The sequence below is a fragment of the Populus nigra genome, chromosome 7, assembly GCF_951802175.1.
Source record: "Populus nigra chromosome 7, ddPopNigr1.1, whole genome shotgun sequence".
NCBI classification, from domain to species: Eukaryota; Viridiplantae; Streptophyta; class Magnoliopsida; order Malpighiales; family Salicaceae; genus Populus; species Populus nigra.
Window position 1 is genome coordinate 918211 of NC_084858.1, and position 68832 is coordinate 987042.

The window sequence follows — 68832 nt, forward strand, 5'->3', positions numbered from 1 at the left end:
TAACTTATTTTAAAAATATCTTCTTTCTCATTAATATTTGTATATTATTTACTTATTTCCCCCTCCTTTTATTTCTTAAAAAAAGAGGATAAAGAGGACTAACCAATTAGTTTTCAAGACTAAAAAGACTATTTAATTCTTCTTGTAAGGCTATAAGGACTAACTTATAATTTACTCCAATTTCCGTAATCGTATATATACACGATTACGAAGACACACCTTTTCCCTCTCTCAATCCCCTTACACAACACAAACCCACGACACTCCTCTCTCTCTCTCTCTCTCTCTGACTTCCCTACTGCATGGCGATCAGGGCTCGATTTCAAAATTAGGGCACGCAATCTCTCTCGATCGATGCGATTTTCACGCGATTAAGATGTAATCTTACACTGATTTTCGATCTTCTTAAACCAATTTGCAAACCATCTGAGTTTTTACACTTTCGATTTGGGGATTTTAGATTTCTAGGGTTTCTTGTTGTTCCTTTTGTTTTCTTTTAGTCATGAAGGGTGGTGGTCAGTCTGACAAGACCAAAGTGGTGGTCCGCCACTTGCCGCCGGGGATTTCTCAGCCGATGTTTGTCGAGCAAATCGATGTTGCTTTCTCTGGCCGCTACAATTGGCTCTCCTATCGTCCTGGCAACAACAGGTTAGGGTTTACATTTTTTTACCTGATTGAGGGTTTTATCTAGCATTCTAGTTTCGTATAGGGTCGTCTAGGGCTTTCTATTTGTTTTGAGGTAGTTTTGCCTCTATTCTTTTATTTTATCCTTGCTCCATGTATGGTAGGGTTTGATTATTACCTCGAATGAAGTTGGATAGACTTGGTAATTTTTTTAACAAGGGGATTGGTTGGGTGCGTAATGGGCAATCAACTGAAATTGGCTAGCTGAATTTTGTAGAACACGAGACTCCTGACTGTTTGGCACATGCCTTTTTTTATCTGGGTTTTTTTTTTATGTTTAAGAATTTGAGAGCTTATGTGCTTGGATTTACCTTGTTTAATTAAACCAGGGAAAACAGTAGAGTGCTAAGTTATCTATCTGCTAATCCTTCAACTTCTGTCATGATCGGTTTGTGTTTCTTTCTCCTTGCTCGTATTCTGAACTATAAGTAGCTATCAAGTTATAGGCTTCCTTTGTTCGACTGTGAAGGAGTTTCTTTTTTCCCCTAGTAGTGGAATGTGGTACAGGTATCTTGTTTTTCTTATTCTTTTGAAAACAATTAGGCAGTCTGCAATTGAATATAGGCTTTTACTGTTTTTCATATCCCCTCTTTATATGTCTCGGAGAATCGATGAAATATTTTGATTCTCGGAGGGAATTTCAGTTTGCAAATTGTCATGGCATTTCTCTTTTTGACTGTTTTATAGCTTCCTTTTCAAAATTTTATTAGACTTTAGACGGTTGTATTATTGCTTTTCTAAAGAGTTGATTCTCGTGGAAAGTTCAACCCTTTCTTCAAGTCACTGATTTCTATAATCAAATTATGACACGTGAAGATAGACAGTTTCAACCCATAATCATGTTTTGAGTGAACTGTGTGATTGATAGTATTTCCTTCTGATTGTTTCTTAAAATTGTTTCCCAGCCAGAAGCATCAATCATATTCTAGAGCCTATATTGATTTCAAGAGGCCTGAGGATGTTATTGACTTTGCTGAGTTCTTTAATGGCCACGTATTTGTTAATGAGAAAGGTAAATCTTTAATACACTAATCATGTGGCCACATATAAATATTTTTGTATTTAAACCACGGTCTTTCATTGCAGGATCTGATGTAAGATAATCTTTTTAACTTATTATTCCATGTATTTTTAGGCACTCAGTTTAAAGCTATTGTTGAGTATTCTCCTTCACAGCGCGTCCCAAAACAGTGGTCTAAGAAGGATGGTCGGGAAGGCACCATATCAAAAGGTATTTGATTTTTTTTTTTGTGGAATCAAATTGATGAATTTTTGTTGATATGAACTTAACATTTCATCATTTTGATATTTGTAAATGCAATCATTTCCTTGTTGACATCTAGATCCTGAGTATTTGGAGTTCCTTGAATTAATTGCAAAGCCTGTCGAGAATCTTCCCAGTGCTGAAATACAACTGGAGAGAAGAGAAGCAGAAAGAGCTGGTTAGTCACAAAGATTTTGAAAGGCAGCGTTTTGAAATAATCGTACTAGAAATAGGGGGAATGCATGATTGGATTGTCTGGATTGGAGTTCATTTTTCGTTTAGTCTTGCTTGATATTTTCCCATGATGTATATACAGGTGCTGCAAAAGATGCTCCCATTGTCACACCTTTAATGGACTTTGTTCGACAGAAAAGAGTTGCTAAGAATGGACCTCGGGTATTGTTTGAAATTGAATATTTGTGACTGAGAGATGCAAATATTGTCAATTAACTTAAGCAGCTTTTTTTTTTCATTTTATATGCTATTGTGAATAGCTTTAGTGTCGGTGAATTCAGGACAGTCTTTTGTTCATTACTGTTTATTAATTTGCAACGAATCCATTTAGCATGTACAATCGCTTCAATTGGTCCATTATTCTTTTTCTTGGATGTTATGTAGCAACAACTTTTCATAAAAAAAATCTTAACATAACTGTAGCGCAAGCTCAAAAATGGCCTCCCATGAACTTTGCGTTTTCTAGTTTTCTTTCACTATTATTTGCACTGGGAAATAAGACTGTCAGCTACAATTTTAGTCCTTGTGTTAGTTCAGATGCTAATAATAAAAATATGTACCTTTTAAACTCTTATCTGTAGTTAAAAGGGTATGGTGAGAATAACTTAAATCTGGAATTTACTTGCAGTAAGAATATCTTTCTTTTGTAGTGCACTGCACACACGTCTTTGCTCATTTCATGGTTTAAGATGTATTTAAAGTCTTGACACTGATATTCAATTTTGATGTATTTTCCTTGATTGTGTGGCTGTTTTCTTTGCATGATTTGTTTTTTGTTTTACTGGTTATCTTATATGTAACCATAACAATTTCATAAAGTAATTCTGATTTTGGTGACAGAGGATATTGTCCAATGGGAAACTGAGCAGAAGGGCTGGTGGCAGTGGAAGTCCTAGTTCATCCTCATTGAAACGAGGTTCTGAGAAGAAGAGAATTTCAACAACAATGGTACATGTTTATATTTATTCCTGAAGTCACATAGGGGAATGTGTTTGTGAAGTTATTTTACTAGCTTGCATGTTTTCTGTGATTTACTTGATTTTGTTTCAATGGAACTTTGAGCCTGGTATAATCTGCATCCCTGGCAGTGCTTGATAAATTATTAAACGGGGCCTGATGATTTAAACAAGTGTTGCAAGTGGTTGAAGCTTAAATTATTCAGTGTAGTGGTGTTCTGAAGATGGAAAACATTTAATGTCTTGTTTCTTTAGTATTTGTTGAGGTATTGTTCTAAATTACCATGCAAGTTGTAGATAGTACCTTAAATCTATCTTGAGGTTATTCTGCATGCTGGGATCATGTGTTTGCCAGAAATGGTAAAATGCGAGGAATACAGAAATATTGTACATTAACATTGTACATCATAAAAGGTGAAAACACTGTCCTTTGTGCTTGTTTTCTAGATCCAAACCATGAATTGTATTTGAAGATTTATGTTTTCTATTAGAAAACATCTTGGTGTTAATTACCTGTCAATAGGAAATACAATCCTGTTAGAATTTTTTGGGTTGGTGCTTGCTTGGATCTTGTTACTTTATTCATTGAAGGATTCCATTTCCATAATGTTGCATAGCCCTTCCTTTGACCCTCACCTGCATATTTAAGTTTGTTTAACCATTTAGAAACCATAATTAGTGAATATTGAGATGCAATATTTTTGGAAATTATTAATTCTTTCCCCTGCCCAATGGGCAGTATGTTTTAAGGGACACTGCAAAAAGCACAAGTGGAAAAGACAAATCAACTTATGTGCACGTTCCCAAGCGAGATGATCAGCAACTTTCTAATGCTGTAACTTTGGGTTCTGGGTCTGGGACTGCAGTATTAGAAGATGAAAGCGGTATGATGAGAAACTTAATTCTTAGCTTTTTAAGGATGCTTAAACTGAATACCAAGCTCTTGCCTGTTTTATGGTCTTAATACTGTATGCTATTACAAATTGCATTCAGCTTGTTCACTATTTGAGGGAATGCATTAGCATTTGTTTCATTTTTTTGGTGAAGCACCCTTCATTCTCCTTTTTATAAAGTTGTAAATTCGTGTTCTTAATTTTTCTGAATAAATCTTTTTTCTTATAAGAAGAAAAAGCTGCAGGCTATCTTGCATCTCTTCCTAGAAGAGAGATGCATTGACAGGTTCCCTATACTTGTCTGAGATTGTTGACTCGCAGTTTGCTCCGTTATTGATATTTTAAGTACCTTCATCTCATAATTAATAGGAAGGAAGTGAAGAATGCAGGGTTCTATAGATATTTAAATGAGCCTTTTTTTCTTAGAATCCACGTGTAATTTATTTTTATCCTTTTGTTTCAATATACTCTTACTCTCAGCACTGTCATCGAGCATGGCCTGTTACTAATGTTTTTATTTCAGTAGTTTCTGGAATTACTGATTCTGGGAAGAAGAAAATCCTGCTTCTGAAAGGGAAGGAGAAGGAAATCTCACTGGTGAGCCTTCCATTTCTCTTGTCCTCCCTCATTAGTGATTCAATTGGCAGAGTTACCTTAGCACACTGTGAATGGAGAAAGCTTGTTTAATGTTCTCAATGCCCCTTGGAAATGCATCACAAGAGGGAAAGTTGCAGGATAAGGGAGATGTATTTGAGGAATTGTAATATGCAACCGGATAGTACCTTTTTTCACTCCTTCACCCCCTCTCTTTAATGTCTTGTAACCTGGAAAATGATGCAAGAAAGAGGAAGGAAATTTTGCTTAAATAGAAGGGTGCAAAAGGTAAGCTAATGCAAAAATTCTGGTGAAGATACTAAATACATAGACAGACAGTAGGGCATGATTTTTCTGTACAATCTCGTGTTAGTGGGGACCCTTCTTAGATGGATGTTCTGCAACTAATTTGTCTTCTGTTGGCTTGTGCCAAATGAAGTGGCACAGAATAATATCTGGGTTTGCTCTTGATTGAAATAATTATGCTTAACCAGTGCTGATTGGAATGCCGTTAACTAATATTTTTTCCCATATCCTGACTGAGATTAGCCTTGAAATGTTTTTATTATCTGTTATTAACCATAATTCATGCCTAGTTATGTTTGACTGTTAAATGACTCTTTGCCTGCTTTTGTCATTTGTTTTATCATGATTGCCATGAGATACTTTACCATGAGATGCTTTAGTTATTTTTGAAACCATGTTTCTAATGGTTATTGATTCTGCAGGTTACTGGCACCATGTCTCCGCAACAGAGCATATCATCTCCAGATAGAAATATGATTAGTTCGACTGCTCTAAAGAGCCAGCGGCGTGAAACAAGTGGAAGGATGATCAGAAGCATACTGTTAAACAAGGATTCACGTCATATTCGATCCTCTGGAGTCCATTCTGAGCCACAGATGCAAACCTCGAATCTAGAGAAGGACAAACGTCCTCCTCGGCCTCCACATGCACAGTTGGGTTTGAAGGATGCAAATGGAACACCAGATGACAAGGTTGTTGGGAATGATTTACATGGTTTTCCAAATGAGAAGCAGGAAAAGCGCACCAGAAATAAGGATAGACCTGATCGTGGAGTGTGGACTCCTCTCCGCAGATCAGATGGATCCTATGCAAGTGATGAATCCTTGTCATCATCTGCAAGTCAATCCACACAGTCGGTGTTTGATTCTTCACAAGGTAAGCCATTATTCATCTTCAGCCTAAATATGTTCATAGCTGTGATATTGGAGACATTTGAGTTCCTTGCAATTGCGTTTTAAATTCAAATGATTGCTTATTCCACTTGCAGAATACAAGCATATGACAACACATGAAATAAATAAAAAAAAAACCTTAACCAGTTTGAAGAAGAAACAACTCTCGGCTGCAGGATGTTTTACCCTCAAGTGACTTGTTTTAGTAACTTTTGTCTTTAATCTCCTAGGAAACCATGGTGATGTAAAAGTTGACACCTTGAATTTAAGGAGTGGAGAAGTAAAAGTTCTTGGAAGTGGGCGCAGTAATCATTCTTCTTTAGATAATGGTTAGTTTTTTTTTTGTTTGTCATTCAACTTATATGTTGCTTCAGCATTTATAATGGCAATTCACGTGTGTTAATCATGAATATGAGTTACATGTTTCAACTTAGATGCTTGATTTTATGTAGGTTCACATAAACATTTTGGTCGTCGGGGACCATCACATATTGTAAGGGATGCTGATGGCTCCACTGTTGAGGCAAAAACTCCTAAAAGAGGTGGTGCTTCTAGTTATGGGTCCCATGAGGTGCTTACACTTAATTTTTGGATGTTAAACTTTACCTCCTTTTTTTTGTGCTTTTCTTTCTTTTTTACTGATATCTTGAAGGTTTGCTCCCTGGATTCACAGAAGCAAGTCTGGGTTCAAAAGTCTACTTCTGGTTCTTAGTGTTTTGATATGGTAAGTCTCTGTTTTTCCCTGTAAATGTTTGCTACTTTTTTTTTAACTAAAGAACATTTACGATAAGTCTTGTGGCCTTTCTTTTTTTTATCCTAAATCTTGTGCCCTTCCTGTTGCCTTTTTATATGCTTAGAATGAAACTGACTGGAGGAAAGTTGAAGGAGGGTTGGGGGTCGTGGGGGTAGGCCACAATATTAGCGCTTCCTTACATCACTTCCTCTTTCTTGTTATCTCTTCTTTTTTCCTTCCCTCTTTTGAGCCAGCATCCTCCTAGTCCCTAATGATGAGCTTGACCATTCAGACCAATGATTACCAACATTTGGATGGTTTGATAACCGGTACTCTGACACATGAAGGGATGGGCTTTGGGCTTCTAAAATTATATTGTACATGCATTAGGGTTGTCAATGGCAACTAAGCTTGTTGAACTTGACCATAAACAAATCTGTATGCATCTTGATCGTAATAATTGTGTATTAGATAATAGATCTAAATTCATCACCATTCTAAATTTAAATTCAGTGGTCAACTACATCTGTTTCATTCATTAAATAGCAGCCTTTTGCTTGAGTTGATGGATATCATGTTGATTTCTGGTTAAGGCTTTTTGGCGAGTTGATGATGTTTTACTGTCTTGCAGTACTTCTGCAGTGGAATGTGTAGTCTCTGTGAAATTTTGGAGCATGCAGTTGCTGTATGCTGGCGGCTGTCCCTTTTTGTTAAACAGATGATCAGGCTTGAAGTATCGGCAGTGGAGAAGGTTTTTCTTTGGGAAACCTAGAAGAAAATTCAAAGTTGACATCAATGATGCAGGTATTGATGTAATTAATACTTGGGTTTGGTGAAATCCCGATCTTAGTCAAAGACAGCTCGGAATAGGAGAAAAGGAAGGAGAAAAAGATATCATTGTTATAATCGTACATAAGACCACAGTTTTTGCCAGGGCATCTATCCCTTTACTGGGTTCTACTCAACGGAGCAGCCATTTGTGTCCTCATTCTTGCCATTGACTGACTGGATATTGGGATATTCTCTACTTCTATAGGTGGGTTCCCGTGGTTAAACTGTGTATATATCACAGCAAAGTGTTGCTACCTTGATTCCTTTAGTTGTTATATGTATGTCTCGTTAAGCAGTCTGCCACACGCGGTTTTGTGAGTTAGGGCTACCTATACTGGGTTCTTGTCGAAGTGAAGAAGGTGTGGGTCTTTTGCAAAGCTTGTTATTGTTGTGAATGGCTTTGACTGATGATAGGATTTTAAAAGCGTGGATGAATATTGTAATTGGTAGGAACTAATCGGTCTGTGTTGTATGGCTGAAATGGGAAATTGCCTTGTTACAACACACGGTGATGGATTGTGATGGGTTTGGTTTAGCAATTCACAAAAAAAAAAAAAAACTCTGCATCACATGGATGGTGAATTTGCTGTGTTTTCTTTTTAACATTTCTTAAGTCCCAACGCGAGCTCTGACATGGTCACTGCATATTTGCCTGTTTGACGTGGGACTCATCTTTACAAAACCCATCCCAGGTCTCTCTCTCCCTCTCTCTCTCTCTCTGGTACTTGTTTTTGTGGTTTCTTGCATTTAGTAGCTGCATTTCTTTGTGAGTTATGATGCCTAGAACAAGAATTAACAGGCTCTGAATTTAGGTTCCAGCCTCTGTGTCACGGATAGCTCTTTAATTTGAAACCTGGGCACTTTAGTGTAACATCAATGGCTGCTTCTGTTATAGTAAATAATGATGAATTTGATCTATAATGATTAGTGTGCTAGGAAACCCCTAGATTAAATCCACGATGAAAGGATGTTCTGTGATATAATTTATTGAAATTCAATGTTGTCTGTTTAAACTTTGTATAAATACTGAATATATGGATAATAAATAAGGGTGTTTTTGTACATGATAAATGTCACTCTCCCTTTCTTTATAAGCTGAACGGCAGCAGCTTAGGAGAGGAGAAAAACGTTACCCTCCTTCATTCTTGCAAAAACAATGAGATTTTTTCCTAAATGAGAATTGAGAGAAGAAGAAGCAAACTCTCCAACCATGAAGATTAGTATTGATTCAAGTTCTTAACATTTTATTTAGGAAATCCCTAATTTAAAGAATTAGGGTTCTTGGGCAAAATTAGAGGAAAGAATAATTAGTTCTGAAATTGTTAACTTAGCCTGGGAAGATGCTTGATGTTGTAGAAATGGGTCAAAATAACAAAGAAAAATTTATGGTGTGATGGGTTGTTATGGCCGGCCAAAATAGGGAATTATGAGATTGATGTGATGTGATTTTTTTATGCTTGTTAATTGCATTTAATTGATGTATATTAATATGAGAATGATGATTTGAGATGAATTAGCCATTGTATTTCAATGTGGTTGAATTATTAGTACATGTCCTTACAGTTGTAAATGGATAAAATATTATCCAATCTTAGTATTAAATGAAGTGAAATAATAATTATGGAAGAAATATTTTGGGTAAAAATCCTATGATAGGGCATTAGTCGGGGTTGTTTGATTTGAATAAATATGCATGAAGAGTGTTGTATGGATGTGTCATGTTATACTGTTGATGATTGAAAAGAATAAAACTCTTATATTATATTGCAAGCATGCTCAAGGAAAATGTACATATTATGAAAATAGAAAAAAATATGTTGACAATTATAAATATCGGTGATAATTAGGGTGTATTTTGTGTTTGGCATGGAAAGAAAAAGATATAGTATATAATTATGAATGTCTGCTAAATATGAGAAAAAGGATAAGGTGAATATCTAAGATGTATTAGACATGAAATTGAGAAAAATATGAACTTGTATTTATGTCTTGTCTTGTGATGTTAAAAATTATTGATGGGATGATATGAAAATTTAAAATGATAACGGGGTGTATTACTTAAGCAAAGTGTATATTGATGTGAAGTAGCGTGCTTGGAATAAGTACATGTAAATGTGAGAAAGATTATATCAAAAATCTAAAAAGGATAAGGTGAATATCTAAGATGTATTAGACATGAAATTGGAATTTTGTATGGTATTGAGATGTATGCAATTAAATTTTCAAATTAGTAGAGGATAAACACTAATGATTATTATTAATTGGGAGTTCCAAGAAAAACATACGAAACTGAGACATGACTCCTCTGGGAGTAAGGTAGTGGGAGTAAATATAAGAGAATTGACATTTCCCAGCATTTTATTTATTTATCCATACATGGTTTATAAATGTATATTTACAATAGAATGCAAGTTGTATTGTGTATTATTATCGTTGTTGTTATTATTAATTTAAGACTTGATTTTTTAAGGTAGAAGTTGACGGGTAGCTGTAATTAATTACATAGGCAAAAACCCGAGAGGTATGTATAGATACTGTCCATTAAAAATATTAAAGTCAATAATTTTTAAAAGAGTTGAAGAATTAAAGTCAACTGCTATAATGGTTTTCAAAAGAGGTGTTAGATAATTAATTCAAACATACGAGGATTGTTACAAAAATGTTTTTGTGAGTTTCAAAAATTATAGTTTCATTTTAAGGAGAAAAAACAAACTATTAATAGAGACTAAAAATTTAGAAAGTATAGGCGTTATTTCACGTGTAAGGTGGCAATCAGAGGTTTTTCTCTTGCTCTATTTATCTTTGTATGCGCGAGCTCACAACCCTTTTTTTATTGATTATTATTCCATATCATAGTTCAATATATAAATACTAGATGAAGGTTTTATTTTTTCAATGTGAGATAGGAAGTCCTATATATACGCTATGTTCACAGGAAGTAAGTTATGTTATTTTAATATGTGATAAAAACCTTATGAAATAGTCTTATTATCTACAATAATCTGTCCCTGCAATGAAATGTGTTTTTGTGTTTTTATATTTGATTCTCTATGAACACTAACCATACATAACCAAGAAGGTTTGAAAAATTCCTTTCCTGACCATATCGCAATTGAATTACTACAAAGATTCTACTTTTCCTGGCATTAAAGTCCTTGTAATTGCTACTTGTGGTGCCAGTATTGCTAATTCACTAACTTAAGTAGTTAGATAAGCTTTCACGGATTATTTCTTGATATTCCTTTTCAAACTTACTGCTTAAAGATGCTGTTCTTTTACTAGAAATTTTAATTTTATTTAGGAGTGTGATAAATATTGTTTTTTAAAGTATTTTTTTTTAGAAATACATCAAAATAATTTTTTTATTTTTAAAATTTATTTTTAACATCAGCATAAAATAATCTAAAAATACTGAAGAAATTATTTTGAAGCTAAAAAAAATAAATATATGGTTGGACTACAATACTAAATAATTTCTTAGAAAATATTATTTGAGAATGCGAAGATTGACCACAATTATAAAATCGAAATCATGGAGATCATCAACCTTCGAGTGCATTTGGCTTTGACTCATTCAACATCATGCAAAAAAGGTAATGATTAATTGTTCAAAATAAATGTAAACGTACATGATATTTAGTCTCATGTATCCTGGTTTATTGCACTTTCCATGATGCAACTTGCTAGACATGAATTATGAATTTGTATCTCATAATGCATGGTATGACCTGAATTTATTACATTAATCTCAAAACAATTTTTTTTAACTAAAATAATTTTTTTAAAAATAATCAATGAAATTTATTAGACTAATCTCACTCACTCAGGTTAACCAGATCTGACTAGATTAATTTTCATACCAATTTAGAATAAAATGTAGTCAAGATAATATTCCGGATCAACAAATTACTTCTCGTCAACTAGGGCAAATTAATCCGCCATGAATTTAATAACTATACATGAAAGAATGTTTCTTTTCTGTTCTCCCTTTATTACATATTTATGTCTCTAATTACATTGTTATCGCTGTATATCTGATCACATTCCATAAAAGTTTCATGTTCTTGTTGGGGTTCGGGAGAGATCATTTTACCAGTATATTGAAAGATCGATCCAAGTTTCAAGTTTCCTTCTCGTTCCTGTTCTTCTTCCTCTCTGTTTTTTTTTGAATATTAATCAACAGGTAATTCTTCCTCTATCTTGTTTCACCCTAGCTACTAGAGGTCTTGTCTATCAATCAAATCCCACCAGCACTTGACTTTTTTCAGAAATCAAGGACTTCTATTGCCCTATAACTTTAAAAACATGAAATGGTGCATCATCAAGGATTGAATTAGTCCCTTTCTGATAGAGATAACCCATCTGTATTGACAGTGCCTATGGACACAGGCACTCATGCATGCACTCACATCAATGCACGCATGGAGAGAGAGAGACAGAGAGGGAGGGAGGGAGGGAGGGAGAGGGAGAGGGAGCCCAGTCGCTCTATGTGGGATCTAATTAAAGTTCGAGAGATGGTGCTAACAGCTTGCTCGACATAATAGTAGGTTTTGGTTTAAAAAGTTAGATTTAATATGAAATTTAAAACTATATTATATATTAATTAACTTAATATCCTTTTGCTTTTCTGTTTTGGGTAGCTCTACTCTTACATGTATCATATCATCACTGACCTCCAAAGGTTTTGAATTCTATGAGACTGTAAATGCATGGAGGCCCCCCCAGCTCTCCCACTGATCATGACAAGAAAAAATCTTAGTTTGCTTTAAAGGCTCCAAAGTCCAACCAATCCATGCGAAGCATGCAAAGAAAGGAAAGGAAAAAGGGTGTATAGCCACTAACGTTAAGATATTCTAAAACTAGATGTAGGCACTGTTTTGCACCGTATTTCATGAAAGTTTAATTTTTTTTATTTAAATTTAATTTTTTAATGGTTTTATATTGTTTTGAAGTACTGATATCAAAAATAATTTTTAAAAAATAAAAAATTATTATTTTAATGCGTTTACAAACAAAAAATATTTTGAAAAGTAGTTGCTACCACACTTTCAAACAACAATCTCATTTAGAAACTTGCGTGAATCAATATGGACATTTTCCATGTCAAATCTAGTTGATTCAATATGTTAACTTGGGATTTGATTGATGTATTTAGGTCAATTCCAAGCATTTAAAATAAATATTAAAACGATATCAATTTAAATAAAATAATTGATTTGATGCCCTCAAATTAACTTTACAATCTAGTAATCTGATCTCTAAACTAAGTCGGGTTTCTGGCTAACCGCAACAATGTGTTTGGGTGATAATTGTGATGGTTTTTTTTTTAAATACAACTCTTTTAAATTATAAATCATATCTTCAAAAGTTTAAAATATATACTTTTTATGTGGATCCCAAAAATAAAAAACCTAAAGCCACCTCCAAACCAAACATAGCAATAAATTAAAATGGTTGTTTTTTCTACTTTTCTACCCTCCTTACTCTTACTTTTCCTTTTTCAACCATGCCAATATCCTTCCCTTTATGTTATTTGAATTTTCTTTTTGCTTCCAATGATTACTTTTTTTTTTTTTTGAAGGTCTCGAAGTTATCTTTTCTCACATGAAAACATCGGAGGAAAAACATGTTTAGGGGGGTACAATTGTGATTCTTGTATTAAATTTGTGTGATTTATTTTAATTTTTATTAAAAAAAATTGGGAGCAAAGTGATTTTTGTTGTTTCATCATCGTGAACACTTCAAGTCCCATGCAAACAACAATTTACTTATAAATTATTTAGGTGGTGATCCAGTAATAAGAATTTAGGATTAAAAGGTTTGTTCCCTTTGTGGTTTCAGGTTCGAGCCCTGTGGTTACTCATATGATAACTACTAAAGGCTTACATAGTTGTTAACTTCAGGGCCCATGGGATTAGTCGAGGTGCGCGCAAGTTGGTCCGGACATCAATATTAAACTAAAAAAAAAAGTTTACTTATGCGCCCCCTCCCTCCTCTCTAAAATTTCCAAAGCATAAAGCGGAGAGATTTATGAGACAAAAATATATTTTATTAAAAAGATAAATATATTGATATAAAATAAATATATATTTATTATAGTTTTTAAATAAGTCCTTTTATTTTAGAAAATAAAGTACACGAAAACATGTCCTCATTATCATTGTTTTTTATATTTTGAAATAGTATAATCAATTTATTACTCATGATAGCGTGCTTTTTTTTTTCTTTCATGGTTTTAGATTTATGTGGTTAGGTTACGGAAACACTCTTTGTTCTTCTCTGAATTAAAAATTTAATAGTTGTTTTTAAGTTGTAAGGAGAAGCTTATACCATAATGGTTTTGGATTCATCAATTAGATTTGTTAGTATAAGTTTTCTTGTTGATTCTCTATGATTTAGAGTTTATTTAATATTATAATAATTGCCATTTGTTAAAGTATTTTTTGATTATAAATATATTAAAATATTATTATTTTTATTTTTTAAATTTTATTTTTGACGTCAATATATGAAAACAATCAAAGAAACATAAAAAAAAAAATACTCTTATACCATAATGGTTTTGGATTCATCAATCAAATCTGTTAGTATAAGTTTTCTCGATGATTTAGAGTCTATTTGGTATTATGATAATTGTTATTTTTAAAAGTATTTTTCGATTGTAAATGCATTAAAATATTATTTTCTAAATTTTATTTTTAACATCAACATATCAAAACGATTTAAAAACACAAAAAAATAATTTAAAGTAAAAAATTAAAAAAAATTCATATTTTTTCGAGAAATACTCTTAAAACATAAAAAAAAATTATACTCTTAACCTTGTATGTACGTATAAGATTTATTTAAAAACTTTATAGAATTTTCTTCATCGATAGAATTATTAAAAAGTGATTGCTATGTTAAAAATCAATTCTTAATTATATTATTAGCGTTGCCAATTATCATTTAAAGCAAGTTATGATTATTATTTTTATTTAGTATGAAAATATTAATTTACTTTTCTTAGTAAACAAAACACAATCATTAAAAGAAATCAAAATCACATAAATTGGAATTTATTTCATAGAAGAAAATTCTTGGATAATCAACAATTGACAAACCGTCCCGCATCTTGTGGTCTCTGTGGAATCTATGCCACGTGGCAAACGTTGGTGGTTTGGAAAGGAAGGGCCAATATAACTGCTTAAAGCGTAGGCAGCGTCACATGGCCACGCCTCCGCTTGAAAAATAAGAAAAAGACGGGAATATAATTAAATTAAATCATGATTTGTATCAAAGTTATTAATTCGGTTTATGACACAACTCAATATTTAGTTTATGAATTAAATAAATTAATTCAAAATAATATTTCAATATTATTGAATAAAAAAAATATCAAACCAATGTTGTTTTACTATTTTTTTTTAAATCAAACCGAGCATTGACTAGATTATATATTAACTTAAATGGGTGGTTGGATCAACTTTCACCCGGTTCATAAAAATAGATAAAATTTTTTTTTTTAAAAATTAATGTGTTTTTTAATTAAAAATATATTTTTTTCATATTTTTTTAATTTTTTATATCTGTATATTAAAAAAATAAAAAAATATATCAATTTAATATTTTTTTCAAATAAAAAAATAATTTTAAATAAAAATTAACCACAAAATCAAATATAAACTAAGTAATCTAAGCTCATGAACCCATGAAAAATCTGGAATTGCCCATGAATTCTAACCTATAGATTTTATACCCTTCCACCAAGTATCAAGAAGCATGTGTAATTAAAATGATTTTAGGACAAATTGAAGACAAGATCCTTTCTTCAATTTATTTTATTGATGTGGTCATCATTTAGGTTGGGTATAGATTTTTGACCATTTAATAATTGGAACAGAAAATCATTTCTAGGTCAATTTTTAGGTTTTTTAATGCATGCATGGTGATGATTGGATGAAGTTAATATCACTTTGCTTGAATATATATATATATTTTGTTAATAATTTGACCTTTCAACCTTTAGAATATATTAAATGTTTTTAAAAGATTAACCTAAAATTGGCATATATTATATTTTAATTTAAATTAATGAAATTTGATCTAGACTTAATTGATGCAATGAATTAATTGACAATATAAATTAAACTCAGTATGGTTTTGTTTTATGTTTTTTTTAAAAAACTAAATTGCTTTAATATTCTTTTAAAATATCTTATAGCAATACTATTTTGGATTGATTTAGTTTAATTATTTAATCTATAATCTGAATGTTAAATCGAGTTACGAATTAAACAATGTTTAATAACCTTGGATTTAAAACTTTTGAAATTATTTTTTATATTGTTGTTGTTGTTATTAACATTCAAATATAATTAATTATCATTAATTACCATTCAAGATTTATAACTTTTACATTTTCTAAATTTCAAATATAATTGTGCAATATAATTTCAATAGTTCATTATCATTTAGTTTTCTTAAAATAAAATTCTATTGATTCTTTTTTCCAAGAAGAATGGTCAAAACAAATAAAATTTTCTATTTTTATATTAATAAATCATTCATAGCAATATATATATTTGTTATTAATTTAAAATAAAATATTTTTAAAATACAAAAACAGGATAATATATATAAAGTCAGAAAACATGGCGTGGAGCATCATCAACAGCCGGTCATTGCAGCTGTCAAACGTGGCTGGTCAAATGCTAATTATTGAGAGGCCTGGCTTTCCATGCTCAAAAACAGAGTCTATAATTTTTGTACAAGATCCATGTATAAATTAGTAAATCACTCGTATTAATTTTAATGGATTTATACGATTTATTAAAAGAATATATTTATTTTTAGATTTAAATATTGAAGCCAGCATTAAATTCCTTTCATTAAATCCATCTTAGTACATTAATTAAATAACATCGACATTATTTCTTTCTTATGTTATAAATTAAATCAGAATCCTACCTATAATATTCGTATGGCACATGAGATGATTTTTATATTAAAAATTAATTTAAAATTTTATTTATAATACAGCATGGATAGATACACTTGCTGACGTGTAGTTATACAACCATACATGAGATGATTTTTTTAAAAATAAAAAAGGGACAATCATGCATTATTAATTATTATACATGAGAACGAAAAAATAATGGAGGAGTCAGAGTGTATAACATAAAGTATGTATGGATATAAAATATAATTATCAGAGATTATAATCATATTATAAATTATACATGCATACATCGAAGTGTCAAGCACCCAAATAATAATGAAATAATAATAATAAAAAAATAAAGAGAGAAGGAGCTGCAGAAGATAATATATTGAGGTCAGAATCAGGAGGGAGAAGAGGCTGTTGAACATTGTCAGGTAACTGTCAAACAATCAATAATTTTTTTTTAAAAAAAGGAAATCGAAAATCGAAAACCCATAAACCCAAAATCACTAATTAATATACTTTGAGTAAAAAGCACTACTTATTATATTAATAAATATTTGTTTCATCAATCAATCGAAGAACATTTTTTTTTTTTTTACTTCCACTTGGAGTCTGAAATGCAAGAAATTTCCCCTCTCCTGAAGCATTTCCAGGTTAGTATGATCATTATTTGTTGAGTCTTTGATTTATTAAATCATGATCTGTGTTGAATCTGTTGAAGAGTTGGTGTAATTATGGTTTAATCACATGTTTTTTTTTCCGGGTTTTTTTGAGGTACAATTTTGGGTCTAGATCTGAGTATTCTTGTCTAAGTTTGTTTCATTGTTTGATGTTTTTCCTTTTCATCTTCTTTGCGTCGTTTAAATTGTGGGTTTTGTTTTTTATTGCTAGATCACGACAAGAAACATTGATTTCCAGTTAAAGTTACAATCTGTGAGTTTTTGTTGGTTCATAGTTTTGATAGAAGCAGAGTAATTTCAAGCAACTGGGCTGTTTTTTTTTGTGGTGCTGCATATAATTCTGGGTTGATTTTTTCGTTTAAGTAGTTGTAGCATGGATATTGAGCATTTATTTGATGGAATTTATGCAGCTTCAAGCTTACATAAAGAACCCTCGATTGCTTTTATTGGTTATGTTAACTATTCAAGTTGTTCGTAGATTATATGATGTGAAATTTAGCGTGAATAATTATTTGAGTTGATTGATAAATTATGTTATGTGAAATTAACTCTCCTCTAGCATCTTTTTTTTTTTTAATTTTAATGTTTAGTTTCCGTGTCTGACTTGTAATTTTGTAATTCTATTAGGAAGATAAGTGCTTGGATTGGGTGGATTGCAGAACTGCAAAGTGTCATGAGGGTAGGAAATACTAGCAAGTGCAATACTTGTTGCGTGTACTCATGTCGTCTGCCAGCTTAGGAAATGGGGGAGTTGGAAGTTCCAGGTCCGTTAATGGTTTCAAAAGTTCGTCTAGTTCTGTGGATTGGCTGGGCAGGGAGATGCTCGAGATGAGACTGAGGGACAAGGTGGACCATGACGAGGACAGAGTAAGTTGCCATGTTGTAGAAGATTCTGTTTTAAATTATTCTGAGTTGTCCTTTTTCTGTTGTTGTTAGATATCAAATGACTGGCTTCTTCCTTTGAGTATCTTCTGTAATTGAAACACTGGCAAATTGTTTGCGTGGTGATTTGATCTTCATGTGGGAGGTTCACTCATTCTAGAAACCAATGCTCAATTTCCATAATCGATTGAGCTTACCTGGCTTCACTAATGTTTTCTTTATCTACTGAAGTCCTTCTTTCTTTTCCATTGCAGGATAGTGAACCCGATATAATTGATGGTGTGGGTGCAGAAGCAGGGCATGTTATCAGGACCACTATTGGTGGTCGAAATGGTCAATCTAGGCAGGTTGGAAACTTATTAATGCAGTACAGAAACCTCATTCTGTATATGATCCTAGTTGATGAAAATTTTACATCTTAAGTAATTTCTGCATTGTTTGGGTTGACAGACTATCAGTTATATAGCAGAACATGTGGTTGGAACTGGTTCCTTTGGTGTTGTTGTTCAAGTAAGTATAGCTGTACATTGAATTGATTGCTCCCTGTTTTCCATTAAATTACATTTTTTTAAAGACTTTATCTGAACTACTTTTGGCAGGCGAAATGTAGGGAAACTGGAGAGATTGTTGCCATCAAGAAAGTTCTCCAAGACAAACGCTACAAGAACAGGGAGTTACAGATTATGCAAATGCTGGATCATCCAAATATCGTTGCCCTTAAACACAGCTTCTTTTCTACTACAGACAAGGAAGAGCTCTACCTAAATCTTGTTCTTGAATACGTTCCTGACACTGTTAATCGTATTGCTAGGAACTACAGCAGGAACAGCCAACGAATGCCTTTAATATATGTTAAACTCTACACCTACCAGGTAAAATAGCAATTTGGCTAGTTCCTTCTTATGTCCTATTTTGGCATCTTACCTTTTTAGTCTCTAGTTTATGACTATTTTCAGCCCCATGTATCTTGCTTTCATGAATTGAGTGGGGGGAATAAAGCAATCGTACTCTTACAAACAGTGATTGGAATTCAATCCACAAGGGTTAGCACAAGTGGTTAAGAGTTGCCCTAGGATATGGGGAGGTTCCAGGTTCAAGTCTTACCTTTGAATATCTTGTGATTTTCTAGTTCTTGTGGGCTACCAAGCATGAGGCCTGTTTCCAAAACATCAAGGTGGATGTATCCCAATCCCACTGCTTGTGAAATATAAAAAAGAATTAAAAAAAGTTATAGGAATTCTGTAGAAACTAGTAGTTTTTTTTTTTTTTTTTCGAACTATGGTATTTGAAAGGTGCAAGGGATTTTCTGGTGCCATCTTAGACATGCTCAAAACATGTAATTTAAACTGATGAAATGCTACATCTTGCCAAGTGGCTATATGGTGGGAAGTGGTTTTAACTAAAAGCTACTCTTTTCTCATAATTTCATTGCTTTTATTTTTGCGACAATGTTCTTACTAATTTATATACTGGAGATTAAGATGTCAACCCAATTTTTGTTCTTCCATGTTAGTTTAAGGTCTAAACCTTTCTTCATACCTTGTCATTCTTCATGTTGGATGGTGTTTGCAAAATTGGATGTAAAGGGCTTATAGCTGGCAGGTGGCTTGATGAATGATACGGTGGCTTATTGCTGGCCACTGATATGTTATGAATGACATGGTTTATGGTGGTGCTTTTGGAAGGTTAAATGATCTAATCACCAATTTCAGAAATAGGGTTGAGTTCTCAGGATGCAGGTTAATATTAGGGTTTAGTTTGGTTTGAGAGAGTAAGAAGAGAAATAAAGGGAAAAAGTGAATTTTGGAATTCCATTTCAGGTTTATGAGAATCAGGTACTGAAGACTGTTCTGTTACACATGGCTAGGCTAGAAAGAGGTATGGAGATGCATGACTCTTCAGTAATTTGTCTCTTTCTAACACTGAGGGTAAAGTCCTTGGTACAGGCAAATGATCTACTGATTAGCGACTTCTTTCTGGATTTTTGTAATAGCTGGAATGATCAGAATTCTCCTACTAGTGGCTATTTTATGATATAAGATGATTATCTCTGAATTTTGGAGCAATTCTTCCTAGGTCATAAGATCCTCCTGCCTAGTGGCATTAAGGGATGCCATTAAAATCATTTACCTGTTTTATTCTAATATTTGGTTTGCTAGGAGAAAGTCAAAACCAGCATTTTGAAGCCCTCAATTACAGTCAATTTACCTTTAACTTCATATTCGTTATAAACTGCCAGTGTTATTTGTGTGCATACACTTGTATATGAGATATTTTGAAACTTTAAGACACAAGCAGCTGAGAAACTGAAATGGAACTGATGAACGCTACCTTTACTTGGCTGCAAAGTTTCAAACCTTCATCTAACATGATGATTGTAAAGCCATGTTGGCATAATTCCTGTTGTTGACAAGAGCTGAGAAAATTTCTGAAGCACAGCCTGCCAATAACATGAAACTTTTTTAAATGCAAGACTTAATCCTAACATCAAAGCCTAGGTGTTTATGGAGATAGAACACAGCTTCTGTGTTAATCTTGACATTGTCTGCTTGGCATGAGTTGTCAAGCAACTCATCACCCTGCGCTTTGTTTTATTGTTTTTAAATTTTTTTTGTCTCCCTGGGAGTGGAGAGGTGGTAAGGGAACGGTGCTTCATCAGAGAGTGGACTACATGACACAGATGGACAAGCAAATTTTTCTAGGAGAGAATAATTTTGGGTTCAACCATTAGTTATATTTTCCACTTATAAAATGGTTTGCATTATCATATCTATCATAGCATCCTATATGCTAGTGCTAAATTACTACAGCTGTATGATGAAAACACCAAAAAGTAGTGTAGGTCATCCATAGATTAAATATGCTAAAGTTACCAAGGCTCAAATCCTGGTAAATGGTAATGTGTGTATAAATCTTCACCAATTCTTATTGTGTTTTTCCTCTTCCTTTTTCGAGTGCAGATATGTCGGGCACTTGCCTATATACACAATTGCATTGGTATTTGTCACCGTGACATCAAGCCTCAAAACTTATTGGTAAGATGTTCTGTTTAAGGATTTAGGTTTTGTTTGGTGAAACCCATGTGCATGTAGAATGAGATTTATATGTATAAGTAACATCTAGTATGCAAATTAGTGGTTGCCTAGCCAATTCAGTTACACACATGGTGGTCCATGTTTTGATGATTGATGTAACATTTTGATGGGAAAATTCCTTTTCAAAATATGTATTGAGAACTGAATAGTTTAAAATTCATAAACAACTAAACTTTCCTATACTCTGTATATGTATAGATGCGGTGTGGCTTTTTCTGGAACAAATTGAAGAAATATATGAAAAAACCTTTCTTTATTGGTGGCCAAGAGCTTGCAGTTTAAGTTGTTTAGCACAGCTCACTTTTAGTTGCATCTAGTTGTGGTCAATGTGGCTTAAACAGAATAGGGTCATCCTCATTTTATGCCAACTCATAATTTGTATTTGCTTTGATTTTGATTGGATAGAAGTAGTTTTTCTATTTGATACTGGCATTCATTTCATAATTATTCAAATGTCTCCTTTTTCTGTTAGTTTTAATAGTAAATTGTCCATTGCTTAGGTGAATCCATCCACACATCAGCTGAAACTATGTGATTTTGGGAGTGCTAAAGTGCTGGTAAGCTTTCATTCGACAGTGAATATTTATGCTTGCCTCTCCTTCCTTTGCTTGAGCTTGTTTCCTTTGTCATTTTAACAGGTGAAAGGTGAGCCAAATGTCTCATACATCTGTTCAAGATACTATCGTGCTCCAGAACTTATATTTGGTGCTACCGAGTACACAACTGCTATTGATATATGGTCTACTGGTTGTGTGATGGCCGAGTTGCTACTTGGGCAGGTAGGTTTATACTCTGCTTACTATAGTTGTTACCATTTCCCTTTATTTCTTCAGATTAATTGATTCTTTCTGACTTACAGCCTTTGTTTCCTGGTGAAAGTGGAGTTGACCAGCTAGTTGAGATCATTAAGGTAGACAAAGCTATTGATTCTCACCTGTTTTTTCAGAATATCTTTCCTCTTAAGATGTGATTGCTGAATTAGATTTAACTAGTTCCCTTTGCTGAACAAGGCAACCCAAGTTTTATAATGGCACAAAAGTGAAGCTCAATGTTTTGGAACGGGGAAGATACTTATTGGACTATTTTTTCTTAAATTCCATTACCCTGGAAAGGAATTCAATTCTGAAAATCTTTTCTAGATGACTATATTGGATAGGAAATGGGTAAATGTTGAAGAATGACATTGGATTTTGTAATCTTAGCTTATTGTCTCGGTTGCCAATTTGTGGCAAACAGAAACATCAAAGAGGTAGAAGAAAAACTTCAATTTTATAGAAACATACAATTTAAACTTCGGAGATTAAGAATGGAATTGAAGACAGAGAACTTATGTTTCTCACATGCCTTCATTTGTGTTTCTGATTGCACTAAGTTGAAAATGTCAGCTCCCAAGAAGAAAGTCAATTTTATAGAAACATACAAATTAAACTTCGGAGATTAAGAATGGAATTGAAGACAGAAAACTTACCTTTCTCACATGCCTTCATTTGTGTTTCTGATTGCACTAAGTTGAAAATGTCAACTCCTGAGAAGAAAGTGCTAACAATTCCATGTTTTTTCAGGTTCTGGGAACACCAACCAGGGAGGAGATAAAGTGCATGAACCCAAACTATACAGAATTTAAGTTCCCACAGATAAAGCCTCATCCATGGCACAAAGTATGCATTATTCCTCCTCTATACTGATTTTAATGAGTTGCTAATTAGTTTATAAATTTGGCTGGCTTAGTTAAGCAAATTTTCTATCTTTGATACATATAGAACCCAACAAATGAGTAAGCTTGTGGAATTACTTTGGGCTAGCTAACTTGGGTTGTGGTGATCTTGAGAAGCTGTAAATTGTATATAGTTAATATACCATTAGTTTAAATTTCTTTTGTTGGGAAAGGCGTGATTTAACTGTCACAGAAGTCTTAGAATCTCACATGTTATCTTTAGATGATTCATTTAAGAGCTACATATTCTTTTAGCATATAAGTTCAAACCTTTGATGCTGCATCCATGCTATGGCTGTATGAATATCTCCTCTTTGGAGGCCAACTGATCTAATGGCAGGTCAAGATACAAACCTAATCCCCCTTTATAGTCAACCACTGATAATTTTGTGGAAGTCATCACAGACAGTCTTTTAATTCTTTCTTCTTCTGTTCTTTTTTTTTTTTACAGAAATTGTTTTGAGAATTAGTCTGGAAGAGTCGAGTTTAGAGTGTAACTTATTTATGATTTACATTAGTTTCAGAAAATTTAGTATCTTCTAGTGTTTTTTTCATGGTGATTTGCTTGGCTTTGTTTTTATGGTGGCCATACAGCTGCTATGGGAAAAAGAAGTCCTCTGTTACTTTTCTCTCTCCCAACATCAGTTTTTACCCTTGGTAAAATGTCACTGCAGGGTATAGTAGTAATTTTAAATACAGTAGTTGCCACAAGGTGGCCCAAAAGTTACTGAGCAAGCCCGAGTAGCCACTAGATTTTAAGAAAGTGGGGGACATAGGTTGGTTGGTATGAAAACACTTAATTATATAGTAGAAAGTGACAGGATTATAGTTCTCTTAGTAGGCAGGCTCTATATCAATTATCACAGGGTCAACTTTCTCGTCAAAATTTTCAACCCCTATGTGGCAGTCTAGTCCTGCTAGACTTGGCCCTTTTGCCCACTGATTCACTCGTTTTTGCCTATAACTAATTTGTCCCACAAACCCAAAAGGTTTCCTACACTCTTTCAATGTTGTAAATAAACGGACTACACAAATGAATATGAACAACATAATGCATAAACTCAAACATGGCAGATTACAGGAAAACTCCCAACCTTTTATTAACTCTCAACAAAAGGAATACACAATGTCCATCTTGTGTGCTATGCACATTCTGATTGCATGCTACAGTAATATTTACAGCCTACATATTACAAAACATAGTGGAAGTTACAATAGGAAACTGTCCCTAAGTTCCAGCACCATTCAAGACACATGTCCCTCTGTTCTGGCCATTTCTCCCCACACAAGAAACTGCTGAAAATTGCCACCAACTGTCCCAAACTGCCATAACTCCCTTGGCTTGCCCCCCACAAACCAACTGCCCAACTGTCAACACCCATGCTGCCAGTCCTACTGTGTCTCAGCATGCCTTGGACTGTCCGCTGTCCAAGTCTCCACTCTTGTCAGCCCACTGTGCCAATAAGCCAATGCTGCCAAATTGCTGCTGCAACCCTACAAAGTTGTTTCATGGCGAAGAACTTCCACTGATTCAGTGGCAGTATGTGCAGAATACTTTTTTGGGTGTCATACTAGCAGGATAGTTGTGGCTTTGATCCTATTCTACTTGGTGGCATGGAGTGAGATGAGAGTAATTGAAATACGAAAATAATCATCCAAACTTTGAAATAAATAACTCAAATTGTAGTCTTTGAAACTAAAGTTTGTGAATGCATTCAATAACAAGTCAAATGATGCACATAATCATATCTTAAACAATAAAAGTCTCTTGCAAGTCCAAAACATGGGCAAATAAATCTCATCTGTGGCCATTATGAGAAAATACAAGAATGGTGTGCTATCCAAATTATATCTTTATATGTCTAAGGTACCAAAACAGCGTAGAATATTGTTTATCAATTCACGTTCTTTTATGTTCTTTCTTAACAAAAAAACAAATGAATTAAGTACAAATTTGAGACTTATAGTTAGATTTTAATGCAGTACATAGGAAATTAGGTTATTATTACTAGTGAAATTTTCTTAACCTATTGACTTGAGAGAGTGTAGAACAGCTAGTGGAATTATCTTGTCTAATGGGCTGAGAATGAGAGAGGAGACATAAATGTGAACTAGAGTTAATGATGTTTCTGGCTTCTATTCTACATCTTTTTTTTGGTTTCAGTTGGCTGAAAATTAGCAGTGTAATATAGTGGTTACTACATTCAAGTCTTTTTTCTCTCTTAAAGATGGATTCCATATTGTTAAAACTAATAAAGGGTCCTCCAAGTCACTGTCCATGTTTTCATCCTGGGCAAGCTGTTCCTACTCTAGTTGCTTAAATCTTGGAAATGTTTGCAGCTAAACATAGAAAATTTAGTAAAAATCTCAAAGCATCCTATCTACATGTAATGTCCTTTCATAAGAGATTAACACGCTGCCAAAACATATATTAGTTGCTCAACTTTCTTCTCAGATAGACTGTTCTTTTGTTGAACGGTCTTATCATATCTGAATGCCTGCATCTTGATGCATCTCCTATCTTTAACACTAGCTTCTTGTATCGGCACTGCGATTATCATTTGCAATCGCATTAGTAATCAATATTCTGTTACAAGAATTCATTTTACTATTGAGATCTTGTCTGATATTCTCATTCACCAGGTCTTCCAAAAGCGTTTACCCCCAGAAGCGGTAGACCTCGTCTGTAGGTTTTTCCAGTACTCTCCTAATTTGCGATGCACTGCTGTAAGTTTATCATGTTTTTAAGTTGTTTGCTCGAGTGATAAGCTTCATTTATTAATCAATTTGGTTTGTTGTTTGGTGGTACTGCAGTTGGAAGCCTGTGTTCACCCTTTCTTTGATGAATTGAGAGATCCAACTACCCGCCTTCCAAATGGTCGCCCTCTTCCTCCACTATTTAATTTTAAATCCCAGGGTAAGTTTCCTTCAGTGCATCATGGTGCTGCTATGTTTATTTGGAGACATATTCAAGAAGCTAAACCTAGTCCTTGAATGAACGTCTTCCAACTTCCACAACAGCTTTCCTTGCCACAAAAAAAAGGAGCCTCAATTTCGTGGTTTTCTCACCTGAATTCTATTTGGAATTGTTTTTCACTTTGTTCTGCCTCAGTTTTCTTGCCACTGATAATTTATAAATCTGTTTCGTTTCGGCAGAGCTCTCAGGCATACCGACCGATATTGTCAACAGGCTCATTCCAGAGTATGCTCGTAAACAGAACTTATTCATGGCATTGCACACCTAGGAATTGTTGCGGGAACCTTGGTTCTACTCATCTTACATGCCGTTGTCTTGTATCAAAACTTGTAAAAATTTCCTCCTCTGATCATCCTCTACCTGATATGAGAAAGAGTGCTGCTAAAGGAGTTGGGATAAATTGTGAAACCTGAGGCTTTAAAGTTTGCTTGTTGGTGAAGGTGTATTTTTGTTGTTACTTGAAGACAACTGTAACTCGTGATGTATATTTATGGTATGCCCATCATTATAGCTTGTCATTTACTTAGAATTAATTTGTTTTGCAGGTGTATTATTTTGGTAATTAATATATCTACAAATATATAATATATTTTATTTAAATTATTGATGAGTGGATAAATGGAAAAATAATGAATTAAAATGTTTCAAGTTTGACAATTTACAGTTAAATTAGTTAATTTGTATTTGTATATGTAATTTTAATTTAAATTCAAGTGAAAAGGACTGCTTAAAAAAAAAAGATTGGTTTATAATAATATAATAATATGATGTTTAATAAATTGTTTTTAATAATTATCATTCTTGAAAGAGTTAGGAAAGATATTTCAATTTATGTCCCTTTTATATGGTTCATAAATTAAGAGCTTTAGTATATTGTATTCATAACAATAAAGAAATTAAAATCGGTACTAGTATTATTTGAGTTAATTAAGATTTAGTCTCTATAGTTTAACAAAATTAAATAAATTAGTCTATAGGGTATAAAAATTATGAAACAATCCCTGATCAGTTGATTATAGTTAATTTTGCCTTGTTTTTTCCTCTCTTTTTTGTCCCAAACAAATGTCTTCTTTTCTCACCAATTTTTATATCCTATCAACTTATTTTGTTTTTCCTTTTTATAACTCTTTGAAAAAAAAATCACAATGAATTGGAATAAAAAAGAAATGGACGAAAACTATATTAAAAAAACTTAAACAAAAACATTTTATTTGTATTAAACAAAAACTATGCTAAAGCTTTGTTATGTTGTACAAATAGCATCCCTAGCCTTGATAGGTTCAACTATTTTATCACTAAGCTTCCTAGCTTCTTACTTAAAATGTTCATATTAATGTTTGCAAGTACATGTCACCTGCATGTTGCAAGAGTTGCATCATATTATTTTCGTATAATTTCTTGTATTGATTGTGGAAATATTTCATATGTATTTTGAATATTTATTTCTCCATTTATTTTGGGTAAAATCTCACTTGCTTGTTATGGATACTAAGATTATTCATGTAGTGTGTATGAGAGCAGCTCAATTCATTATCGTCGCAGGAGTTATTATAATTGAACGAGAAAGAAATAGAATTTATATATAGCAGCTAAAAGAAAATTCTATATAGCTAACATCGACTTGGAAGAGAACATTAAAGTGTAATGTACTTAGATTGAAAATGATGGTTCATATGAAGAAATTTTGAAAGAAAAAGAGATCTTTCTCTAGTGCATAAAAAAGACAACATATGAAGAGAAACCATATCTATAAGATGATGATGATATTGAAAAGTTATCTAAAAAAATTAGAGAGACAGCATTTACATTTCAAAACTTAAGCAAGAATCAACTTGATGTTAATAAATTGCATGCAGAAATGATGAAAATTGAAGGTTTTGATGAGATCACTTTTGGTGATGCTTTTGATAATTTAGTCCAAAATGAAGTGTTGGCAAAAATATTTATAGAATAAAATGTTAAGTTGAGAAAAAATTGGGTTTAAAATTTCATAAATCAACAATATTATAAGTCTATCTGCTAAGATGATTTTACTAGGATAAAAAAAAATCCATATTTTTTATTTAACAAGTATATATATATTTGTTATTTAGTAAAAAATGTTTATGTTTCTTAATTTGAATATATATTAAAGAGATAATTGCCTAAATCCTCTTGAAAAAAATGAAAAACCTATCAAAATAATTGTATTTATTTATCCCCTGTACCAATAAAATCGAAATATCTAACTCTTACTTACCATTAACTAATTTGGCTTTTTTAATATGAAAAAAATTATTTTGAAGTTTTAAAAATAAAAATATCAATAGATTTTACTTGAGAAATATTTAACAAGTTTATATGTCTATAATATTTTATTTAAAAAATATATATTATTTTTATTTTATAAAATAAGTTTGATGTAAATATATGATGTAATAATGTTTTTCTCACCATTTCACCTTTCATATCTCATTTTTTTTTATTGTAAGTTGTTAAATAGTTACATTTGATATAATGTTATATATATATATATATATATATATATATATATATATATATATATGTTAGATAAACTTGAAAAAAATTAAAACATTAAAAAATTATTTTTTAATTTATTTTTTATGACATAATTAAATACTAAAAAATATTTTTAAATTTATTTTTTATAATACTGTGAAACATATAAAAATAATCTATTTTCCAAGATATTTAACTTATGCATTAAAATCTCTTTTTATGACTTGATTTTTCTCTTTTTTCTTGTTTAATACTCACTAAAAACATATAAAAATAGAAAAAATAAAAAAATATTCTAAAATGACTAACATTTAGAAAAATAATGAATTTTTATGGGGAAAACTCTTTAATGATTCTTATGAAAATTTTATAAAAAAAATAAAAGTTAAAAACTTAAAAATGAGTGAAAAAACTGATCCTCTAAGGCCAGCCAAATACCAGGAGCAGGAGGAAACAATGTCTTGTTCACTCTCATACTCAAACCAGTTGCCTTTCTTCTCTAAAAGGGCATCCACCAATCTCCTATTTCCCAATTTCACTACGTCTTCCCTTCAACTTGATAGTGATAAGCCATGCCGAAGAAGATTAAGGGCTCTGTTATCCATTCAAGAAATCCCCCCCAATGCCCTTCGCCGGAAGAATGACCCACTGTGGAGAGGAGGGTTTAGTCTAGGGGTCGACTTGGGACTGTCTCGCTCTGGTGTTGCCCTTAGCAAAGGCTTTACCGTTCGCCCTCTCACGGTATTACTACCATATATTCTTAGTATTTTTTTTTTTTGAAGATTTAGAGTTTTATTAATGTTATGTTTAGGTTTTGGAATTGCGAGGACAAAAGCTTGAGCTTCGACTTCTTGAAATTGCAGAAAACGAGGTAGAAATCTCTTGTTTTCTTGTCTTACGAAAAACAAAAGGCCCATGTATTAGTTTTTGATGATAGTGTAAGGAAATGATGGTTTGTATATAGGAGGTAGATGAATTCATAATTGGGCTTCCAAAATCTTGGGATGGTAAGGAAACTCCACAATCCAACAAAGTTCGTAGTGTTGTTGGAAGGTTTGCTGTTCTAGCTGCTCACAGGTGAAACTGTACCTGTCTTTATGCTTGTTCTGCTTCCGTTCATTTAGATATGGATTATAATTGTTATTCATAGTTTTAAAATTCAGGGGTTGGAGAGTGTACCTACAAGATGAACACGGTACATCAACGGAAGCCACTAACCGAATGATTGACATGTAATTGTTCCTTTAAAGAATTTTATTTTAGTGCTACTTTTTTGATAGATTTTTGCGGTCATGTAGCATTGTGCTATCTGCCCTAGTTAAATTCACTCGTCTTTGTGAAATTGTTCTATATCTTTGAATAGCTTGCAAGTTAGGATTTTCTTGGGAGTCGCATGTGTTATGAATTGGTTTGTTACATGTTGACCGGTATCTAAATGCGCAGGGTAGGTTTCCTAAGGTGGTATCACCGCGATCATCAATAGGAAAGGGTCATTTTTCAGTGGATGTTAGTAGACTTCTCTGCTGTATATAATGATAGATTAGTTTCTTTCTTTTTTAAGTTACAGATGAGATGCTTGGTGTGTTGCTTCTTTTTTTCTTCTTTTATATCATCACTTTGTGTTAATCTATTTGGATCATTAAGCATCAAGAAAAAAAAAATAATTGTGTAGAAGATCTTGAACTGATCTCAAGTTTGACATGCAAATTGAGGTTTTATTGTTGTGATTGGGATTGCACTTTATAACACCTTATTGTGCTTGTTTTTGTTTTAACATTTGAAGGGAGATGCTTCGTCTTACCATGCAGAAATACAGGTTGATAAATTAAAGGTTGCATTATTACACTGAAATGCAAAAATTGCACAAGCATTTATAAATTATGGTACCTACTTTGTTGGATACTTGTATGCCAAACAAATGTTTCTACAGCTGACAGAAATTTCTCAATAGTTATGACCTGTATCTGTGACAACTATTTCTCAACTCTTTCAGGGGCCTCAACAAGTCTACTCGGCAAAAGAAAGTCGATGCCTATGCTGCCGTGGTGCGCTCTCACATTTTATTTCAATTTCATGTCAAGGATATTTGATGTATTCATATTGTGATGTTCTCACTATTTTTCTGCTAACTCTATCTTCTTTTTTCTCATGTACTGCCCCTTTCTGGTTGCAGATGGTTTTAGAGAGATATTTTTCCACGTTTGGGGAGGGAACTGAGCTTGTACTACCAAAACAATCAGATCTACAAGAAAAACTTCAAAGAGGTCCGCCAGCGGACACAGATTTTTATCCAGAATAATTTGATGGTTCACAATTATTTTCTAATGAAGGGGATGATTCAATTCCTGCAATCTGTAATGCATGAGTCTCACTTAGCATATGTAGAGGAGAAGATTTTGTTGCAGTGAAAAAGTTGCTATGCCCTTGACATTTGAGAATGCTTCAAGGCTTTTCTGTGCATATTTCTATATGAGAGATTTTGATTTTCCATTTTGAAGTTCTTTCTTTTAGCCTAGTTGGTACTAGTAGTTATCATGTATTTTTTTTTATCAGAAATATATTTTCATTAAAATCACAATAAATATGAAAGTTGAATCTGTGAAAAAACAATTGGCATATTGAACAATGAATATCGATTCTCCTTGTTGCATCTCTTCCTTTCCACTTTGCTGACTTGGAACTTCCTCTTTCCAAGCTCCTTCTGTGTCTCGTGAGTATAAGAATAACCTATCATCACAAAATAATGGGGGGATGAGGGCTGCGTTGCAAGGCCCTGTTGAAGGAAAAATAAGTTGTCAATCAATGCAGCATATTTTTCTAACAACAAAAATGACAACTTCATTTACTAGTATCTGTTTTGTTTTTGTGTTTTAAAAGTATTTTTAAAAAATTTAAATTTTATTTTATATTTTTCTTTACTTCAAATTAATATTTTTTTAGTGATTTCATATCATTTTAATGTACTGATATCAAAAATAATTTTTAAAAAATAAAAAAAATATTATTTTGATATATTTTTTTTGCAAAAAACACTTTAAAAAACAACCATAAATACACTTCCAAGTAAACTCTTACATGGATTCCGGTTTGTAGTGCTTGCCATTTTGAAATGAAGAGGAACAGCTGCAACTCCTCTGTTAGCAATGAAGGACAATGGTGGAACTTTGTATTGAAGATGAACTTCGTTAGCAATTAGAACATGTCCAGATGCCTTCCCCATGAAATGCAACCTTGAAAGAAAGGAGAACGTCCAGGTTTCTACCATGTCTGCCAGATGTCTTTGGAATGTCCTTGGGCAGTGAAGGTTTGGAAGGTTGCCCACTACAAAGAAGTGGCTGCAGGATATGGCCAAAGAGGTAGATGGTGAAAAGATGCTGGTTTGTATTGTCTGGTATATTTGGGAAGAGAGAAATCTCCTTGTCTTCTAGAATCACTCCTCAGAAGCTGCAGATTGCATGGCCTGGTATCTAGCATGGTTCCAGGAATATGATTCTGAAAACCGAAATATGGCTCGTGCTACCTAGACAGTTGAGAAAAGCTGACACCCTCCTCCATTGGGAGTGATTATTCGTAATGAAAAAGGACAAGTCATGCTAGCTGCTTCAAAAGCCTTGCAGAAACCAGTCTCTGTGGAAGTTGGTGAAGCCTTGGCAGGTTTACATGGTCTGAACTTACTCAGATGTTATGCTGGAAATAGATAGTTTGGTGCTAGTGCATGCCCTGACATCTCCTAGCCTCTGTTGCAATGAGCTTGGACAGTTATCGGAAGACATCCTTCACGCCGTATGTTCCTGGAGGCTCAAACCAGGGTTGCCCATGCCTTTAGTAAAATGGCAAGAAATCCCAGTTTTTGAGAGAGTTTGGAGTAAGACTTTAATATCTGTTTATTGGGTCATGGTAGGTTTTTCTTATTGGTTGAAAAAAATTGATTAATTTTGTTGTTGCTGTAATTTTAGATAATTAAGATTTTTCATTAACAAGTCATCGTAGTATGACCCGTTCCTCGTCGATTTATAATAGTGCCAGGCTCAATTATTTATATATATATATATATTTTTTTTTTTTTTCGGTTTTCAATGCAAACGCAATTTTAAAACCTAGCAAAGGTAAAAACGAAATGCGAAACAGCCTCGTAGTTACTTACTCCACAAATTCTAACCCCAATTTCGCCGCTATTTATATTTTGGCAGGACTGTGAGTCACTGACTAGTTACTACACAAACACAGCGACACAACACATAAACCCTCAAGTGTCTTTGGGGTTCTGTCTCAGCTCCATAAAATCTGCTGACTCCCCATCCCCGTCCACTCCACCCTCTTCTCCCCCCCCCCCACAAATCTATTTTCCCTTCGATTTCAAGAGGTAAAAAGCTGTCCCACTTGTTGACTTTTGATTTATTCTAACATGGATTCGCCTTTTCCTTTCCTTTCCTTTCCTTCTTTTCACAGTTTTCTTCTCTGCTGCTGCATAGCATCTGCTTTTGTGTTAATGGGGTTTATTAGCTTCTTCTTTTAATACCAGTAATTAACTTTTTAGTTCAGTCCTTACATTATTGCTATTTATTTCTTCATATCAGATTCTGGGTTGCTCTGTTATGTCATTTTTGTCTATGTGCTGTTTTTGTTTTGAATTGGTTTGCTCTAGCTATTTACTTCAGGGCTGCCCTTGATTGCGGTTGTTTCTGGGAAAATCAAAACGTGGTACTTTTTAGCATAGCATCTGTTCTCTTCCATGTCTTACTTAACAACTTTAGGATGTAAATGCTATCAAATTGTCCAGCTCGCGAAAGATGTAACAAGCAATGGTGTCACTGTACTTGTCTATATCAATCTCTTTTGGGAAATGAAGTACGAAAAACAATTCTTTGGTTTTTGGTAACCCAAAATCTAATTGGGGAATACCACCCCCTCGTTTTATTTATTTTTCTGCCAAGCATCTAAACATATGCTTATCTTTTTTTTTTTTTTTTGCAGTTTTACGTCAATGACCAAGCCCTTAATCCCATACTAGCTGGGGGTAGGGGAAATTGAGTTTAAACAAAACCTGCATGATTTAGAATCCAGAGGGCTAGAAGCATGTCTTGTGCTACCTTAAACCTACCACCTTCTCTCAAACTTCTCAATAGCTGCTTTCAGCCTTCAAACAAGAAATCTTGTTTCCTCAGCAGCTCGTTTTCTTCGGTAAGCTTTGTGGGACCCTTGACTTCCTATGGTAACAAAAGCTCTTGGGACTCATGCCATGTAATTAAGGGCTTAAGATCGTTTCCCATCGTCTTCAAATGTGTTGCTGAGAAATCAGAGCTGTCGGTTTCAGTTGGTGCTGGCAGCAATATTGCTTCTGGTAAGAACTGATGATTTTAGTTTTGTTATTCCTGTTCATCTATTTGTTCACATGGTCTTTGGTTTTGTATTCCTATGTTTCATTTCATAGTATCGTTGGGTTTTCTTTTTAAAAAGAGTTTAAGATGGTAAATAAATGACCCACTGTTGCAACTTTTGTTGGTTTTTTTTTATTTTTATGCTTAAATTATCTTTGGATTTTTAGTATACTTATACAATGAAGAATATACATCATCACTTTCTCAAGTTGTACTTGCCTTTGCCTTTGGTATGAGTTGGAGTTCCATAATTTTCTACATTTAGCATGTGCAGCTGCAACTTCCACTGCCTCTTCTTGCTCTTTTTTTTTTCCTATTGGTTTCTTTGATCATCCAGTTAGCTTTTTTTTTCCTATTATTTTTGTCTGGGTAGCTGAGCATGCCTAGGTGGCTATTGTTCACAAGATGAGAGGATGTTGTGAGCAGAAATTAACAATCAATGGACTTTGAGATGATATTCCATTGCATTTTTTTAATTGAAGTTTGTACTTAAGAGTAGGAACTTTGATACTTTGAGGTCAGATTGAGTAAGTGGTTAAAACCTGAGAAGTGGGGATTTTAAGTTCCTATTTTTTGATCTTCTGAGCACTGATTTTTATGTCATCTTCAAATTTGCAAAATTTATCGGGTAATCCTAGGAAGTTAACTCCATTGTGAAAGCAGTCACCGATACCTGTCATAAACTATGCATGCAGTTCCTTTTTCCTACCATGGTACTAGTTTTTTCGTGTGAATCATTTCCATGGTGGTCTATCTATTTTTGAGGCACTTGCGTGAAAATGCATCAGTTTCTTCTTTTGTTTAGCAATAAGTTATAAATGAGATGAAATAGTTTGTCATTAAGTAGTGAAGTTTTTTACTGCTGCAATGATGATTATTTTTCCATTCTTACATAGTTGAGACTGCCTCTTTATTTGTACGTGGATTCATTTAAATCTTATTGATTTTTGCATACACTTCCATGATATTTTGCTACAGGTTTTTGTTTTTGTTTTTTTTTCCTCTATTGAGATGGGAGACAAAGAATTGGGTTAAAATAGTTGTTAAATTTTTAGTCTTACTGTTTTCTTGTTTATTGATCCTCCTTCACCTACAAATTTTGCAGAAAAGAGGTTGGTTGTGTTGGTTATTGGTGGAGGGGGAAGAGAACATGCACTTTGCTATGCCTTGCAGCGATCTCCCTCCTGTGATGCAGTCTTCTGTGCTCCTGGCAATGCAGGGATTTCTAACTCTGGAAATGCCACCTGTATTCCAGAGCTTGACATCTCTGATAGCTCAACAGTGATCTCCTTTTGCTGCAAATGGGGTGTTGGACTGGTTGTTGTGGGACCAGAGGCACCTTTGGTTTCTGGCCTTGCAAATGATTTAGTAAAAGCTGGAATCCCTACTTTTGGGCCATCAGCAGAAGCAGCTGCTTTAGAAGGTTCAAAGAACTTCATGAAAAAATTGTGCGACAAATATAAAATTCCTACTGCTAAGGTTTATTCCTTTTACCCCTTTAGGTTTTAGTTACCAGGCAGCCTCAAAACCTTCTTGCTTCTCCTGAACTTTTCCAATTGCCATTTCTTTTCTTTTAGTCTTAGTTTCATCGGTAATTCTTTTCTTGGAAAATGAAAAAAATTGAAACAAAATAGTGTGCCTGGAATCCTCTCATTCTTACCTGACTAAAAGTTTCAAGGCACTCTCTTTGCTTTCACAGTTCTTTTTTGCTGGAACCCTGTTATTAAAGCTTTCTTTATTGTTGCAGTACCAAACATTTACAGATCCATCTTCTGCAAAGCAATACATTGAGGACCAGGGAGCACCTATTGTCATAAAAGCAGATGGCTTGGCTGCTGGAAAAGGAGTTATTGTTGCCATGACACTAGAGGAGGCTTATGAAGCTGTTGATTCAATGCTCGTGAAGAGTGTTTTTGGTTCTGCAGGTTGTTGCGTAGTTGTTGAAGAATTTCTGGAAGGAGAAGAAGCATCTTTCTTTGCCCTGGTAGATGGAGAGAATGCTATTCCTCTAGAATCTGCTCAGGACCATAAAAGAGTTGGTGATGGAGACACAGGTCCCAATACTGGTGGGATGGGGGCATACTCTCCAGCACCAGTATTGACAAAAGAACTTCAGTCAGTGGTCATGCAAACTATAATTCACCCAACAGTCAAGGGAATGGCAGCCGAGGGTTGCAAGTTTGTAGGTGTTTTGTATGCTGGGCTGATGATTGAGAAGAAGACTGGCTTACCTAAGCTAATTGAGTACAATGTACGCTTTGGCGACCCTGAGTGTCAGGTCAGATACAGGCCGTAATATGCATTCAAAATTATAAACCCAGCTCTTGCATTAGAAACTGAATTATTATTTGCAATGTTGATTTATATTTTTTGGATGAGCGATCATTAGACCCTTGTATTTATTGGGTTATTTATGTCTTGTTAGTTTACAGTATCTACTACTCACAGAGTGGGCTTAGGATATATATGTAAGAGTAAATGGTGAAAGGGAAAACCCAGAAGGCTTGTCCTTATTTCCCTGGCCATTTAGCTTTCTTTTAGTTTCTCTCACCATATTCTCGTCTCTTTTTCGTTGTTATTCTTGTGTCTTTGGAATTAGTGTTGTGCCGTTGTGGTCTTATGCAGCATTTGCTGCTTGATTAAAGTGAAATACCCATGGAGAAGCTGTATTTTGATTGAGATCCTGCCCTATACCACTTTTATGCTACTAATGACGGGGAAACGAGTTTTTATTGAAACTGTTGGTTTGAGAAAATATATGTTTCCGTCAGGGCTCAAGGCTCAAAGTTTAGAGTTTGGTCATATTTAGCTTGTTGGTAGTTTGTTGCTTCCTGGTGAAAACCTTCTATCATTTGTCTTATTATTCGTTTAACAGTGACTGACTGCATAAACTTTTAGATTTTAGGTGATCATTAAAGGAGGTGGTTTTTTGGTTTTTTCCCTAACAGGTTTGTGATGTGATTGGGTCAACCTGAATACTTGTTTCAAATTATCAATAAACAGCATGATGTAATTCAGATATGGTTTCTTCATACCTTCAAATTGTGACTCTATGCGTAAACTAAAGCAATATCCAGTTGGTTATCAATATTGGCGATGATGAGTGGGGAGGTTGCGCTGATTTTCTTTTATGTGCATGTGCATGTGCATGTGCATGTGCTATAAATTGGCCATCAGATTTTAGCTGTCATGATTATCCCACAAAAGTTGCTGGAAGCGTGGTATATCAATTCAATAGTTGCGACATAAAACTAATGGGGGATTCTCTTGCATTAATGTGCAGGTGTTGATGGTTCGCTTGGAATCGGATCTAGCACAAGTCCTGCTTGCAGCTAGTAGAGGAGAGCTAAGTGGAGTGTCCCTGAAATGGTCTCCAGGGTCTGCCATGGTGGTGGTTATGGCAAGCAAGGGGTACCCTGGGTCTTATGAAAAGGGGACTGTGATTCAAAACCTTGAGGAGGCTGAGAATGTTGCTCCAACAGTTAAGATATTTCATGCCGGAACAGCTTTGAACTCAGACGGCAACTTCATTGCTACTGGGGGCCGAGTTCTTGGGGTCACTGCCACTGGAAGAGATCTTGAAGAGGCCCGGGACAGAGCTTATCAGGCAGTAGAGGAAATCAACTGGCCAGGAGGGTTCTACCGTCGAGATATTGGGTGGAGAGCGCTTCCTCAGAAGCAATTGGCTCCAAAAAAATAAACTGACATTAAAAAATTGAATAGCCAAATTCGAGAACACAAATATTGTATTCTGAAGAATTCCAAAATAGTTGATGACATGAAGGTGGCTTACAATCAATCATAAAAAGATTCCAAAAAACGGTTTGTGTAATTGATCTTGAAGGTATGGGAATGCTGTTGAGGTAATTTATGTTTTCTTTTTCGCTATATTCTTGAAACAGTATATTCTGCTCTTTCCATTAAAAACATAGCATGCAACAAGCGAACAAGAGAGTTGAAAATAGTCGGTAAGGTTGCAAGTGACTTCTTGAGTGAAGGAAGTGTCTTCTGATTTAACTCCCATTGCACCTCCACCAATTCTTAAACCAATTGAAATCCTCCCGTGTTATTAAGAACACGACTGGTTGTTGTTCTAGACTGTCTTGTCCTCTCAAATACTAAAGGGGTGTTTGATAGAGGAGTTTAACATGTGTTTTTGTTATTGTTTTTACTTCAAATTAATTCCTTTAATGTTTATGGATTGTTTTAACATGTTAGTGTTAGAAATAAATTTTTCAAAATAAAAAAAAATATTATTTTAATGTGTTTCTAAGTAAAAAACACTTTAAAACTATGACTACCATATTTCTAAACACTCTTTAAGTCTGTCTTTACTTTCACCTTCTTAGGGTTTCACCATCCAATGGTAGCTCGTGAGTATCACAAAAATAGAGCCAAACCCTATTCTAAGCAAGTAGGACTTATTTAATCAGCCTTGTATATATTTTCTCTATTGATTTGAAGTTTACAAGAATTTAACTGAATTTTAGTAGTGTATATAATCCTTACAAAAATGAGCAGGTAGAGATGGTTAACTGAAGCCTTGGTAACTTACTGTTGAGTTTAGTAGGAGACAAGTTGAAACAATGGGATCTGGCTTTACCGCAAGCAGAGTTTGCTTATAACAGGTCGCTTATAACAGGTCTTGGAATTGGATTATCCAACTAAGCCCATTCAAGATTGTCTATGGATAGAACCTTTTTGGGGTGCTGGAGTTAATGCTTATCCCTTGTATTGGATAATCGAGTGTTCAAGCTGATGGTATGACATATTACTTGAATGGTATTTATGAGCAAATCAAGAAGACAATTCAATGACAACAAATTGAAGTATAAAGCCCTGTATTAGAAGGGTGGGGTTTGGAGTTGGTGATTTAGTATGAGCAGTGTTTACTTGTGATAAGTTTCTAGTGGATTCTCTTTGCATTCATAGGTATTTGAAAACTTCTGATGTCTTTAATATTTATCACTTGACACATCTTATTTGAAAAAAATAATAGAACTCGAGGATGAGTTTTCTTTAACTTGAGGAGAATGATACAACTGAACTTGTAAAAACTAAAGGTTCTGAGTATTTGAGTGAGGATCTGACACTACTAAATAAGGGTCTGATCCAAACAGACTATATGGGTGGCCAGTGGGATAAGTCTGAGCTTAAGAGAAGGCTTGGTCGTGCCAGACTTTGTTAGATCCTTGAAACTGAGATAACAAAAGATTCGACCGTTGGATTATACTTAAATCTTTTCAGGTGATTTTACAAGAAGTTATCTTATAGGAAGCCACTATGTTGCTTATCGGACTATTGGATCTTCTGGAATTAGGCATAAAAGGTGCTATTTGGGCTAATTTTGTTTTTGTTTTTCTAGGATTTCTAGGATTTATTATTTTTATTTTGGGTTTTGTTTTAATTTTCCTAATATTTTTGGATTTTAGGTTGTTTTCTAGTAAAGACAGGTTTTCCTAACCTATTCAAAGATCTTGTAAACCTCTTAAAAAAACATCGATCATTTATCTAAATTTCAGAGAATAAACCTGCGAATTTAGGGTTCATATCTGTAACTCTTTTCGTTTATTAAATTCTTGTGTTTTCTATGATATTGCTGTTCTATTTAGCTTCTAGCTGCATCACTATTTATTATTTAAATCTTGTTTGGAGTTACTATTGATGTTACTGAGTAAGACAATATGTTTATGATTAATTTTGATAAAATAAGTTAGTTTTGGATTCTCTTAAAAGGTGGCCGTCGATGTTTGATACCTTTTCTGTTTTATTAGTGTATGTTCTTGATTCTTAAGCATGATTTTGATTATAAGTATTCAGAGAGTCAATTGAGAGTTGAAATTTTATATTTTTGTTTTTTGTCATTAGAGCTTTAGTTATGAAGTTAAATGAAACAAAGTGTTTTGATGAAAACATGTAAGAATCATGAAAATAAACAAATTATATAGAAAGGAAACCAAGATACAAGAAGCAAGAACATGTATTTCGAATCATCTTGAATAATACTTCAACTATATACATGTCAAGCATTGCATTGAAACTTGGGGAGGATGTCTTGAATGATCCAGTCGGCCAGCTGCTCATTTGCCTTCTGAGTACAATGCCCATTATCCCAGAAGACATATTCTTCAGGCTTTGGACAAACTATGGTACCCTGAGCTCCACAGAGTTTATCTTTGTACAAGACAGCTTTCTTTTTAATTTCGACACCGACATCACAACAAGCTTCTGTCAATGATTTGAATCCTACACGTTGCAAGAAGTAATTAAACATGTCAGAAGCATATTATATCCGAACAAATTAATTTGATTTGAATCCTACTCGTTGCAGAGTTTTTTAAAAAATTGATTTTGTTTTGTTTAAAATTATTTTTTTCATGTTTTCAGATCGTTTTGACGTGCTGATATCAAAAATAATTTTTTTAAATTAAAAAAAATTATTTTGATATATTTTCGAACAAAAAACACTTTGAACCACAACCACTACCACACACTTAAACACCCTCTTATTAAAACACATAATTGTGTATGAAGGGGAAAAAGCACTCACCAAGAGATTGGGAGTTATCCAAAATCGATTGCATTGCATTGTAAAGATCACCATATACAATTTGTACATCAGGATGTTGCTCTCTTAATTCCTTAAGGCCTTCTTGAAGAAGAACATTGTGGTAATTGCAGAAGTCATTGTTGTCCTTTACACATCCAAATCGATCATAAGTGGCAGATTTGTTAGCAGATTGCATGGTTACTGAGATTGGTCTACACCCATCTAGGGCTACTCCAAAGACGAGGACTTTTCTAGCTCCTTGGGAAATGATTTTCTGTAGCCAATTAAAGCAACATAATTTATTTACCACAAAATAAGATAAAATAATTAAGGATTGAGAACTCAAAACGTTTGATTTAATTTTCAATGATCACAAAAAAGCTCTTATTTTTTTAACATATCAACTTGTTTCTGAGAAGTAATTACTTAAAACAACGTACCTTAAGAGCTTGTTTTATAGCCTCCACAACGTCAGACACCAAGCCATTCTTCTTTATCTCTTCAATGTTTTGATTTTGGCTGAATGCATAACCATAGTCATTGGTTCCGAAATTTATCATGAAAAGTGACGAGCTGACCGCCTTCGTACAGTCTATCAAACGTAACGAAGTGTAAGATTAAAATTTATAGGCCTTTCTTTCAGTTCTATTATATAGAGGAAGCTGTAAACACTGAGATAAACACATATGAGATTGAAATTGTAAATACTAAGTTGACCTGACCAGGTCTTACTCGAACTTGACTTGGTCAATTGAATTGATTAGGTATGATGACTAGGTTAATCTAGGTTTGATCAGGTTAATTTTCAAATTAAATAAAAAAAAATATAGCCCAGACCAAGTTTAAGATCGACAAGTTAGTGTATCGATCTGAAAGGTTGTGACGAGTTTAATAACTATTCGATGAGAGGGAAGTATATTTTAGCAACCACCTTTGACATTGTTACAGTATCCTTTGAAATAATCATCCAACCATCCAAGTTGTACACTGAGAGAAGGCTTCGCCCAATCCAGGGTGATATTCTTTTTTGCAAGAGCTTCCTTTGACAAGGCTGGAGCGCCGCTGTACGCGAAGTTCACTCCACGACTTGTTGACAAATGTAATGCACTAGAATTCTTATAGGGAACGACCAAGGGGAGATCGGCTGATCTTGCTGCAAAATTTGGAAGCAAAATTCTCATAGCAATCCAGCCTTACTCTCAAAAGTAATAATTGTTACGTAAAACAGAGAGAAAGGAGAAGATTGTTTGCTCACCAATGTAATCAATTATTAACAGTCCATCAGAGGGTCTACCAGTTGCTTCGTTAATGGTTTTTCCATAAGGAAACATGGCTTGCCAAATAGAAGGATTATCTATGGCTGAGTTGCCTGTATCTGAAATTGAAGTCCCGAGATTATATATTGCATCAAATCCACATTGCTTAAGTTTGGGTACTATATTAGATGCATTGCATGAATTCTGAGGAAGAATGATGTGAAGAAAAGTAGAACAGATAATAAGAACTTGAAACAAAGCCAGAAATCTGATGGCCATGGCTTCGAGGAAATTGTTTAGTTCTTGAAATTTCTTTTTTGTTTTTTTCTCATCAAATGGAGGGAAATATATATGTAATGGAGACTAAGAGGTTAAAATTAGAAATTAGAAACCACTTGAAGACAGCCTAGTAGAACAAGGATAATAAAATCCAAACAGAGAATACCTAAAAAAAAAAAAGCTCCACCTCAAACAAGCTCCAACCAGCAATCTAGCCAGCAAATTAAAACAAAAATTATGAAAAAAATAAATTCTTATCAACATTCTTTTAGGAATGAAAGTATTTCTGTTTTTTTATTTCATCAGATTATTTTATTTGTTACATCATAAGAACATGTTATTTATAGGTAGCTGACATATTGTAGATCAAAATTGTAGAGGTAATAAATTATTTTTTACTAATTTGGGAAGAATGTATGTCATTTCTTGCTGTATAGAAGCGTGAGAATCAAACTAGTGTCCTATAGCATAAAATGGTTGGCTACACCAAACTAAATTTGGTTCTTGTCTGTTATCCTTTACATTCTACTAATGCAATTTGCTGTATGAAATTTGAAGTTTGTTTATGGCAGAAAAGATTTGAAGCAAAACAAACATGACATTTCTAACCCTAAAGTTTCACTTCAAAGTATAGATTTTGAATTTTTGGAACATTGAATTAACAATCAAATTAGTCTAGGGAAAGGGATGGAGAAAAAGAAAATACCTTGAGATCCTGTTTAAAAAGTTAAATAAACTATTCGAGGGAAAATGTGAAGCAGAGCAAGATAAAATAAATAAATAAACCTTTAAACTAGCTAAGTTGACTAATATCAATACATTTGAGGTCAAATTAAAAGTAAAATCCTGGGTTAAAATTTTACTTGGGTAGGTCACCCATTATAATGAGACTACTCTTCTTTTTTTCCCACTTAGGTAGGTCACCCATTACAACGAGATCATCATTTTTTCTAGGTAGGTCACCCATTACAATGAGACCATTCTTCCACCTGAGTAGGTCACCCATTACAATGAGACCACTCTTCCATCTTCCATTCTTCACTTTTTATTTTTTCATCTGGGTAGGTCACCCATTATAATAAGACCATCACACACTTTACATCCACACAGGATTTTGGTTCTGGTTAAAGCGGACTGGCGAAAGGAATCTCAGTTTAGCCCAACAACACACTAGATTTTGGTTCTGGTTAAAGGGGATTGGCGAAAGGAATCTCAGTTTAGCCCAACAACACAGGAATTTGGTTCTGGTTAAAGGGGATCGATGAAAAAGATCTCAGTTTAACCCAACCACACATAACCTTTTAGCTTTGATACAAAAGAATCGCCGAATGGGTTTTCTGGTTGACCAAGCTTGAGAAGACCAGTTTCGAAAGACCAGTTTTGTTTATCTTTACAAAACTTACTACGCAAAGTTTTTGCTCCTTAAGTATTGTAAAGAGGGGGCATCTGTTGTAACCTATTTTTGGGTCCCTGCTCAAATAAGAAGAAAATGAAAAAAATAAAAAATATATTTGAAAGAAAAATAAAAAAATAATAGCAGTGAAAGGAGGATGCCAGAACGCTCAGAAAATAGCTAAAAATTGGTTGAAGAGGTTCAAAAATACAAAGATTGAAATTTGACATTATTTTGTTGACAAAGAAAATTCAATTTGAGGAAGAAAAGTCTAAGATCAAATATTTATGGACTCAATTAAATTTTATTTGAAGGTTTAATTGAATTTATGGAGGGTTTGATTGTAAGAAAAATTGATTTTGAAGGCAATTTGGGCTTTAATTGGAAGAAATTAATGTTTCGGGGTCAAATTATAATTTTTGAGAGTTAATTTGGTCAAATCAGGAGCTTAATTGCATAAATATTGAAGTTTGATTGCCAATTAGGAACTTAATTGAAGAAATCCGAAACCAAGAATCAAATTGGAAAAGGCATGTACATAGAAGGGCTGTAATTAAACCGAATCAGGGGCCAAATTGAAGAAATTAGAAGTTTATTGATCAATTGAGGGCCAAATTGCATAAATCAGAGACCAAGGACCAACTTGGAAAAGGCGACCAACTTCATGGCCGACAATTGAATTTAGCAGGGATGCAATTGAATTGATTTTTAAAATCAAAATTACAATTTAGGACTTGATTGAATAAATTTCAAATTGAAGACTGATTTGGACTTTAACAGGATTTTGTCGCCCTTTCCTTTTAAATGAAACGACGCGTTTTGTCCAAAACGGCGCCGTTTCATCCACTGTTCATTAAAAAAAGACCTAAACGATGCTGTTTTGAACGGCACCGTGGGTCTTCTTCTTCCCTTGGACGCGCGAGGTAGGGGAAGAAGAAGATTTTTTCTCCCCTCCTTTTCTTTCCCCCTTTCTCTGAAAAAACTCAAGAAGACGCCGACCCAAAGCCCCCACTTGCCTAAGCTCTGACCCGTGGCCTACCACGGTGTGGAAAAAACAAAGGGGACGTGCCCCTCTGGCGGTTTTTGGGGCGGCTGCATAGTGGCCGCCCCTGCCTCTCTCTCCCCTGTTTTTCGTATAAATATAGGGGAAGAGAGAGAATAGGGGAGGAAGAAAAGGAGAGGGGTCTGAAGACCGAAAGAAAAAAGAAGAGAAGAAACAAACAGAGAGGAGAGGGAGGCAGCTGAAGGAGACCGAAAGGAAAGGAAGGAAAATAGGGGAGAAAAAGAAAAAAACAGAGGAATAGAGAGAGAAGAGAGGAGAAGTACAAGGATAGAGAGGAGAGAACGGAGAGTAAAAACAGAAAAAAAGAGAAGGAGAAGACGTAGGGGCTGATGTCTTTATATGGAAAAAAAAGCATTGCAGCCGCTGCCACTGAGCTTCCCAACCGCCGCCGCTGCGAGCCACCGTCAGCTCAGCAACCACGCTCCCTTATTCCAGGTAATCTTCTCCCTTTCTCTTTCCCTTATTATCTGTTCTCATTTGCATGCAGAACGTGAGCAATTCACGTTCTGCAGCAAATGAAAATAATTAGCTAGTTACTGTGCTGCGCACAGTTACTAGCTAATTATAATTTTGGACCAATGCTGGCCCATTTTTATGTTGGGCTGGCGCTGGCCCATTTTGATTTTGGACCGGTGCTGGCCCATTCCAATTAAAAGTATTAAAAAAACATTAGTGATTTTCTCGCGTGTTTCTCTATCCATTTTGGTTAATATCGGTTTATATTTTTACATCGTAAAAATACAGATCTGGTATTAAAATACTCGGTTTTCAAAATGAGAAAAAAAACTTGTTTTTGTTTCATGCATACGGCCAAGTTTCTCAAAGAAAAAACCATATCATATTTTCACACAACAAAAAAAAACTTTAAAAAATATGTTTTGACATGCATTTTGGCTTTGATAACCAGTTTGTTAAAGTCACGAGAATTTGGCCAATATTTCAAAAATTCCAAAAAAAATATATTTTGTTTTGTTTTAGTATCAAAGATTACGAATTTATACGTAAAACGTATTCTCGATATTAAAAAGGTATTTCTTTTGACGACATAGAACAGTTAGGTTTTTACCCGATAAGATAAGGATCTCCTCACAGAGGAGAACTTTTCTTAAACCGTAGACAGACCGACAATTAGAAACCATAACAAGACCTTAGATTTTATCAGATAACAAAACAATGCAGCCTACCTTAGGTAGGGTGTAGTTGGGGTGATAATACCTTTTCTTTTACGTAACCAGTCTCCATACCCGATCTCTGAGACCAGTTAGGGTTCCTAGTGACCAGAATATTAGGTGGCGACTCCCATTCCAATTTTCCACTGATAAAAGACAAGAATTCCTTGTCTCCCTATACTTGCCAGATAAACTTACATTATACCATGAGGGTGGATGATTTGCCGCGACGCCGCATACGTGTGAAAAACATAATCTATCTGAGGTAGATCCTCATCTAGTTGTGGAAGATCCACACCTAACTGCCCATAATCACTTGTTATCGCAAGTCCAACTACATCAAGTACCCTTTAAACCACATATCGGTGCTACTTATTTGTTTGCGAATCCTATCTTCCATGTCCGTACTAAACATGTTGATGTTGATTATCATTTTGTACGCGATAAGGTTGTTAAGAAGGACATTCCTATTGTTTCTTTTACTGATCTTTATTTCAAGCTTCGGGTTGACCCTTCTCCCTCAGCTTGAGGGGATGTATTATAAGAAAATTACACAATATAAGATGCATATAATTAGAAAAGGTTGATAGGTTTAATCTTGTGTTGTAATCTTTATATTACCTATTGTACATTGCCCTACATATATAAATAAAAAATATTAGTTAACTAATTGGTTAAGCCTTCTATTATTCTTAACTCAAGTAGAGCTCATCTAGTGAATTCAAAAAAATCATTAATTTCATTTGAAGTTTTAGTTATAAACTATTAATTTCATTTTCATCTACACATGATGCCCTTGGTTGGCAATAATCGTATGAAATCTTTTTTGAAAATGTCTAAAAGCATGCAGCTAGCATAAATTATTCATATATATATACCAGTACCCATTATCTTTAATTGTACTCTATTTTGAATTATTTGGATATGAGGAAGCAATGTCACACTGTGGTGGTTATAAGGTGATTTCAATGATATCTTTAATGTTTATTTTAGATTTTATCCTATGAGTTTTACACATATTAATAGAGAAAGCAACCATGTACGTAGCATATCTCTATAAAAAAAATGACCATGTATTGGATTATTTGGCCAAGGAGTTCATAGAGATACTGATTTGATTGCATACTTATAATTATCTTGCATAGATTTATATTTTGCTTGATTTGTTTATATTTATTAAGTAAACAGGGAAGATAATTAAGTTTGCCTGGCCCTTTTTTTTGTATGTTTTTTGGCCTATTTATTGTTACTTTACTTCTCCTGTTTAGTCGTGCTATTCATGGTTAAATCAGTTTGATTAATATAAATTCTCTTATTTCATAATTAAAAAACAACCAAACAAATTAGACTCATAAACATGTAAGAATCATGAAAATAAACAAATTATATAGAAAGGAAACCAAGATACAAGAAGCAAGAACATGTATTTCGAATCATCTTGAATAATACTTCAACTATATACATGTCAAGCATTGCATTGAAACTTGGGGAGGATGTCTTGAATGATCCAGTCGGCCAGCTGCTCATTTGCCTTCTGAGTACAATGTCCATTATCCCAGAAGACATATTCTTCAGGCTTCGGACAAACTATGGTACCATGAGCTCCGCAGAGTTTATCTTTGTACAAGACAGCTTTCTTTTTAATTTCGACATCGACATCACAACAAGCTTCTGTCAATGATTTGAATCCTACACGTTGCAAGAAGTAATTAAACATGTCAGAAGCATATCATATCCGAACAAATTAATTTGATTTGAATCCTACTCGTTGCAGAGTTTTTAAAAAACTTATTTTTTTTTTGTTTAACATTAATTTTTTCATGTTTTCAGATCGTTTTGACGTGCTGATGTTAAAAATAATTTTTTTAAATTAAAAAAAAATATTTTAATATATTTCCGAACAAAAAACACTTTGAACCGCAACCACAACCACACTTCCAAACACCCTCTTAGAATACATAATTGTGTATGAAGGGGAGAAAGCACTCACCAAGAGATTGGGAGTTATCCAAAATCGATTGCATTGCATTGTAAAGATCACCATATACTATTTGTACATCAGGATGTTGCTCTCTTAATTCCTTAAGGCCTTCTTGAAGAAGAACATTGTGGTAATTGCAGAAGTCATTGTTGTCCTTTACACATCCAAATCGATCATAAGTGGCAGATTTGTTAGCAGATTGCATGGTTACTGAGATTGGTCTACACCCATCTAGGGCTACTCCAAAGACGAGGACTTTTCTAGCTCCTTGGGAAATGATTTTCTGTAGCCAATTAAAGCAACATAATTTATTTACCACAAAATAAGATAAAATAATTAAGGATTGAGAACTCAAAACGTTTGATTTAATTTTCAATGATCACAAAAAAGCTCTTATTTTTTTAACATATTAACTTGTTTCTGAGAAGTAATTACTTAAAACAACGTACCTTAAGAGCTTGCTTTATAGCCTCCACAACGTCAGACACCAAGCCATTCTTCTTTATCTCTTCAATGTTTTGATTTTGGCTGAATGCATAACCATAGTCATTGGTTCCGAAATTTATCATGAAAAGTGACGAGCTGACCGCCTTCGTACAGTCTATCAATCGTAACAAAGTGTAAGATTAAAATTTATAGGCCTTTCTTTCAGTTCTATTATATAGAGGAAGCTGTAAACCCTAAGACAAACATATATGAGATTGAAATTGTAAATACTAAGTTGACCTGATCAGATCTTACTCGAACTTGACTTGGTCAATTGAATTGATTAGGTATGATGACTAGGTTAATCTAGATTTGATCAGGTTAATTTTCAAATTAAATAAAAATAAAATATAGCCCAGACCAAGTTTAAGATCGACAAGTTGGTGTATCGATCTGAAAGGTTGTGACGAGTTTAATAACTATTCGATGAGAGGGAAGTATATTTTAGCAACCACCTTTGACATTGTTACAGTATCCTTTGAAATAATCATCCAACCATCCAAGTTGTACACTGAGAGAAGGCTTCGCCCAATCCAGGGTGATATTCTTTTTTGCAAGAGCTTCCTTTGACAAGGCTGGAGCGCCGCTGTACGCGAAGTTCACTCCACGACTTGTTGACAAATGTAATGCACTAGAATTCTTATAGGGAACGACCAAGGGGAGATCGGCTGATCTTGCTGCAAAATTTGGAAGCAAAATTCTCATAGCAATCCAGCCTTACTCTCAAAAGTAATAATTGTTACGTAAAACAGAGAGAAAGGAGAAGATTGTTTGCTCACCAATGTAATCAATTATTAACAGTCCATCAGAGGGTCTACCAGTTGCTTCGTTAATGGTTTTTCCATAAGGAAACATGGCTTGCCAAATAGAAGGATTATCTATGGCTGAGTTGCCTGTATCTGAAATTGAAGTCCCGAGATTATATATTGCATCAAATCCACATTGCTTAAGTTTGGGTACTATATTAGATGCATTGCATGAATTCTGAGGAAGAATGATGTGAAGAAAAGTAGAACAGATAATAAGAACTTGAAACAAAGCCAGAAATCTGATGGCCATGGCTTCGAGGAAATTGTTTAGTTCTTGAAATTTCTTTTTTGTTTTTTTCTCATCAAATGGAGGGAAATATATATGTAATGGAGACTAAGAGGTTAAAATTAGAAATTAGAAACCACTTGAAGACAGCCTAGTAGAACAAGGATAATAAAATCCAAACAGAAAATACCTAAAAAAAAAAAAGCTCCACCTCAAACAAGCTCCAACCAGCAATCTAGCCAGCAAATTAAAACAAAAATTATGAAAAAAATAAATTCTTATCAACATTCTTTTAGGAATGAAAGTATTTCTGTTTTTTTTATTTCATCAGATTATTTTATTTGTTACATCATAAGAACATGTTATTTATAGGTAGCTGACATATTGTAGATCAAAATTGTAGAGGTAATAAATTATTTTTTACTAATTTGGGAAGAATGTATGTCATTTCTTGCTGTATAGAAGCGTGAGAATCAAACTAGTGTCCTATAGCATAAAATGGTTGGCTACACCAAACTAAATTTGGTTCATGTCTGTTATCCTTTACATTCTACTAATGCAATTTGCTGTATGAAATTTGAAGTTTGTTTCTGGCAGAAAAGATTTGAAGCAAAACAAACATGACATTTCTAACCCTAAAGTTTCACTTCAAAGTATAGATTTTGAATTTTTGGAACATTGAATTAACAATCAAATTAGTCTAGGGAAAGGGATGGAGAAAAAGAAAATACCTTGAGATCCTGTTTAAAAAGTTAAATAAACTATTCGAGGGAAAATGTGAAGCAGAGCAAGATAAAATAAATAAATAAACCTTTAAACTAGCTAAGTTGACTAATATCAATACATTTGAGGTCAAATTAAAAGTAAAATCCTGGGTTAAAATTTTACTTGGGTAGGTCACCCATTATAATGAGACTACTCTTCTTTTTTTCCCACTTAGGTAGGTCACCCATTACAACGAGATCATCATTTTTTCTAGGTAGGTCACCCATTACAATGAGACCATTCTTCCACCTGAGTAGGTCACCCATTACAATGAGACCACTCTTCCATCTTCCATTCTTCACTTTTTATTTTTTCATCTGGGTAGGTCACCCATTATAATAAGACCATCACACACTTTACATCCACACAGGATTTTGGTTCTGGTTAAAGCGGACTGGCGAAAGGAATCTCAGTTTAGCCCAACAACACACTGGATTTTGGTTCTGGTTAAAGGGGATTGGCGAAAGGAATCTCAGTTTAGCCCAACAACACAGGAATTTGGTTCTGGTTAAAGGAGATCGATGAAAAAGATCTCAGTTTAACCCAACCACACATAACCTTTTAGCTTTGATACAAAGGAATCGCCGAATGGGTTTTCTGGTCGACCGAGCTTGAGAAGACCAGTTTCGAAAGACCAGTTTTGTTTATCTTTACAAAACTTACTACGCAAAGTTTTTGCTCCTTAAGTATTGTAAAGAGGGGGCATCTGTTGTAACCCATTTTTGGGTCCCTGCTCAAATAAGAAGAAAATAAAAAAAATAAAAAATATATTTGAAAGAAAAATAAAAAAATAATAGCAGTGAAAGGAGGATGCCAGAACGCTCAGAAAATAGCTAAAAATTGGTTGAAGAGGTTCAAAAATACAAAGATTGAAATTTGACAGTATTTTGTTGACAAAGAAAATTCAATTTGAGGAAGAAAAGTCTAAGATCAAATATTTATGGACTCAATTAAATTTTATTTGAAGGTTTAATTGAATTTATGGAGGGTTTGATTGTAAGAAAAATTGATTTTGAAGGCAATTTGGGCTTTAATTGGAAGAAATTAATGTTTCGGGGTCAAATTATAATTTTTGAGAGTTAATTTGGTCAAATCAGGGGTTTAATTGCATAAATATTGAAGTTTGATTGCCAATTAGGAACTTAATTGAAGAAATCCAAAACCAAGAATCAAACTAGAAATGGCATGTACATAGAAGGGCTGTAATTAAACCGAATCAGGGGCCAAATTGAAGAAATTAGAAGTTTAGTGATCAATTGAGGGCCAAATTGCATAAATCAGAGACCAAGGACCAACTTGGAAAAGGCGACCAACTTCATGGCCGACGATTGAATTTAGCAGGGATGAAATTGAATTGATTTTTAAAATCAAAATTACAATTTAGGACTTGATTTAATAAATTTCAAATTGAAGACTGATTTGGACTTTAACAGGATTTTGTCGCCCTTTCCTTTTAAATGAAACGACGCGTTTTGTCCAAAACGGCGCCGTTTCATCCACTGTTCATTAAAAAAAGACCTAAACGATGCTGTTTTGAACAGCACCGTGGGTCTTCTTCTTCCCTTGGACGCGCGAGGTAGGGGAAGAAGAAGATTTTTTCTCCCCTCCTTTTCTTTCCCCCTTTCTCCGAAAAAACTCAAGAAGACGCCGACCCAAAGCCCCCACTTTCCTAAGCTCTGACCCGTGGCCTACCACGGTGTGGAAAAAACAAAGGGGACGTGCCCCTCTGGCGGTTTTTGGGGCGGCTGCATAGTGGCCGCCCCTGCCTCTCTCTCCCCTGTTTTTCGTATAAATATAGGGGAAGAGAGAGAATAGGGGAGGAAGAAAAGGAGAGGGGTCTGAAGACCGAAAGAAAAAAGAAGAGAAGAAACAAACAGAGAGGAGAGGGAGGCAGCTGAAGGAGACCGAAAGGAAAGGAAGGAAAATAGGGGAGAAAAAGAAAAAAACAGAGGAATAGAGAGAGAAGAGAGGAGAAGTACAAGGATAGAGAGGAGAGAACGGAGAGTAAAAACAGAAAAAAAGAGAAGGAGAAGACGTAGGGGCTGATGTCTTTATATGGAAAAAAAAGCATTGCAGCCGCTGCCACTGAGCTTCCCAACCGCCGCCGCTGCGAGCCACCGTCAGCTCAGCAACCACGCTCCCTTATTCCAGGTAATCTTCTCCCTTTCTCTTTCCCTTATTATCTGTTCTCATTTGCATGCAGAACGTGAGCAATTCACGTTCTGCAGCAAATGAAAATAATTAGCTAGTTACTGTGCTGCGCACAGTTACTAGCTAATTATAATTTTGGACCAATGCTGGCCCATTTTTATGTTGGGCTGGCGCTGGCCCATTTTGATTTTGGACCGGTGCTGGCCCATTCCAATTAAAAGTATTAAAAAAACATTAGTGATTTTCTCGCGTGTTTCTCTATCCATTTTGGTTAATATCGGTTTATATTTTTACATCGTAAAAATACAGATCTGGTATTAAAATACTCGGTTTTCAAAATGAGAAAAAAAACTTGTTTTTGTTTCATGCATACGGCCAAGTTTCTCAAAGAAAAAACCATATCATATTTTCACACAACAAAAAAAAACTTTAAAAAATATGTTTTGACATGCATTTTGGCTTTGATAACCAGTTTGTTAAAGTCACGAGAATTTGGCCAATATTTCAAAAATTCCAAAAAAAATATATTTTGTTTTGTTTTAGTATCAAAGATTACGAATTTATACGTAAAACGTATTCTCGATATTAAAAAGGTATTTCTTTTGACGACATAGAACAGTTAGGTTTTTACCCGATAAGATAAGGATCTCCTCACAGAGGAGAACTTTTCTTAAACCGTAGACAGACCGACAATTAGAAACCATAACAAGACCTTAGATTTTATCAGATAACAAAACAATGCAGCCTACCTTAGGTAGGGTGTAGTTGGGGTGATAATACCTTTTCTTTTACGTAACCAGTCTCCATACCCGATCTCTGAGACCAGTTAGGGTTCCTAGTGACCAGAATATTAGGTGGCGACTCCCATTCCAATTTTTCACTGATAAAAGACAAGAATTCCTTGTCTCCCTATACTTGCCAGATAAACTTACATTATACCATGAGGGTGGATGATTTGCCGCGACGCCGCATACGTGTGAAAAACATAATCTATCTGAGGTAGATCCTCATCTAGTTGTGGAAGATCCACACCTAACTGCCCATAATCACTTGTTATCGCAAGTCCAACTACATCAAGTACCCTTTAAACCACATATCGGTGCTACTTATTTGTTTGCGAATCCTATCTTCCATGTCCGTACTAAACATGTTGATGTTGATTATCATTTTGTACGCGATAAGGTTGTTAAGAAGGACATTCCTATTGTTTCTTTTACTGATCTTTATTTCAAGCTTCGGGTTGACCCTTCTCCCTCAGCTTGAGGGGATGTATTATAAGAAAATTACACAATATAAGATGCATATAATTAGAAAAGGTTGATAGGTTTAATCTTGTGTTGTAATCTTTATATTACCTATTGTACATTGCCCTACATATATAAATAAAAAATATTAGTTAACTAATTGGTTAAGCCTTCTATTATTCTTAACTCAAGTAGAGCTCATCTAGTGAATTCAACAAAATCATTAATTTCATTTGAAGTTTTAGTTATAAACTATTAATTTCATTTTCATCTACACATGATGCCCTTGGTTGGCAATAATCGTATGAAATCTTTTTTGAAAATGTCTAAAAGCATGCAGCTAGCATAAATTATTCATATATATATACCAGTACCCATTATCTTTAATTGTACTCTATTTTGAATTATTTGGATATGAGGAAGCAATGTCACACTGTGGTGGTTATAAGGTGATTTCAATGATATCTTTAATGTTTATTTTAGATTTTATCCTATGAGTTTTACACATATTAATAGAGAAAGCAACCATGTACGTAGCATATCTCTATAAAAAAAATGACCATGTATTGGATTATTTGGCCAAGGAGTTCATAGAGATACTGATTTGATTGCATACTTATAATTATCTTGCATAGATTTATATTTTGCTTGATTTGTTTATATTTATTAAGTAAACAGGGAAGATAATTAAGTTTGCCTGGCCCTTTTTTTTGTATGTTTTTTGGCCTATTTATTGTTACTTTACTTCTCCTGTTTAGTCGTGCTATTCATGGTTAAATCAGTTTGATTAATATAAATTCTCTTATTTCATAATTAAAAAACAACCAAACAAATTAGACTAATAAAAACATGTAAGAATCATGAAAATAAACAAATTATATAGAAAGGAAACCAAGATACAAGAAGCAAGAACATGTATTTCGAATCATCTTGAATAATACTTCAACTATATATAAGTCAAGCATTGCATTGAAACTTGGGGAAGATGTCTTGAATGATCCAGTCGGCCAGCTGCTCATTTGCCTTCTGAGTACAATGTCCATTATCCCAGAAGACATATTCTTCAGGCTTAGGGCAAACTATGGTACCCTGAGCTCCACAGAGTTTATCTTTGAACAAGACAGCTTTCTTTTTAATTTCGACATCGACATCACAACAAGCTTCTGTCAATGATTTGAATCCTACACGTTGCAAGAAGTAATTAAACATGTCAGAAGCATATCATATCCGAACAAATTAATTTGATTTGAATCCTACTCGTTGCGGAGTTTTTTTAAAAATTGATTTTTTTTTGTTTAAAATTAATTTTGTCATGTTTTCAGATCGTTTCGACGTGCTGATGTTAAAAATAATTTTTTTAAATTAAAAAAAATTATTTTGATATATTTCCGAACAAAAAACACTTTGAACCGCAACCACAACCACACTTCCAAACACCCTCTTAGAATACATAATTGTGTATGAAGGGGAGAAAGCACTCACCAAGAGATTGGGAGTTATCCAAAATCGATTGCATTGCATTGTAAAGATCACCATATACTATTTGTACATCAGGATGTTGCTCTCTTAATTCCTTAAGGCCTTCTTGAAGAAGAACATTGTGGTAATTGCAGAAGTCATTGTTGTCCTTTACACATCCAAATCGATCATAAGTGGCAGATTTGTTAGCAGATTGCATGGTTACTGAGATTGGTCTACACCCATCTAGGGCTACTCCAAAGACGAGGACTTTTCTAGCTCCTTGGGAAATGATTTTCTGTAGCCAATTAAAGCAACATAATTTATTTACCACAAAATAAGATAAAATAATTAAGGATTGAGAACTCAAAACGTTTGATTTAATTTTCAATGATCACAAAAAAGCTCTTATTTTTTTAACATATGAACTTGTTTCTGAGAAGTAATTACTTAAAACAACGTACCTTAAGAGCTTGCTTTATAGCCTCCACAACGTCAGACACCAAGCCATTCTTCTTTATCTCTTCAATGTTTTGATTTTGGCTGAATGCATAACCATAGTCATTGGTTCCGAAATTTATCATGAAAAGTGACGAGCTGACCGCCTTCGTACAGTCTATCAATCGTAACAAAGTGTAAGATTAAAATTTATAGGCCTTTCTTTCAGTTCTATTATATAGAGGAAGCTGTAAACCCTAAGACAAACATATATGAGATTGAAATTGTAAATACTAAGTTGACCTGATCAGATCTTACTCGAACTTGACTTGGTCAATTGAATTGATTAGGTATGATGACTAGGTTAATCTAGATTTGATCAGGTTAATTTTCAAATTAAATAAAAATAAAATATAGCCCAGACCAAGTTTAAGATCGACAAGTTAGTGTATCGATCTGAAAGGTTGTGACGAGTTTAATAACTATTCGATGAGAGGGAAGTATATTTTAGCAACCACCTTTGACATTGTTACAGTATCCTTTGAAATAATCATCCAACCATCCAAGTTGTACACTGAGAGAAGGCTTCGCCCAATCCAGGGTGATATTCTTTTTTGCAAGAGCTTCCTTTGACAAGGCTGGAGCGCCGCTGTACGCGAAGTTCACTCCACGACTTGTTGACAAATGTAATGCACTAGAATTCTTATAGGGAACGACCAAGGGGAGATCGGCTGATCTTGCTGCAAAATTTGGAAGCAAAATTCTCATAGCAATCCAGCCTTACTCTCAAAAGTAATAATTGTTACGTAAAACAGAGAGAAAGGAGAAGATTGTTTGCTCACCAATGTAATCAATTATTAACAGTCCATCAGAGGGTCTACCAGTTGCTTCGTTAATGGTTTTTCCATAAGGAAACATGGCTTGCCAAATAGAAGGATTATCTATGGCTGAGTTGCCTGTATCTGAAATTGAAGTCCCGAGATTATATATTGCATCAAATCCACATTGCTTAAGTTTGGGTACTATATTAGATGCATTGCATGAATTCTGAGGAAGAATGATGTGAAGAAAAGTAGAACAGATAATAAGAACTTGAAACAAAGCCAGAAATCTGATGGCCATGGCTTCGAGGAAATTGTTTAGTTCTTGAAATTTCTTTTTTGTTTTTTTCTCATCAAATGGAGGGAAATATATATGTAATGGAGACTAAGAGGTTAAAATTAGAAATTAGAAACCACTTGAAGACAGCCTAGTAGAACAAGGATAATAAAATCCAAACAGAAAATACCTAAAAAAAAAAAAGCTCCACCTCAAACAAGCTCCAACCAGCAATCTAGCCAGCAAATTAAAACAAAAATTATGAAAAAAATAAATTCTTATCAACATTCTTTTAGGAATGAAAGTATTTCTGTTTTTTTTATTTCATCAGATTATTTTATTTGTTACATCATAAGAACATGTTATTTATAGGTAGCTGACATATTGTAGATCAAAATTGTAGAGGTAATAAATTATTTTTTACTAATTTGGGAAGAATGTATGTCATTTCTTGCTGTATAGAAGCGTGAGAATCAAACTAGTGTCCTATAGCATAAAATGGTTGGCTACACCAAACTAAATTTGGTTCATGTCTGTTATCCTTTACATTCTACTAATGCAATTTGCTGTATGAAATTTGAAGTTTGTTTCTGGCAGAAAAGATTTGAAGCAAAACAAACATGACATTTCTAACCCTAAAGTTTCACTTCAAAGTATAGATTTTGAATTTTTGGAACATTGAATTAACAATCAAATTAGTCTAGGGAAAGGGATGGAGAAAAAGAAAATACCTTGAGATCCTGTTTAAAAAGTTAAATAAACTATTCGAGGGAAAATGTGAAGCAGAGCAAGATAAAATAAATAAATAAACCTTTAAACTAGCTAAGTTGACTAATATCAATACATTTGAGGTCAAATTAAAAGTAAAATCCTGGGTTAAAATTTTACTTGGGTAGGTCACCCATTATAATGAGACTACTCTTCTTTTTTTCCCACTTAGGTAGGTCACCCATTACAACGAGATCATCATTTTTTCTAGGTAGGTCACCCATTACAATGAGACCATTCTTCCACCTGAGTAGGTCACCCATTACAATGAGACCACTCTTCCATCTTCCATTCTTCACTTTTTATTTTTTCATCTGGGTAGGTCACCCATTATAATAAGACCATCACACACTTTACATCCACACAGGATTTTGGTTCTGGTTAAAGCGGACTGGCGAAAGGAATCTCAGTTTAGCCCAACAACACACTGGATTTTGGTTCTGGTTAAAGGGGATTGGCGAAAGGAATCTCAGTTTAGCCCAACAACACAGGAATTTGGTTCTGGTTAAAGGAGATCGATGAAAAAGATCTCAGTTTAACCCAACCACACATAACCTTTTAGCTTTGATACAAAGGAATCGCCGAATGGGTTTTCTGGTCGACCGAGCTTGAGAAGACCAGTTTCGAAAGACCAGTTTTGTTTATCTTTACAAAACTTACTACGCAAAGTTTTTGCTCCTTAAGTATTGTAAAGAGGGGGCATCTGTTGTAACCCATTTTTGGGTCCCTGCTCAAATAAGAAGAAAATAAAAAAAATAAAAAATATATTTGAAAGAAAAATAAAAAAATAATAGCAGTGAAAGGAGGATGCCAGAACGCTCAGAAAATAGCTAAAAATTGGTTGAAGAGGTTCAAAAATACAAAGATTGAAATTTGACAGTATTTTGTTGACAAAGAAAATTCAATTTGAGGAAGAAAAGTCTAAGATCAAATATTTATGGACTCAATTAAATTTTATTTGAAGGTTTAATTGAATTTATGGAGGGTTTGATTGTAAGAAAAATTGATTTTGAAGGCAATTTGGGCTTTAATTGGAAGAAATTAATGTTTCGGGGTCAAATTATAATTTTTGAGAGTTAATTTGGTCAAATCAGGGGTTTAATTGCATAAATATTGAAGTTTGATTGCCAATTAGGAACTTAATTGAAGAAATCCAAAACCAAGAATCAAACTAGAAATGGCATGTACATAGAAGGGCTGTAATTAAACCGAATCAGGGGCCAAATTGAAGAAATTAGAAGTTTAGTGATCAATTGAGGGCCAAATTGCATAAATCAGAGACCAAGGACCAACTTGGAAAAGGCGACCAACTTCATGGCCGACGATTGAATTTAGCAGGGATGAAATTGAATTGATTTTTAAAATCAAAATTACAATTTAGGACTTGATTGAATAAATTTCAAATTGAAGACTGATTTGGACTTTAACAGGATTTTGTCGCCCTTTCCTTTTAAATGAAACGACGCGTTTTGTCCAAAACGGCGCCGTTTCATCCACTGTTCATTAAAAAAAGACCTAAACGATGCTGTTTTGAACAGCACCGTGGGTCTTCTTCTTCCCTTGGACGCGCGAGGTAGGGGAAGAAGAAGATTTTTTCTCCCCTCCTTTTCTTTCCCCCTTTCTCCGAAAAAACTCAAGAAGACGCCGACCCAAAGCCCCCACTTTCCTAAGCTCTGACCCGTGGCCTACCACGGTGTGGAAAAAACAAAGGGGACGTGCCCCTCTGGCGGTTTTTGGGGCGGCTGCATAGTGGCCGCCCCTGCCTCTCTCTCCCCTGTTTTTCGTATAAATATAGGGGAAGAGAGAGAATAGGGGAGGAAGAAAAGGAGAGGGGTCTGAAGACCGAAAGAAAAAAGAAGAGAAGAAACAAACAGAGAGGAGAGGGAGGCAGCTGAAGGAGACCGAAAGGAAAGGAAGGAAAATAGGGGAGAAAAAGAAAAAAACAGAGGAATAGAGAGAGAAGAGAGGAGAAGTACAAGGATAGAGAGGAGAGAACGGAGAGTAAAAACAGAAAAAAAGAGAAGGAGAAGACGTAGGGGCTGATGTCTTTATATGGAAAAAAAAGCATTGCAGCCGCTGCCACTGAGCTTCCCAACCGCCGCCGCTGCGAGCCACCGTCAGCTCAGCAACCACGCTCCCTTATTCCAGGTAATCTTCTCCCTTTCTCTTTCCCTTATTATCTGTTCTCATTTGCATGCAGAACGTGAGCAATTCACGTTCTGCAGCAAATGAAAATAATTAGCTAGTTACTGTGCTGCGCACAGTTACTAGCTAATTATAATTTTGGACCAATGCTGGCCCATTTTTATGTTGGGCTGGCGCTGGCCCATTTTGATTTTGGACCGGTGCTGGCCCATTCCAATTAAAAGTATTAAAAAAACATTAGTGATTTTCTCGCGTGTTTCTCTATCCATTTTGGTTAATATCGGTTTATATTTTTACATCGTAAAAATACAGATCTGGTATTAAAATACTCGGTTTTCAAAATGAGAAAAAAAACTTGTTTTTGTTTCATGCATACGGCCAAGTTTCTCAAAGAAAAAACCATATCATATTTTCACACAACAAAAAAAAACTTTAAAAAATATGTTTTGACATGCATTTTGGCTTTGATAACCAGTTTGTTAAAGTCACGAGAATTTGGCCAATATTTCAAAAATTCCAAAAAAAATATATTTTGTTTTGTTTTAGTATCAAAGATTACGAATTTATACGTAAAACGTATTCTCGATATTAAAAAGGTATTTCTTTTGACGACATAGAACAGTTAGGTTTTTACCCGATAAGATAAGGATCTCCTCACAGAGGAGAACTTTTCTTAAACCGTAGACAGACCGACAATTAGAAACCATAACAAGACCTTAGATTTTATCAGATAACAAAACAATGCAGCCTACCTTAGGTAGGGTGTAGTTGGGGTGATAATACCTTTTCTTTTACGTAACCAGTCTCCATACCCGATCTCTGAGACCAGTTAGGGTTCCTAGTGACCAGAATATTAGGTGGCGACTCCCATTCCAATTTTTCACTGATAAAAGACAAGAATTCCTTGTCTCCCTATACTTGCCAGATAAACTTACATTATACCATGAGGGTGGATGATTTGCCGCGACGCCGCATACGTGTGAAAAACATAATCTATCTGAGGTAGATCCTCATCTAGTTGTGGAAGATCCACACCTAACTGCCCATAATCACTTGTTATCGCAAGTCCAACTACATCAAGTACCCTTTAAACCACATATCGGTGCTACTTATTTGTTTGCGAATCCTATCTTCCATGTCCGTACTAAACATGTTGATGTTGATTATCATTTTGTACGCGATAAGGTTGTTAAGAAGGACATTCCTATTGTTTCTTTTACTGATCTTTATTTCAAGCTTCGGGTTGACCCTTCTCCCTCAGCTTGAGGGGATGTATTATAAGAAAATTACACAATATAAGATGCATATAATTAGAAAAGGTTGATAGGTTTAATCTTGTGTTGTAATCTTTATATTACCTATTGTACATTGCCCTACATATATAAATAAAAAATATTAGTTAACTAATTGGTTAAGCCTTCTATTATTCTTAACTCAAGTAGAGCTCATCTAGTGAATTCAACAAAATCATTAATTTCATTTGAAGTTTTAGTTATAAACTATTAATTTCATTTTCATCTACACATGATGCCCTTGGTTGGCAATAATCGTATGAAATCTTTTTTGAAAATGTCTAAAAGCATGCAGCTAGCATAAATTATTCATATATATATACCAGTACCCATTATCTTTAATTGTACTCTATTTTGAATTATTTGGATATGAGGAAGCAATGTCACACTGTGGTGGTTATAAGGTGATTTCAATGATATCTTTAATGTTTATTTTAGATTTTATCCTATGAGTTTTACACATATTAATAGAGAAAGCAACCATGTACGTAGCATATCTCTATAAAAAAAATGACCATGTATTGGATTATTTGGCCAAGGAGTTCATAGAGATACTGATTTGATTGCATACTTATAATTATCTTGCATAGATTTATATTTTGCTTGATTTGTTTATATTTATTAAGTAAACAGGGAAGATAATTAAGTTTGCCTGGCCCTTTTTTTTGTATGTTTTTTGGCCTATTTATTGTTACTTTACTTCTCCTGTTTAGTCGTGCTATTCATGGTTAAATCAGTTTGATTAATATAAATTCTCTTATTTCATAATTAAAAAACAACCAAACAAATTAGACTAATAAAAACATGTAAGAATCATGAAAATAAACAAATTATATAGAAAGGAAACCAAGATACAAGAAGCAAGAACATGTATTTCGAATCATCTTGAATAATACTTCAACTATATATAAGTCAAGCATTGCATTGAAACTTGGGGAAGATGTCTTGAATGATCCAGTCGGCCAGCTGCTCATTTGCCTTCTGAGTACAATGTCCATTATCCCAGAAGACATATTCTTCAGGCTTAGGGCAAACTATGGTACCCTGAGCTCCACAGAGTTTATCTTTGAACAAGACAGCTTTCTTTTTAATTTCGACATCGACATCACAACAAGCTTCTGTCAATGATTTGAATCCTACACGTTGCAAGAAGTAATTAAACATGTCAGAAGCATATCATATCCGAACAAATTAATTTGATTTGAATCCTACTCGTTGCGGAGTTTTTTTAAAAATTGATTTTTTTTTGTTTAAAATTAATTTTGTCATGTTTTCAGATCGTTTCGACGTGCTGATGTTAAAAATAATTTTTTTAAATTAAAAAAAATTATTTTGATATATTTCCGAACAAAAAACACTTTGAACCGCAACCACAACCACACTTCCAAACACCCTCTTAGAATACATAATTGTGTATGAAGGGGAGAAAGCACTCACCAAGAGATTGGGAGTTATCCAAAATCGATTGCATTGCATTGTAAAGATCACCATATACTATTTGTACATCAGGATGTTGCTCTCTTAATTCCTTAAGGCCTTCTTGAAGAAGAACATTGTGGTAATTGCAGAAGTCATTGTTGTCCTTTACACATCCAAATCGATCATAAGTGGCAGATTTGTTAGCAGATTGCATGGTTACTGAGATTGGTCTACACCCATCTAGGGCTACTCCAAAGACGAGGACTTTTCTAGCTCCTTGGGAAATGATTTTCTGTAGCCAATTAAAGCAACATAATTTATTTACCACAAAATAAGATAAAATAATTAAGGATTGAGAACTCAAAACGTTTGATTTAATTTTCAATGATCACAAAAAAGCTCTTATTTTTTTAACATATGAACTTGTTTCTGAGAAGTAATTACTTAAAACAACGTACCTTAAGAGCTTGCTTTATAGCCTCCACAACGTCAGACACCAAGCCATTCTTCTTTATCTCTTCAATGTTTTGATTTTGGCTGAATGCATAACCATAGTCATTGGTTCCGAAATTTATCATGAAAAGTGACGAGCTGACCGCCTTCGTACAGTCTATCAATCGTAACAAAGTGTAAGATTAAAATTTATAGGCCTTTCTTTCAGTTCTATTATATAGAGGAAGCTGTAAACCCTAAGACAAACATATATGAGATTGAAATTGTAAATACTAAGTTGACCTGATCAGATCTTACTCGAACTTGACTTGGTCAATTGAATTGATTAGGTATGATGACTAGGTTAATCTAGATTTGATCAGGTTAATTTTCAAATTAAATAAAAATAAAATATAGCCCAGACCAAGTTTAAGATCGACAAGTTAGTGTATCGATCTGAAAGGTTGTGACGAGTTTAATAACTATTCGATGAGAGGGAAGTATATTTTAGCAACCACCTTTGACATTGTTACAGTATCCTTTGAAATAATCATCCAACCATCCAAGTTGTACACTGAGAGAAGGCTTCGCCCAATCCAGGGTGATATTCTTTTTTGCAAGAGCTTCCTTTGACAAGGCTGGAGCGCCGCTGTACGCGAAGTTCACTCCACGACTTGTTGACAAATGTAATGCACTAGAATTCTTATAGGGAACGACCAAGGGGAGATCGGCTGATCTTGCTGCAAAATTTGGAAGCAAAATTCTCATAGCAATCCAGCCTTACTCTCAAAAGTAATAATTGTTACGTAAAACAGAGAGAAAGGAGAAGATTGTTTGCTCACCAATGTAATCAATTATTAACAGTCCATCAGAGGGTCTACCAGTTGCTTCGTTAATGGTTTTTCCATAAGGAAACATGGCTTGCCAAATAGAAGGATTATCTATGGCTGAGTTGCCTGTATCTGAAATTGAAGTCCCGAGATTATATATTGCATCAAATCCACATTGCTTAAGTTTGGGTACTATATTAGATGCATTGCATGAATTCTGAGGAAGAATGATGTGAAGAAAAGTAGAACAGATAATAAGAACTTGAAACAAAGCCAGAAATCTGATGGCCATGGCTTCGAGGAAATTGTTTAGTTCTTGAAATTTCTTTTTTGTTTTTTTCTCATCAAATGGAGGGAAATATATATGTAATGGAGACTAAGAGGTTAAAATTAGAAATTAGAAACCACTTGAAGACAGCCTAGTAGAACAAGGATAATAAAATCCAAACAGAAAATACCTAAAAAAAAAAAAGCTCCACCTCAAACAAGCTCCAACCAGCAATCTAGCCAGCAAATTAAAACAAAAATTATGAAAAAAATAAATTCTTATCAACATTCTTTTAGGAATGAAAGTAATTTCTGTTTTTTTTATTTCATCAGATTATTTTATTTGTTACATCATAAGAACATGTTATTTATAGGTAGCTGACATATTGTAGATCAAAATTGTAGAGGTAATAAATTATTTTTTACTAATTTGGGAAGAATGTATGTCATTTCTTGCTGTATAGAAGCGTGAGAATCAAACTAGTGTCCTATAGCATAAAATGATTGGCTACACCAAACTAAATTTGGTTCATGTCTGTTATCCTTTACATTCTACTAATGCAATTTGCTGTATGAAATTTGAAGTTTATTTATGGCAGCAAAGATTTGAAGCAAAACAAATGTCGCACGTGTGCGACGTCGTGGTGTAAACATCTACCCTTAAAATTTTAACTATTATGCAAACATGGGGAGACAAGGGATTCTTATCTTTTATTAGTGGAAAAATAGAGTGGGAGTCGCCACCTAGTATTTTGGTCACTAGGAACCCTATCTGGTCTCAGAGATCAGGTACGAAGACTGGTTGCGTAAAAGAAAAGTATTAACACCCCAAATACGCCCTACCTAAAGTAAACTGCATTGTTTTATTGTCTGATAAAATCTAAGGTCTTGTCGTGTTTTCTAGTTATTGATCCATCTATGGTTTAAGAAAAGTCCTCTTTGGTAAATGGATCCTTATTTTATTGGGTAAAACCTAACCGTTCTAACGTCAACAAAAGAATTTAGCATCCAGGATACGTCTTAGGTATAAGATCATAACCCTAGATATTAAAAGAAAACAAAATAATTTTGTTTCAAAATTTTAAAATATTGGCCTAGTTCTCGTGACTTTAATAAACTGGTTATTAAAGCCAAAATACATGCTAATACATATTTTTGAAATTTTCTTTGTTGTATGAAAATATAATATGATTTTTTTTAATTTTTGAGAGACTTGACCATATGCATAAAAACAATTTTTTTTTGTTTCAACGAAAACTAGGTATTTTAATACCGGATTTGTATCTTTACTGTATAAAAATACAAACCAATATCAATTAAAATACAATAAAAAATATACAAGAAAATCACAAATTTTTTGAAATAATTTTTTAAAAAATTTTATTTTATTTTTATTTTTTTACGAGCTGGACCCAACCCGCCCCATGTGGCTGGGCTGGACCCCGCAGGCCTAACCGCCCGGCTGGGAAAACAAATTATGCAAATGGATGTAGTTACTGTTCAAGTGAATTATAATTCACTTGAACAGTGAAAATGCAAAAATGAATTGCATGCATAGAGACGAAGAGAACAAACCTGATGGCGGAAACGATGTCGAAGACGATGGTAATGGCGTACGCTTACAGTGATGCTGGTGGCGGTGTAGAGGAAGCCGACGATGGCTCACGGTGGTTATGACGGTGGCGGGTAGTGTTTGCTGCAGTTTTCCTTCTTCTTCCCCGTGTAGAGGCACCAGCCTCTGGTTTTTTCCTTTTCTTGTCTGCTTCTGATCTACGTTCCCTTCTTCTTTTTTCTATTCTGTCTCTCTCTCAGAACTTATGTCTGCCTCCCCAAAATTTCCTCTCTTCCCCTTCTGTTTCAACCTCTCCTCTCCGTCGTTTCCTCTCTGTTTTTCCTTTTTCTCCTTTGCTCCCCCTGTTTTCTTTTTCTGCTGTCTCCTTCCTTTTCCCTCCCCTCTGCACTGGCTTCGTGGTGGTGCTGCTGCTCTCGTTGGTTCACAGTGGTGGCTTCGCCGTTGCAGACGAAGATGACAGTGTGGAAGGGTTGTTCCACCAACACTGCTTCCTCTCCTGCTGTTGTTTCCTCTGTTTTTTTCTTTGCTGTCCCGTTCCTCCTCCTCCTTTTATTTCTCCTCATTGTCACCTCTCCTCTCTCCTCTCTCCCTTTGTTCTCTTTTTTCCTTCTGTCGTTCTCCTTTCAGTGTTTCTACCCCCCATCTCTGGTGTCGTCCTTTTTCTCTCCTTTTATAGCCAAAACTGCATGCGTTTTTTAATGAAAACGTTCGGGGCCATTATTTGCAGTGGTAACGGTAGAGAGATAGTAGCTGTGAAACGTTCCCCATAATCAGCGGCATTTGTTGCTGAAACGGTTCCTGTTTGCTGAATCGGTGAAGAAGACAATGAATAGTGCCTTTGAAACGGCACCGTTTTGCCACTTTAAATGATATTTCTGTTTTGGTCCTTGGATATTTTTACAATTTTGTAATCAAGCCCCCCGGAAAAGTTGTAATTGGATCCCTTGATTGTAGCGCCTTTTCCGGTTTGGTGCTTGGTTTCAGATTGTTTCAATTACGTCCCTAATTGGCCATCACACTTTAATAATTATGCAATTAAGCCCCTGATTTGACCAAATCAACTCTTCAAAATTATAATTGGACCCCAAAACTTTAATTTTTTCCAATAACAGCCTAAATTGACTTAAAAATCAATTCTTCTTACAATCCAACCCTCCATAAATTCAATTAAACCTTAGATAAAATTTAAATGAGTCTATAAACATCTGATTTTGGACTTTTCTTCCTCAAATTGAATTTTCCTTATCAATAGGACTCTCACTATCAAATTTCAACCTTTTGCATTTTTGAATCTCCTTAACCAATTTTGGTATTTTTTTGGCATTCCAGCATCCTTTTCTCGCTCATATTATTTTTTGAATTTCTTTTGAATATTTCTTTTGATATTTTTTGTATTTTCTCATTTTTTTTTATGGAAACTCAAAAATGGATAACAAAAACAAACATAACATTTCTAACCCTAAAGTTTCACTTCAAAGTATAGATTTTGAATTTGTGAAACATTGAATTAAAAATCAAATTAGTCTAGGGAAAGGGATGGAGAAAAAGAAAATACCTTAAGATCCTGTTTAAAAAGTTAAATAAACTATCCTAGGGAAAATGTGAAGCAGAACAAAATAAAATAAATAAATAAACCTTTAAACAAGCTAAGTTAACTAATATCAATACATTTGAGGTCAAATTAAAAGTAAAGTCCACTTATTTTTTTAGGTTAAATTTTTTATTGAGATTTATTGTTCAACATAAGCTCTTTAACGTAAATTATTCACATGATTAAACAAATTATGGATGAATAAAAAATTAGTTTAAAAAAACCATCGTTGGCATGTTTTGAAGAAATATTAATAAAAAATTATAAGACTATCCCATGTATATAAAAAAAAAACAAGTTTTCTTAGTTGCTTATAAAATAGAAATGTGAATTTACTTCTCATAATTAACACTTAAGTTTTTATAGAATAAAGGAACTAAATAAAATGTGTTTTGGGCCTTAAGTCACATGCATGGCTCCACTGATACTCGGGCTTCAAGCCTTGGCCTGGCATGGGTTAGGGTTTAATGTAAAAAATAAATTTTTATACTACAAAAGAATTATGTTTTGTTGCCAACCTTTTTTTATTTTGGCCATTTGATTTTGGAATTATAATTCTTTGCAATAAATAATTATTTTTTATTTGCCTAGTGATTTGTCTAGCCAGTGAAAGTAGGAAACTGTTTAGTTTTTTTCGGTACAGTTTTTTCATAACCTTAATAGTTTTTTCAGTTAAAAAACATAAATTTTAAAGCTATAACATCCAAGTTTAATTACGTCTTTATGAGAAGGATAATCAAAATTGATAATTGAGGGAATTTATTTTGATAATTAATATAATTAATTTTCTATCATTTTTTATTTTTCAAAATCATCTATAAAAAAGAGTTAAATAAGAGTGTTTATGGTTTTTTTTAATAATTTTTTCAGATTTTACAAACTCTTATACATCGTGATTTTTTCAGCTTAGCTTCTCCGTTTTACACTACAGGTTCTTTGTTTTTCTCATATTCTGCCGCTTAGGTTTAATCATTATAGAAAAATTCTTGAGTTGAATTTCTTTTATTGGGTACAATTTGTTTTTTTGTATTAAATAATGAGTAATAAAGCTTTATCCCTGGGAGCAATAAAATTTCAGTTTGATTTTAAAAGCTTCAACAAGCAAGCATTTTACATGCTTTTCAGTTCAAAGTCAATCAAGCGTAAGCATGCAAAACCTAGATAGGAGTACAAGCAGAACAAACAACGAAAGGAAAGCAACAATTGATAGAAACTATAAAACAAAGACAGAAAAAAGTAACTTTTTTTTCTTAGAGTTGAAAAACACAACAAAAGAGATCAAAAGGTGTTCTCGCAAGAAAAGTAGGAAAGGCATCAAAATATAGAACAACAGACGATGGTCAACAGAATGCATATATGTCAGAATCATCTGTTATGGCAACATCTGAACGAACATGTCCAAACCACAAATCTGTCACCATAGCCACTCCTTTTTTGTTCTATCTCAGTGATCATCATGGAAAAGCAAATCGAAGAAACAGTAACTTGCAGAAGACAACCAAGCTCCTGTGAACACAAAGACAGGACCAAACAAATTGTTATGAGATCAAACGTGGACTCTTCTAAAATCTCTAAGAGAATCTGAATGCCTAATATGTAGCAAACATCATATTCTAATCCATATTCCTTTTAAAAAAGGGTAAGATACAAAGAAACCAATTTAGAACATCCAAAATTCCATTCTGACAAGGAAAAAAAAATGCCATTCAATATTCACAAATAAAGTAATATACAACATCTTATCAACTCGCTAGATCAATTAACCTCATCTTTCAGTTCATCCCTCACAGTAAAATCCTCATTGCTATGATGTTCCACAACCTGCAAGGAAATTCATTAATTCAGAAATAATAGTTCAATTTTTGTATACCATATTATAACTTGTACCACAAGTTAAGCATACCTTGGTAAAAACCCGAAGCAATAAAAGACATGTCTACATATTTTTTTTTTAAATATATCAATGAATTCAATTCTAAAATAAAACACAAATCAAGTTAAAAAAAAAACTTCTAAAGGTGCACCATGTCTGGAACCCTAGAAATAATCTCATCATCAGCTATGCGAGAGCAAGAACTTTTTTCTCATAACAACTTGAAACTAAAAACAATAATAAAGAAAAAAAAACACAAGAATTTAAATGAGCGAAAAGGATTGTAGATGTGAACCCTATCTTTCTAGATTCTATTTTTTCTAGAATAACAATCCTCAAGTTTTCCTTTTTATGAGATTTACAAAGCCTTAAATAGACCAGAAACCCTACCTCAATTAGAAAACAAAATAAAAATTTAAAATTACAAAGTAAAGAAGCATGAAATCAAAAAATAACAAGCAATTAAAATCACAAAAATTATTCAAATCGGGGCCATGAGGTGAGATTTTCAAAATTTAAAGATTCGACAGTTGGAATAACAGTTCTATTTTGAGTTGTTATTTTGGTTTGATGTGATTAGACCTCCTCTTGAGCCTAGACTGATTGCACTAATGCATAAATATATCTGTTAGGCTATCAACATAATCTATCCAGGGCAAATCCTCATCTAGAAATTTAATGGGTTAAGTCAAGATGTTTGGATTAAAAAATTGCAAAAGCCAAACCAGACCATT

The 68832-nt window shown here is 34.0% G+C and overlaps 8 protein-coding genes across 14 annotated transcripts; 4 read left to right on the forward strand and 4 right to left on the reverse strand.

Annotated features, from left to right (window-relative positions):
• The first annotated feature begins 238 nt into the window (after positions 1 to 238).
• LOC133699210 (regulator of nonsense transcripts UPF3-like) lies at positions 239 to 7892 on the forward strand. 3 transcript variants are annotated; one of them, XM_062122370.1, is made up of 14 exons: positions 239 to 378; positions 501 to 648; positions 1590 to 1696; positions 1820 to 1915; positions 2028 to 2126; positions 2265 to 2344; positions 3023 to 3130; positions 3878 to 4022; positions 4555 to 4628; positions 5354 to 5807; positions 6055 to 6153; positions 6277 to 6395; positions 6498 to 6548; positions 7189 to 7892. In XM_062122370.1, exons 2-13 carry the CDS (start codon positions 503 to 505, stop codon positions 6534 to 6536), a joined length of 1566 nt encoding a protein of 521 aa, XP_061978354.1. In that variant the 5' UTR covers positions 239 to 378; positions 501 to 502; the 3' UTR covers positions 6537 to 6548; positions 7189 to 7892. The 3 variants fall into 3 exon arrangements, with proteins under 3 accessions (XP_061978354.1, XP_061978353.1, XP_061978355.1); XM_062122369.1 differs by having other exon boundaries at positions 239 to 648; XM_062122371.1 differs by having other exon boundaries at positions 239 to 648; positions 4558 to 4628.
• Positions 7893 to 16533: 8641 nt separating this feature from the next.
• Positions 16534 to 26198, forward strand: LOC133698977 (shaggy-related protein kinase kappa). Of its 4 annotated transcripts, none has more exons than XM_062122090.1 (14): positions 16646 to 16748; positions 17209 to 17250; positions 17625 to 17864; positions 18134 to 18226; positions 18330 to 18389; positions 18479 to 18751; positions 20840 to 20914; positions 21475 to 21531; positions 21613 to 21753; positions 21834 to 21884; positions 22537 to 22632; positions 25332 to 25415; positions 25503 to 25605; positions 25845 to 26198. In XM_062122090.1, the coding sequence occupies exons 3-14, from the start codon at positions 17718 to 17720 to the stop codon at positions 25931 to 25933; spliced, it is 1269 nt and encodes a 422-aa protein (XP_061978074.1). In that variant the 5' UTR covers positions 16646 to 16748; positions 17209 to 17250; positions 17625 to 17717; the 3' UTR covers positions 25934 to 26198. The 4 variants fall into 4 exon arrangements, with proteins under 4 accessions (XP_061978073.1, XP_061978074.1, XP_061978071.1 ...); XM_062122091.1 differs by lacking the exon at positions 16646 to 16748 and adding an exon at positions 16755 to 16970; XM_062122089.1 differs by lacking the exon at positions 17209 to 17250 and having other exon boundaries at positions 16534 to 16748.
• A 2364-nt stretch (positions 26199 to 28562) lies between these two features.
• On the forward strand, positions 28563 to 30654 carry LOC133698823 (uncharacterized). Of its 2 annotated transcripts, XR_009843200.1 has the most exons (7): positions 28563 to 28905; positions 28976 to 29035; positions 29129 to 29241; positions 29328 to 29396; positions 29608 to 29670; positions 30158 to 30209; positions 30338 to 30515. XR_009843200.1 is itself a non-coding variant. In XM_062121906.1 (6 exons), the coding sequence occupies exons 1-6, from the start codon at positions 28564 to 28566 to the stop codon at positions 30461 to 30463; spliced, it is 762 nt and encodes a 253-aa protein (XP_061977890.1). In that variant the 5' UTR covers position 28563; the 3' UTR covers positions 30464 to 30654. The 2 variants fall into 2 exon arrangements, 1 of the variants encoding a protein (XP_061977890.1); XM_062121906.1 differs by lacking the exon at positions 29608 to 29670 and having other exon boundaries at positions 30338 to 30654.
• Positions 30655 to 32341: 1687 nt separating this feature from the next.
• On the forward strand, positions 32342 to 37430 carry LOC133699967 (phosphoribosylamine--glycine ligase). The gene is made up of 5 exons (XM_062123513.1): positions 32342 to 32527; positions 33139 to 33505; positions 34648 to 35021; positions 35290 to 35820; positions 36826 to 37430. The coding sequence occupies exons 2-5, from the start codon at positions 33241 to 33243 to the stop codon at positions 37240 to 37242; spliced, it is 1587 nt and encodes a 528-aa protein (XP_061979497.1). The 5' UTR covers positions 32342 to 32527; positions 33139 to 33240; the 3' UTR covers positions 37243 to 37430.
• Positions 37431 to 39564: 2134 nt separating this feature from the next.
• LOC133699350 (acetylajmalan esterase-like) lies at positions 39565 to 41627 on the reverse strand. The gene is made up of 5 exons (XM_062122587.1): positions 41348 to 41627; positions 41024 to 41245; positions 40533 to 40684; positions 40093 to 40366; positions 39565 to 39788 (listed from the first exon to the last, which is right to left on the reverse strand). The coding sequence occupies exons 1-5, from the start codon at positions 41625 to 41627 to the stop codon at positions 39565 to 39567; spliced, it is 1152 nt and encodes a 383-aa protein (XP_061978571.1).
• Positions 41628 to 46717: 5090 nt separating this feature from the next.
• Positions 46718 to 48778, reverse strand: LOC133699351 (acetylajmalan esterase-like). The gene is made up of 5 exons (XM_062122588.1): positions 48499 to 48778; positions 48175 to 48396; positions 47683 to 47834; positions 47243 to 47516; positions 46718 to 46941 (listed from the first exon to the last, which is right to left on the reverse strand). Exons 1-5 carry the CDS (start codon positions 48776 to 48778, stop codon positions 46718 to 46720), a joined length of 1152 nt encoding a protein of 383 aa, XP_061978572.1.
• A 5093-nt stretch (positions 48779 to 53871) lies between these two features.
• LOC133699352 (acetylajmalan esterase-like) lies at positions 53872 to 55932 on the reverse strand. Its single transcript, XM_062122589.1, has 5 exons — positions 55653 to 55932; positions 55329 to 55550; positions 54837 to 54988; positions 54397 to 54670; positions 53872 to 54095 (listed from the first exon to the last, which is right to left on the reverse strand). The coding sequence occupies exons 1-5, from the start codon at positions 55930 to 55932 to the stop codon at positions 53872 to 53874; spliced, it is 1152 nt and encodes a 383-aa protein (XP_061978573.1).
• A 5093-nt stretch (positions 55933 to 61025) lies between these two features.
• Positions 61026 to 63086, reverse strand: LOC133699354 (acetylajmalan esterase-like). The gene is made up of 5 exons (XM_062122590.1): positions 62807 to 63086; positions 62483 to 62704; positions 61991 to 62142; positions 61551 to 61824; positions 61026 to 61249 (listed from the first exon to the last, which is right to left on the reverse strand). The coding sequence occupies exons 1-5, from the start codon at positions 63084 to 63086 to the stop codon at positions 61026 to 61028; spliced, it is 1152 nt and encodes a 383-aa protein (XP_061978574.1).
• Positions 63087 to 68832: the final 5746 nt, after the last annotated feature.

Excerpts from the sequence above, each read along its gene's own strand:
- LOC133698977 (XM_062122089.1), top strand. The coding sequence starts at position 17,718 with ATGTCGTCTGCCAGCTTAGGAAATGGGGGAGTTGGAAGTTCCAGGTCC. Across the intron at positions 21,754-21,833 it reads CCGAGTTGCTACTTGGGCAG|CCTTTGTTTCCTGGTGAAAG; the intron begins GTAGGTTTATAC and ends TCTGACTTACAG. Across the intron at positions 21,885-22,536 it reads AGCTAGTTGAGATCATTAAG|GTTCTGGGAACACCAACCAG; the intron begins GTAGACAAAGCT and ends ATGTTTTTTCAG.
- LOC133699351 (XM_062122588.1), bottom strand. The coding sequence starts at position 48,778 with ATGGCCATCAGATTTCTGGCTTTGTTTCAAGTTCTTATTATCTGTTCT. Across the intron at positions 48,397-48,498 it reads GTTAATAATTGATTACATTG|CAAGATCAGCCGATCTCCCC; the intron begins GTGAGCAAACAA and ends CAAATTTTGCAG. Across the intron at positions 47,517-47,682 it reads CTATAAAGCAAGCTCTTAAG|AAAATCATTTCCCAAGGAGC; the intron begins GTACGTTGTTTT and ends AATTGGCTACAG.
- LOC133698823 (XM_062121906.1), top strand. The coding sequence starts at position 28,564 with ATGAGTGAAAAAACTGATCCTCTAAGGCCAGCCAAATACCAGGAGCAG. Across the intron at positions 28,906-28,975 it reads TTACCGTTCGCCCTCTCACG|GTTTTGGAATTGCGAGGACA; the intron begins GTATTACTACCA and ends TGTTATGTTTAG. Across the intron at positions 29,397-30,157 it reads ACTAACCGAATGATTGACAT|GGGCCTCAACAAGTCTACTC; the intron begins GTAATTGTTCCT and ends CAACTCTTTCAG.
- LOC133699352 (XM_062122589.1), bottom strand. The coding sequence starts at position 55,932 with ATGGCCATCAGATTTCTGGCTTTGTTTCAAGTTCTTATTATCTGTTCT. Across the intron at positions 54,989-55,328 it reads ATACTGTAACAATGTCAAAG|ACTGTACGAAGGCGGTCAGC; the intron begins GTGGTTGCTAAA and ends TACGATTGATAG. Across the intron at positions 54,096-54,396 it reads GGATAACTCCCAATCTCTTG|GATTCAAATCATTGACAGAA; the intron begins GTGAGTGCTTTC and ends TGCAACGTGTAG.
- LOC133699350 (XM_062122587.1), bottom strand. The coding sequence starts at position 41,627 with ATGGCCATCAGATTTCTGGCTTTGTTTCAAGTTCTTATTATCTGTTCT. Across the intron at positions 41,246-41,347 it reads GTTAATAATTGATTACATTG|CAAGATCAGCCGATCTCCCC; the intron begins GTGAGCAAACAA and ends CAAATTTTGCAG. Across the intron at positions 40,367-40,532 it reads CTATAAAACAAGCTCTTAAG|AAAATCATTTCCCAAGGAGC; the intron begins GTACGTTGTTTT and ends AATTGGCTACAG.
- LOC133699354 (XM_062122590.1), bottom strand. The coding sequence starts at position 63,086 with ATGGCCATCAGATTTCTGGCTTTGTTTCAAGTTCTTATTATCTGTTCT. Across the intron at positions 62,705-62,806 it reads GTTAATAATTGATTACATTG|CAAGATCAGCCGATCTCCCC; the intron begins GTGAGCAAACAA and ends CAAATTTTGCAG. Across the intron at positions 62,143-62,482 it reads ATACTGTAACAATGTCAAAG|ACTGTACGAAGGCGGTCAGC; the intron begins GTGGTTGCTAAA and ends TACGATTGATAG.
- LOC133699967 (XM_062123513.1), top strand. The coding sequence starts at position 33,241 with ATGTCTTGTGCTACCTTAAACCTACCACCTTCTCTCAAACTTCTCAAT. Across the intron at positions 33,506-34,647 it reads TGGCAGCAATATTGCTTCTG|AAAAGAGGTTGGTTGTGTTG; the intron begins GTAAGAACTGAT and ends CAAATTTTGCAG. Across the intron at positions 35,821-36,825 it reads TTGGCGACCCTGAGTGTCAG|GTGTTGATGGTTCGCTTGGA; the intron begins GTCAGATACAGG and ends ATTAATGTGCAG.
- LOC133699210 (XM_062122369.1), top strand. The coding sequence starts at position 503 with ATGAAGGGTGGTGGTCAGTCTGACAAGACCAAAGTGGTGGTCCGCCAC. Across the intron at positions 2,127-2,264 it reads AAGAGAAGCAGAAAGAGCTG|GTGCTGCAAAAGATGCTCCC; the intron begins GTTAGTCACAAA and ends ATGTATATACAG. Across the intron at positions 4,629-5,353 it reads AGGAGAAGGAAATCTCACTG|GTTACTGGCACCATGTCTCC; the intron begins GTGAGCCTTCCA and ends TTGATTCTGCAG.